The sequence below is a fragment of the Chrysoperla carnea genome, chromosome 3, assembly GCF_905475395.1.
Source record: "Chrysoperla carnea chromosome 3, inChrCarn1.1, whole genome shotgun sequence".
Classification (NCBI taxonomy): domain Eukaryota; kingdom Metazoa; phylum Arthropoda; class Insecta; order Neuroptera; family Chrysopidae; genus Chrysoperla; species Chrysoperla carnea.
Window position 1 is genome coordinate 44163766 of NC_058339.1, and position 60948 is coordinate 44224713.

At 28.7% G+C, this 60948-nt stretch overlaps 4 protein-coding genes across 5 annotated transcripts; 2 read left to right on the top strand and 2 right to left on the bottom strand.

Annotated features, from left to right (window-relative positions):
- Nucleotides 1-4491: 4491 nt before the first annotated feature.
- LOC123296051 lies at nt 4492-5831 on the bottom strand. Its single transcript, XM_044877512.1, has 2 exons — nt 5696-5831; nt 4492-5384 (listed from the first exon to the last, which is right to left on the bottom strand). Exons 1-2 carry the CDS (start codon nt 5829-5831, stop codon nt 4492-4494), a joined length of 1029 nt encoding a protein of 342 aa, XP_044733447.1.
- Nucleotides 5832-24769: 18938 nt separating this feature from the next.
- LOC123296052 (fibulin-1) lies at nt 24770-42170 on the bottom strand. Its single transcript, XM_044877513.1, has 5 exons — nt 42164-42170; nt 28768-29094; nt 28318-28635; nt 26092-26466; nt 24770-25364 (listed from the first exon to the last, which is right to left on the bottom strand). The coding sequence occupies exons 1-5, from the start codon at nt 42168-42170 to the stop codon at nt 25018-25020; spliced, it is 1374 nt and encodes a 457-aa protein (XP_044733448.1). The 3' UTR covers nt 24770-25017.
- Nucleotides 42171-44280: 2110 nt separating this feature from the next.
- LOC123296053 (protein henna-like) lies at nt 44281-47496 on the top strand. Its single transcript, XM_044877515.1, has 5 exons — nt 44281-44304; nt 45632-46274; nt 46337-46599; nt 47044-47273; nt 47333-47496. Exons 1-5 carry the CDS (start codon nt 44281-44283, stop codon nt 47487-47489), a joined length of 1317 nt encoding a protein of 438 aa, XP_044733450.1. The 3' UTR covers nt 47490-47496.
- Nucleotides 47497-48761: 1265 nt separating this feature from the next.
- LOC123296847 (protein henna-like) lies at nt 48762-59893 on the top strand. 2 transcript variants are annotated; one of them, XM_044878523.1, is made up of 4 exons: nt 48762-48928; nt 57433-58359; nt 58633-58862; nt 58924-59893. In XM_044878523.1, exons 1-4 carry the CDS (start codon nt 48881-48883, stop codon nt 59078-59080), a joined length of 1362 nt encoding a protein of 453 aa, XP_044734458.1. In that variant the 5' UTR covers nt 48762-48880; the 3' UTR covers nt 59081-59893. The 2 variants fall into 2 exon arrangements, with proteins under 2 accessions (XP_044734458.1, XP_044734457.1); XM_044878522.1 differs by lacking the exon at nt 48762-48928 and adding an exon at nt 55519-55626.
- Nucleotides 59894-60948: the final 1055 nt, after the last annotated feature.

Genomic DNA, 60948 nt, shown 5'->3' on the forward strand with positions numbered 1-60948 from the left:
CATGATATGCATAAATAAGATTTAAATATTTATTTTTATTTTTATATGTGAACTAGAGTAATTAATACCCACCCACTTCGCTGGGTTTAAAAGTAAAGAATGACAAAGATTGCTCTCGTTTATCCCCTTTCTATAACACTCGAAATAATAGTAAGGATTGTTTTTCACAGGTAAAATATATGTATGGTTTTCTATTTTTTTAAATGTATAATAGTAATTATTCATTGAGTATATCAGAAAAGATGGAAGTGAAATCTTTTATATTGACTATTTTTACAGAAATCTGTAATTTTTGGTAATGTCAAATGACTAATTTTACAGAAATCTGTAATTTATGGTAGTATCAAATTAAATTAATTTTTAATTTTTTTTTTTAATTTTTTTATTAATATTTCTTTATAAATTGTATCTCATGTATTATTCTGATATGTCAGCTATATTACTGTACAGTTTCATTAAAAACCATTCGCTAGTTTTAGCTTGAAAGCGTAACAACAAACAAACAAACAAACAAACATGCTTACTTTCGCATTTATAATATATAGAGATAACATAGATATATAGTAATTCATAATAAATAATACTCATTTTTTATCATCATTTCAAATAAGTCTTTTATATGTTTTTGTACTGAGAAAAGTAAATTTAAAAAAAATAAATTTTTTTTTTTATGAATAAGCATTTATCTAAAAAAAAATATACTTACTAGAAAAAAACTAAAAAAATTCTACTACTCGGCAAGCAAAAGCAGCAAATTCTAATTTACTAAATTGAAGTAATAATAATAAATATTCAGCTGTCGTTATTTCGCGATTTTATTTTCAATTTTACACAACATATTTTTATGAAATTAACTGTATGGTATGGAGTAGATATGTATGTTATAAAATTTTCAATTCAGTTTTCGCGGTATGGTACCATTCACCTCATATCATTACGAAATCCAAAAATACGATTTCATATAGAAATTTGAATGGTGAAAGTACCGGGAAAAGATACGTTTTTTTAGAATGCGCAGTGTGGTTTTTTTAATTTTCAGTTTTAAAAACTGTAAAACCCCGCTTAATCATCACGTGGAAAACACACAAATTAATTGTAAGATCGAGCGAGCCCGCCGAAGGCGGGTGAAGCTCGATCATAATTATATTGATAGTTTCGTTCGAAGAGATCACTGTGTAGTACCGCCTTTGTGCGCTTATTCATTACCACATAGTTCAACCATAAAATAAAATTAAGTAAGTGTATCCATAACAACTGGTTTATTTACCCTTCATACAGTTCAGAAGTGCTTTAGTTTAGGTAGAAGAGATCACTGGGAGGGTGATATAATGGGGGGGGAGTGATCTCTTCGAACGAAACTATCAATATAATTATGATCGAGCTTCACCCGCCTTCGGCGGGCTCGCTCGATCTTACAATTATATTTCAAGTTTCGTTCTCGAGATCACTGTGTAGATGTTCAGAGCTGTGTTAATCATATTTAATAAATTAAAATTTGATTAGTTAACAGTATCAATTAAATGGGAGACCTTTTAATTACATCTTTATTAATATTAATTTTTTTTTTTTTTTTTTTAAACAAAATATTAGTAATTAGCAATTAAACATAAATAATAGGAACATATGCAAAATAATTTAAGTGAACAAAAACAAAGTTTAAATAAATAATATTAACATTATCAGGATAATATTGACTCAGCAAAAGATTTTTTATCATTAACAATTGGTCTGTTATAAAATTTTTCGAATACCTTTGATTTATCTGACCATCCTGCCAGACTTTTGATAATATTTACGTCAACTCCTTTATTGAAGGCAGTTGAAGTCGAAGCGTGTCTGGAACTATGAGAAGCATAGTTATCGCCAACCTTACACTCCAATAAAAAGGATCGGAGCCATCTACTAATAGTATCTTTCGATGCTTTTTTATATGGTTTCCGAGTTGTAACAAATAAGTACTCAATGTTATCGGCTAAATTTGATGTAACCTGTAAGTATTGTTCTAAGGTAGATGCCACACAAAGATTTGAATTTTTATTAAATTTTTTTAATATTAATAGGGGTTGAAACGCGCCCCGCCTGGAAGTTTTAATTTTTTCTGGGATTTCGATTTCATAGTCTACATCCTTTTTAATAATATTCTTTCTCTTAATTAAAGAAATTGTTTGGACACGATGTGCAGAAACTAATGCTATCAACACGACTAATTTTGTTGTTAACTGTTGTAGATTAAGTATATTTACCGGATTTAGTCGCTCTAAATTTTCAATTAAAGGATCTAAACTATAAATTCTATCATACTTGGGTTTAGCAGGTTTAATATTATAAACACCCCTGAGAAAGCGTGATAACAAAGGATTTTTTCCAATCTCCTTGTCACAAATAAGGGATATTGCGGCACGAGTAGTATTTAAAATACTATACCGTGCACCTTCCTTGAATTTTTTTGTGAAATATTCAATCAAAATTTCTTCTTTGGGATTAAACATATCAATTTTTTTTTGTGAGCAAAAAGAAAACCAGTCTTTTATTGGCTTGGAGTACTGTTTCAGGGTTGAAGTAGAGACGGACTTGATAATGATGTCAATGGCTTCATCATTTAAACCCCTTTTTTTAAATGCCTGGTGGATAATCGGGCAGCCATCAGAGACAGTTTTTGAGCCAACGGATGTTGAACTTGTCTACAAGGAGAGAGAAGTAAATTAACATCTGGTTGAAAAATGATAGGTTCTGAGTCTAGCAGCGCAAGCCATACAGGATACCATGGCTGACCGCGCCAGTTTGGAACTACTACAATTCCACAAGCCTGATCGATTTGGATTTTCTTAAGTGATTTTAAGATTAATGAGAAAGGAGGGAAAGCAAAAAAATTTAAATGTTTCCAATTGATTGTAAATGCATCAATAGTGACTGCAGCAGGATCACGATGCCAGGAACAGTACCTTTTGCATTTTTTATTTGAAGATGATGCGAAAAGATCAATGTCTGGCCTGCCCAGCTGAGAAACTATCTTATCGAACGCACCAGAAGACAGTTCCCACTCAATGTCTATATTTTCTATTCTAGAAGCTCTGTCCGCATCAACGTTATCCTTAGAAGGAATGTATGAAGCGAATATCCATATATTCCTGCATTCACACCAGGACCAAATGTCATAGGATAAAACGCTCAGGTGTTTAAACTTGGTACCGCCCATTTTATTAATGTAAGCAATTGCAGTCGAGTTATCAATTCTTAGGAGAATTTTACAATTAGCAAAATCAGATGCAAATGATTTTAAACCGTTAAAAGCTGCTAAAAGTTCTAGATGGTTAATATGAAACGATCTTTCCATGGGGCTCCAGCGCCCATAAGCCACCTGTCCATCATACGACGCTCCCCATCCTGTAGTTGAAGCATCTGAATATATAGTGAAAGGGAAAGTTGAATTTCTGATAGGATTTTTAGAATTTATAATATTAATCGACCACCAGTTAAATTCATTTAATAAAGAAGGAGATATACTCATAACATGATCGTATTCATTATTAGATTTTAGTAAGGCCAAATAACGTTCTTGCTCAAACGCCTTAGAGTGAAACCAGCCATAATTAATTGCTGGGCAGGCTGCTGTGATATTTCCCACAAATTGGGAAAATTCTCTGATAGTACAATGAGTGGAATCCCTAAATTTCAATACTAAATTGTGTATATGAGACCTTTTTTCTTCTGTAAGTTCAATTGTCATTTGAACTGAATCAAATAAAAAACCCAGAAATTTGCATGATGTTGAAGGGTTAAGATTACTCTTACTCTCATTTAAAATAAAACCTAAAGATTCTATTAACTCACGAGAAATTCTTATGTTTTCTGAACACAGGGCAGTAGAATCGGCTGCCAACCACCAATCATCAAGATATACTACTGATATCAAACCTAGCCCTCTCAGGTGGCAAATAATAGGTTTACAAATTTTAGTAAAGACCCATGGGGCCGTGCAGAGGCCAAAAGGTAAGCAAATAAATTCATAAAGGAAATTATTCCAGGTAAATCTTAGGTATTTCCAGAAATTTTTATGAATTGGAATCATAAAATATGCATCTTTCAGGTCAAAATTAGCCATCAAACATTCTCTTGATATTAATTTTAAAATTGTTCTATAATCCTCCATTTTAAAATGAACAGTTTCTATGAAATTATTTAAATGCTTTAAATTAAGGATAAATCTCATTTTACCATTTTTTTTGGGTACAAGAAAAATTCTTGATAAAAACTGGCCCTCCTCCTCAGCACACTGCTGGATAGCGCCCGTTGATAAAAGGTCATTCACAGCCTTCTGTACCTCAAGTTTATTTTCAGATAAATGATTATTGGAGGGCTTTGAAGATTGAGTTGGTGTAGAGATAAATGGAATTTTGTATCCGGAGATCGTCTCAAGGATAAAAGGATCGGAGGTGATTTTGGCCCAAGCATGTACGAAATACTTTAACCTACCCGCAGTAGGACTCACCTTTATTTCTTCTGTGTCTGAGCATTTTGAGCTGGAGGGAGTTGGTTCCCTAATCGGGATCGAGTTGTGATTTGATTGTGATTGTTTGCAGCTGATGATTTGTTGAAGTGACGTCTGTAGCCCGTCTGACTGGAGCTGATCCTTGAAGCAGACGGGCTTCTCCAGTTTAAAGAGTTTTTAGGTCGATTTGAATCTCTTCGTGGAGTTTGATTTTTTAAAGACAAGCTTGTTTTTTCAACAGCTAAGGCATTCTTAATTCTTTTAGCAAGGTCGATGCCAAAAAGAAATTCATCTGTGGGTGAATCTTCAAGAACAGACTTCCTTTTTCCATCAACACATGAGTACAATTGTGCACGTCTGGACTTGGACAACTGGAAAAACAGGTCACACATCATGCTGCTGGAGTCACAAAGAAGCTTTAAAAGCTGTTCCTTATCTACCGGTTCCTCTTCATCATTCAAAATATTGCAGATGGCTGTACCAATAGCCACTAAACTACGGCCACACACATCCTGATGATTAGCAAAAAATTTATCACGAGATTTAGCCGTTTTATGTAAAAGAGGGAGTAATTCCGGATTGAGAGTTGGTGCAATTAGAGGACAGTTTCCTTTGTTAGGATAAGTTTCAATCATTTTAGACTTATCTTCTTTGTTCATGCCTGAAGCTAATAAATCTTTCCAGCATGACGCTAGTTCAGGGTGCAAAACAAAGCATTTATCCTTTAAAAGTCTCTTTTCCGAGCCCAGGATTTGGAGCACCGATTCACTGAGGGTGGGAACTTCAGAACCCTTCGTCTCCTGCAACTCCACTGACGCCTTCAAGTTTTTATCTGAGGCATTTTCCATTTCAATATCAGATTTACTACTCTGATCTTGGTCGTCAACATCTGAGTCTGCAAGAGCAAAAGATCTAGGTCAAAACAAGCTATCATTTTCCTGACGCAATTTTTTTTTTTTTTTAATGTTTGCCCAGTCAAAGGTACAACAACTTATTAACATAAGATTTGTTGCCCAAGGTACAACAAAAAATGTTGCCCAATAACAATCAAAAATTGATTAGTTAAGTATTTTAGTATTTACCCTCAGATGAACAGTTAACAACAGAGTCAATGACTAAATTAGATGACATTTCCAGATCATTTAATTAAATGCTGGTATATATATTTTTTTAATTATTTAGGTATTTTAATATTTTAATATTTACCCTCAGATGAAGAATTATCAACAGAATCGTCGACTAAATTTGATGACATTTCCTGATCAATTAAATGCTGATATTTTTTTAATTTTTTTTGGAGTACCTCCAAATGAGAATTGTTTTCCAATTTACGTTTATTCATTTTTATCAATGAACAAGCAACAAATTAGTGTTTTACTTCTGATATCTGATAGATTATAATATTTGATTTTTTTTTTTTTTTTTGAAGAGAAATCAAAAAACGATGTTACTTGAAACGCACAAAAAACGTAATGAAGGGTAAATAAACCAGTTGTTATGGATACACTTACTTAATTTTATTTTATGGTTGAACTATGTGGTAATGAATAAGCGCACAAAGGCGGTACTACACAGTGATCTCGAGAACGAAACTTGAAATATAATTTTACTTCTAATGTTCAATTCAATTTTGTAAAGAATTGGGGTGCTCTTTACATTCATTCTTGGAATAAGTCAGTTTAACAGACTATCTGGCACAACCCCGCCTAATCATCACGTGGATAACACACAAATTAATTTTACTTCTAATGTTCAATTCAATTTTATAAAGAAGGGGGTGCTCTTTACATTTATTCTTGGAATAAGTCAATTTAACAGACTATCTGGCACTTTATCGGTTTCATTTTTACATCACCTTTTAAAATAGTTTTGTACTTTTTAGATCCACATCTTATATATTATTTCTCTAGACTGGGTGGGTGCGCGACTATCTACTTACTATATCTTCTTTATTCCTTTATCAACTTCCATGATTTAATCTTTATTTTAAAGCTTATCAAGCTGGCTAATGGCGAAAAATAGACCCATGGATTAAAAATGTACCGCGCCGATTTGATGTCATTGTTCAGTATGTAATTTGTATATCACATCTGTAATAAAATTGCATATACAATAAAAAGAAATTAAATTACTGTTGATATTTTGTCACTGGTCGACTAAACGAATGTCATTTCCCCCAAATTTTTTAACGATGAAATGATACACAAAACAATCAGGTACGCACCGCGGAATTCCGCATGGGCCGACCAGTATTAATAAAGTGTAGTTCATTAATTTTATAAAGTTATATTAAACATTATTATTAACAATTTAAAAAAAATATTGTTTGCAATGCCCTGTATATGCAAATTACAAGCAATTATAAACCTTATTGTTAACAAGAAAATGTTAAAAGAAAGTACACCTTTTAAGTAATGAAAACAATGTCTATAATAAATGTCACAAATTTTTGATGCTAAAATTATTTTGAATGAAAATGTAATTATATATAAAAAATATTATACCCATTATTATTACAGAATCTGCCAAAAATACTAACGTTTAACAGTCAAAGTCTAATTGTTACGAGTGGTCAAATCAAATGGTTATGTATTTAAATAATTATAATACTTAACTGTAAAGATTTTGAATTCAAAAAATTTATAAAGAGCTTTTTCTTTAAGGTAATATAATTTTAAAATTAAACAACTTATATTGAGATATCATGAAAATTTCGTTTCCTTGAAGAAATATTTTACGGATATTTGTGTGAAATTTGATACCTGTCAAATTTATCATTTTTTATTAAAAATCCTTTAGTTAAAACATGCTTTAATGAAATGTCCTCGGTAACCATTAGGCAGATATATTTTGAGAATGCGTATTTATAGTGATAGAACGATTATTCTTAGTTCTTTTAAGATACATTTGTTATTTTAAACTATTTAATTCACATTTAAATAAGACATTTTATAAATTATAATCTTTGGCCAGACATACATAAATGTCCAACACATAACTGATATACCCATATAACACGTGCTATATAATTTGCGGTACCATGGGTAAACAGTGATGTTTACGAAAAATGTTTCAAACAAAAGTGGTGTATTTTTTTTTAAGGAACGCTTTTTACATTTAAACTTTTGTTCTATTTCTAACGGTTAACAAGAGTTAACAAGACCCACTTGACTTATATTGCTCATTTACGAATTCGGCCTCACTTTTTTCGGCCTAAGCACGCTTTAAAAGTTCTCTTCTTTTTTTTGAATTATCGTGTTAACAGACAGGCAGAAGGGCAGTCATACAGACAACCGGAAATGGACTAATAAGGTGATTTTATAAAGACCTGTGCCAAAATTTTGTTCGTAGCATCAATATTTTTAAGCGTTACAAATTTGGGACTAAACTTAGTATACCTTGATATATTCCATATGTTACGTGGTATATATAATAAATAATTAACAGTGAAAACAGTGCATTGTTAACTTCCCAGAATAGGAAGTTATTGTAGTGGGTTCGATTTTCGAAATTGAAATTTTCTAAATATCTTTAAGTTTTATGGTCAGGACAAGGCATTAACACCAATTTGGAGAAAAAGTATGTGTGTGTGTGTGTGTGTGTGTGTGTGTGTATGTACATGTATGAAAGGTCAGTTTTTCGTCATCGATATCGCGCGAACAAAAAATGATATCGACTTCGATGATGTGTCGATCAACCTAACCCACGACTTGTTTTTATATCGTATTGATGCCTTTAAAATTTAATTTAAAAAGGGTAGAAAAAGAGTGAAAGATACTTAAAGTATAAATATAATTTAAATTTTTTTAATTCATGAATCACACAGTATAAAAATGACTTTTCTCAATTGAATATGACCATTTCATTTTATAAAATGTTTTTAAACTCCTTATAATTATATATATATTCTTAAATGTAATTATATCATTGAATATGCAAAAATTCTTCAAACAATTTACATATATAAGTAGATTATTATTTCAAACAATTTACAAAAATTATACGAACCACTTCAGATGTATTTTCTTTTAGAAAAACTTATTCAACTAGGTAATAACAATTTTTTACCCCAACAATTGGGCATTATTCCAAAATTTCATTGTATATTCGTTGGACCATTTACCAATGTCATATTTTTTTATTTTTAGTGTTGTATTTATGTATATCATAAATTGAAAGAAGTTAGCCTTAAATTTGCTATATAAATTTGCAACAACAAAAAAGTGTAATTTAAAGAAGTAAAATTAAAATCTTTTGATGTTATTATAGAAGAGAAATAAATCTAAAAGATTTGAGGTTGAGAATGTGAAGATATTATATTACGTACAAATTAGTAACAATTTATTGTATACTCGAGAAGGTTATCCGTAGAGTACTTAATCGGGTATGCAACAGATCATGAGTACGATTCCAACACACATAAGCAAAATTTTTTTTTAATTGTTTTTGTTTCTTTATTAAATACTAGAGTGATACCCACCCGCTTCGCTGGGTTTAAGAGTAAAGATTGATAAAAATTGCTCTCGCTTATCCCCTTTCTATAATACTCGAAATAATGGTAAGGATTGAGTATATCAGAAAAGATGGCCGACATCGATATATTGACTTTTCTTAGAAATCTGTAATTTATGGTAATGTCAAATGACTACTTTTACAGAAATCTGTAATTTATAATAATGTCAAATTAAATTAATTTTAAAATTTTTTTATTTTTTATTAATATATCTTTATAAATTATATCTCAGTTAGTTTCTTAACTTCACTAATTCGGCTTAATTAAGGTTTTTTTTCTACAGCTCCACGGCTCGAGGGAAAGGGGTCCCAGAGGGTAGTTATATCAAACCTAGGACCTTGTTGATATTGACCCTGATACGAAGTTTCACTGCTGTCCCCTCAGTCTCTCCCTAGAAAATCCCATTTTCCTGTATTTTGAAATGTTTTCCCTAGGGTGTGTTCTTGAATTTTCCCGAATATGTGGCTTATACCAATCCTACGAACACCTTATGGTTTAGCCTTGTGCCAAGTTTAATTGAAATCGTTGGAGCCAATTTTGAGAAAAGCCCAAAAAAAGGTTTTCCCAAGGGTGTGGGCCTTTTCGAATTTTCCTGGATATGTTGCCTATACCAATCCTAGGAACATCTTATGGTTTAGCCTTGTGTCAAGTTTAATCGAAATCGTTAGAGCCATTTTTGAGAACACCCCAAAAAACTGATTTTTGGAATCAGGAACCCTCAAATGTGTATTTCCGTTGAAACGCCGATATCGATTTTTTTTTTCGATCACAATACTTTATTATTTTTATAATATAATAAAGTAAAAAACAGTGACATAAAAAGAGACAATTTCCATTGTGATATTTTATTACATGCCTTTGAAAAACCCATAAATGTGGATTTTTAATTCTAGGCTCTTCTACATCTTCTCCTACTACAAATTGAAAGAAATTAGCATTAAATTTGTTTAAAAAATTTCTATTTAAAAAATAAAAATTTGTAAATTAGAAATGTAAAATTAAATTGTTGTGATGATGACACACACAATGAACAGGAGAAATGTAAAAGTATGAGAGTGAAGTTGTTTTAGTGAAGAGATGGAGAATTAAGAAATGTTTTTATGAGCCTGAAGGAATGTTAGTATAACGCGCTTCTTGTATTCTTAATATTGTAGTCGTAGGTAAACTCATCAAATTTTAAAACGACCATAAAACTAAACAAAAGATGGAACTATTGCGGACGGAATTGGTAACGCCTTAACCAATTGGTAACGCCTTAACCATTTGAAAATAAACGTTTTGATTAATGCAGTTTCATTATATAATTTACAATCTTTCTATTTCTGGGGAAAAAAATTTAGTTCAGAAAGGATTAGTAATTTTTTGGTATTAATTAAAAACTCATTTGAAAACGTAGTTGTAATTTTAAAACAAATAGCATAATTTCAAGGAAGCAAGACTCGTTTCGAAAATTCAATAATCTGAAGTTTTTGAAATTTACTCACTACCCTTCATATAAAGTACTTTTTCCTGTATGTAAAAGTGTCTTCTCTCTTATTCTTATTTGAAACTAAATTACAATAAATGCCAAATTGAAGATATAAAATGAAATGAACAGAGGGTGCTCAGATTTAAAATAATATATACATGTCCTGGAATATTATATGGAAGTACACTTATTATCAAAAATAATGAACTCTTCTTTATTATAGGAACTAAGGGTTAATATTGTACTTTTCAAGAGCTTTGGCCAATGACATTATTTTTTTCACCGAGCTTTAGTTTTGTGCTAGCTGATATTATAAAAAAAGACAAAAAATATAAATAATTTTTAAAAAAATCTCCCTATCTTTTAGAAAATCTATTTCATTATTTGATATCTTAATACGCAAGTCAGATAACAGCTTTTGATACGAAAAATACGATGAGCCGTAGAAATTTAACTTTCGGTTTTGGTAATACTTATTAACAAAGCACAAGCTGGTTGTTTAATAAACGAAAAAATAATTTTCAATATAAAAACGGGATTCTAAAAAGTTGAATACACTTTTCTTTTTTTTTTTGAAAATTATTCTTGTATTTAAGCGGACACGAACGTTTTAAATGACACGAACGGCGAGAAAAAAATTTTTCTCTAACATAAATGGCTTAGTGCATTTTCTACCTGACCGTACTATAAACTTTTCTTGAAATTTAAAATTATATGGAAATGTAATATTACTTATGTAATAATATGTCATAAAGAAGGGTAATGGGGTAAAGCGTAATGTGAACTGCAACAAGATATATATTTATCTGTTGCCATTTGCAGTTTAAATGGTCGATTACAACCAGAACTATCCACTGAGAAGAAATTCTAATTTTCAATGCTTGTTTCTCGCAATAGGTATATTTAATCCAGCGTCCAGGTAATTTCAAATTACCGAATTTAAAGTAGATCATGCTATTGCAAAAAGGGTACCCCTTAGTAAAAAAGTTTTCTGAAAGTGACATTTTCTGACATTTGCATGTGTTACCTTTTTTACGATAGAACTAAATCACAAAGCATTGTAAAAAACATATTCCTTTACGGAGCCTAAATTTTCTTTTGTTTTTTTTTCTTTTTTAGGGGATCATTTTTTTAGTAGGTAGGTAGATTAGACAGTTCTGACAATTACTCGGGAGCCTAAGACCCAATGTGTTTTACCAACACATAGAGGATCTACCATAAAAAATATATACTGTGAGAATTTAGCAGCCTCTCAAAATAGTAAAACACATGGGTGTAGGCAAACTCTAAGTGCATGTATATGCCACCGGCATTGAGGTAGTTTTAAACTGTATACTGCATCTGCTATTCTTATCTTCAGCTAATGAACTTTAAGATTTCACAAGACACCTAATAATTTGCGTTATAAAGTTACCTGGTCTAGCATAATCGGCCTAACTGTCATCGAGCGAGTCTAGTATATAGTTCGAAACTACTTCAAAATCATCCGTATAAGAAAACTAGAAGAGTTACGAATTTATTTTGACAAATGCCAGACCATATATAACAATAATTGTAACCCACGTTTTTACATAGAACAGTTATTATATTCAATTCATTTTATGTACATTTTGTTTCATATCCTACAACTAAGGCAAATGGTTTTAGTTTAGCTTACTCGCTTATGTTTTATAACGAACATCTCCCCATTATTATAACACTAGCACTAGGTATGTATGACGATGGTAGTTTGGTACGTACATACTAGTGTTGGGATATAAAATTGACACACACAAAGAGTACACACAAAATAATGATAGTTGGACCAAGAAAAAGGAGAATAGTTATTTCATGTACCATATACCTTCATCATTGTATGATCCAACTGCATACACATAGAGACAATTCGATTGAATTTGAATCCTTTTCTAAGTAACTATGAAGTTTATCGCAATTTAGTACCAATTGCGAGATAAACAAAATGCCCCAACTGAAATAGGTTCCAATTTTTTCTCATTTAAAATTTCATGTTGAAAAATAAAGTTTTAAGGTTGTATCTGGCAAAATATTTTTCTTGGGTTTATTTTTTAAAGACCTATTCAACGATAACGAATGCCTTCAACTTTATTTTCTTCTTCGGAGAATTTTTTGCTATATATAATAAGCTGCAGAATAATTTTATTGAAAGAACAAAGGATACTACTGTTTCTTATTTCTATCTGAAAATACTGAAATATGTAGTTCTTCTTTTTATAGCGGATGCTTCACGGCCATTAACGATTATCTGATTTTTTAACTTTCCTGTATGGGAAAAATTATCAAATTATCTAGTTTTGCAAAATAACTTTCCCCAGCCATTGACAGGAGTGCCTCCAGTTCAGTGTCAATCCAAATTTGACGTCAATTTTGGACTAATGACCATGTTTAAGTGTAGGCAGTTTTGGTACTGACAAAAGTTAAAATTTCTCAACTAATATTAAAAATTTTAAAAAAGTTGAAAATTGAAATTTAAAAAATCAAAAACTCGATTAGGTTAAATATAATCTGAAAAGAAAGAAACAAGTTCAGTAGTTTACGTAACGTACCATTATTGAGAAGATTTCAGCCTGTCTAGATTTTAATGGACCCCGAGTGTTCAAGTCGCTACTGAACTTTTTTTTCCTTTTTTTCAGATTTTATTTAACTTAGTCGGGTTGTTTATTTTTTTAAATATTTATTTGATTTTAGACTTTCCCGTCTCTATAAAAATCCTCTTATTGTCCTAATTTTAACTTTTTATACGAATTTATTATTTCTAATTAAATTTAAATTTATATTATTAATATAACTTATAATATTTTTGTAATCTCGTTTTAGTCTCCTTTATTTTGATACCCGGCTCGATATATTAGGTTAACTTTTTGTCTTTATTCTAAGCACCTTTTTAAGGAAACTTGGGTTTGTAAGACGAATATAACGATACCTTAACTGTCAAACTTCATTGAGCCGTTTGGCAGATACAAAGTAATCAAGAAATTTACAAACAAATATACATACCGTCCAATTAACTTTTAGCTTTGCTCATCTGTTCGCATCGTTTTATTGTCATCCAATTTATTTTCTTCAATATTTTTCTTTCAATATACTCCTCAGACGATCAATATTTAAATTTCGACATTGGCTCAAGAATATTGAACGTTTGCGGCTAACCTTAGTAATAAGGTTGTTTGGGATCAAAGTTTATTAAATGACCTCTATATTCATAGTATAATAATAAGATTACGCTAACGTCTTCAAATATAATAGTATTGACGTTCTTTATATGTAATAAGTTCTTCTTGCTGTGCTAATATACACACACAAACATACATATACATACAAGTTCACATCTCTGCTTGCTCTACCACATTAAATTAGAAAAGGCTCAAATTGTTATGCTAGGCAAAACTAAGTTAGTTTTCAATGAATGTCTAACGAGATATTATTCTTCACCATTTAACTTAATCATTATCATTTAACTTTGTTACACTTATTTGATATTTATACAGTTCTGTCATATACTGGTGCTTACTATCTACTGGTATGCTACTGTTGTCGTATTTGTTTTATAATTTTCTATCATTTTCTTTTTATTTTAAATTGCATTGTGTCTTGCTTCACAAAATGTATGAAATGCTTTGAATATATACTTATAGTTGATTCGAAATACTTCTTCCATGAAATTCGAATGTTAAATAACTCAAAAAGCCTAAGTTGTACTTGAATAACCAAAGCTATGATATAAAAGTTTAATGACCTCAACTCAATAATTGTTCCTACTCTGCCACTGAACTCTCATGGCAAATTCGAAACGTACTATGTGCAAGAATACCATGAAGAAGTAATCATGTCAATAAAAGGATTTTAAGTAATAGTTATATTTGTAAATTGAAATACAAACAAAACGATTTAAGATGTTAAAAGTCAAGATGTTTTTGGAACTATGTTCCTTATCGGACGTTATCGTATCGTTCTGATTTGTTTGCTGGTTGAGAAGTAAAACCAAAAAAGTGCAAAAAAAAAGCGACACCAAAAGCCGACTATTTCACCTAGGTCACCTAGGAAACTGTTGTTAAGCGATTCACCATGCCATGCATTTTGGGAATACGAAAAAATATTTTTATAACTTTTCAATTTGTATTTTTTATCAATGTTTTTTCATTTAAAAAATGTGGAAGTGGATTATCTATCAGTTATCAGTGAAATTGAGCTATCAGAAGTTAAAGATAAAAGAGATAATTTAAAGTAAGTACAAAGAAAGTTATGTCATAATAAATATCCTAATCAAACCAGATGCAGGTACGCACATATTAGGTTTACTACTAAATGAAAAGTATTCAATCTAAAATTACAATTAATTGTTACAGTAAAGAGTACAAGTGGCTAAAATTAAATTCTTAAAAGAATAAAACAAGTATTTAACTCTTAAAATAAACCATAAATTTTCAGAAAAATATCTTGTAAATAAAAAAGTAAGAGCTACATTTATTATGTACGGAGGTACGGTAGGAACATAGTTCCTACCGGGTATGACACGTCACTCTGGTTCTTTTTAATTAATTATAAATATTACACCGGGCTATAAAATTAACAGTTTGATGTGTTTTGTGGTATAGAAATGTAAATGAACCATATTTTTTACAAAAGAAAATCGCGAATATTTTAAATAAACATGCCATCAGCCAATGTCTAAAATTAAAAAAAAAAAAAAAAAATCTTATTTCAAATTAAAAATGTACCAACCCAATATAATAACTATCTACCATCTGTTTTTTTTTTTTTTATTAATCATAAATGGAATTTAGAACTAGATATATTTAGCTAGATTATCCCCGAATCTATTTTGACTAATTTCGAAAGAAATTGTATCGTATAAGATCAATACTTTACTCTAACAGTACGTGGATTTCCCTTAGAAATTGATTTGAAAGAAACTAAGATTAAAGAACTTTATATTCAACATAGTATAATAATACAACTGAAATAATTGCCTTGATCATCAGAAAAGATCTTTAGTTATCGTCACCAATTTTAATGCAATTACATTCGAATTTCTTTTATTTCTATAATTTGAATTAGAATCACGAGCTATTCATAATTATTACATTGTAATAAGATATTGATATTGACACAAAAACTCATTTAAATTTAGCCGATTTAAATGAGTGAGCCAATTTTTAATGCTAAAAATGCTATGAAAAAAATCGTAAAAAGTCACAATATTTGAAATAATTTAAAATGATTTTTTTTGGCTCCACCGCACACACAATTGATCTGTGATGTCAATTCGAGAAGCAATGGGTAAAAATCAACCTAGGATTTTCAAAGGCAGATCAAGGAAATTTGCAGAAAATTACTATTTTTATGGTATGAGAGTTTTTAGTGCAAGATGGCAGGTTCAAAGCACCCGAACTTCGTGAAGTAAAAGCAACAATAAAATTTCATAAAAAAAATTTTAGGTCTTCGAGGGAGAGCTTTCGGGTCTTTTGTAGCATGTTGAATTTTGGTAAATTTCATCATGTATAGTAAAAGAAAATGTTCATCATGACAATGATAATATTCGTACTGTACTTACTACAAAATGATCTTCGCAACAATAATAATTAGATTTTCGGACCCTTGCGATGAGCACGATCAAACCACTTTTTTCTAATAGCCATATCCATTGGAAACGGAAACTTTACAAAAACAATTTAGAAAAAAATATTAATGTGAATGTAAAGATTTAAAGTGTACAAATTTGGAAATCAGAAAAGATAATGATTAATGAAAATTATTTCTCCTACTCCTTCTTTAAAAAGAAGATACCTATACCTAAGATAATCTTTTTAAATTAAAAACACCTTTTGGGTTGTTATTAGACCCGAAAAATTAATTGGAAACTGATTTAGACAGCATTCTTACCAGTTCCTGTTAAAAACAATTCTATGCTGATTTGAATAATTATCATTCACGCTTTCTTCGAGTGTTATATAAGAAATAATTTTGAAAGTGTAGATTTACCACACGTCGTAAAATAATCACCAATCGTCAAGTACAACGTATCATAATCCAAATCCAATACGTGATATAAATAACGTCTAGATCGGAGTCCCGGTTTATTTTTGTTGCTAAACACTGGTTTGTTACACAAGTCTTGTTAATTATAATCTTCTGGGTGAATTACATATATTCACGTTTGTTATCAAGAGCAATTTTCTCTGTGATTTGAAGACTCTACATTCATTTCAACAAAGCCCAATTCTAATATGGCGGAAGACAACTTATCAACCAAAACTTACACTCTCGAAGATATCGAAGATATTTCATATATTACTTATTTCCTAGAACAATCATTTTCAACAAATGTTAAATTATTAACCTTATTTCACATCTAAAACTTAATAATGAAACAAAAATAATTAATTAGAGTTAATTAAAATTATTTTTAAATTATATTCTCCATTCAATTCTACAAAATGGCATCCTAATCCGATAATAATAATTATTTTTTGAATAATTATAACAAACAAAATGAAAATGTTGTGTAAAAAAGTTTTAAATTATAGAATTTAACAAAAAAACATGTCTATGAAATATGAATAAGTTATTATGAAATTTTATAAATGTTATGAAATAATAATAATTAATGAAAATGAATATATTAACTGAAAATAAAATTTAGTATTTGTGGGCAAATTACAAACGCAAATTAATAATACATATAATGTTATTTTATAGAATATATGGGAGAATGCTGTACCATAGATTATAATTTACATTTTAACGACCTCTCACACCATTATTTCTACACAAATTGAATTTTTTTGACAATTGTTTTGGACCAAAAATCCTTGTCACTAATACACCTTGCTTAACCTCTACCGTTTGTACTTGAAAACGCTTTCTTCAACATCAACTTATCTGTACAATTCATTCCAGTAGTGTCACAGGCGGTACGCGATTGAATCATTGAAAATCCTGCCAGTTTCTTCCTATAATCATTGAAAATGTCTGCTCTGAGCGTCCTGTAAAAACTTTAATTAATTATTCCACTAAAATACGTGGAAAACTGTGTATCAAATGACAAAATTATTGTCACATTAAGTACTTACGTTGATTAATCACTAGGACAGGTAATTGATTTGATCCAAGGTAAACTATCGTAGGAAGAATTTAACTTCTCAACATCCTATATTATATTTAAAACTGAAATATTGCTTAACAAATTACTCACTAATACAAGGTTATTCAATGAGATGTTACCACGTAAATGGGAGACATTTCTTCAAAAATAAATTACCACTTAAATTTGTGAGGCGTGTACTCTCCCATTTAAGTAGTAACAGCGAGTCTATTCCCTTTAAGTAAAACAACCTTTTAGGCTAAATGTCTCTCATTTACGTGTTAACATCTTTTTGAACCCTATGTAGTTGCTAATTTGGAAATAAGTAAACAATAAAAGAATAATATTTTTACTCTCTGTAAAAGTATTATTTTCTTAAAAAAGCAGAGCTGTTCTCTCATTTCCACACCAAAAGTTGTTGAAAGGTTATGTAAAGTACATTATCGTCAAGGTCCAATATTTTACCTTTTATATAAATATATACAAAAGTTTCCTTAATTTACTTACAAATTGGCTAAATTAAAATTTTAAATATATATACATGTGGAATGGGTCATTATTTACGACGAAAAAAGATGTTCTGTTTTCAAAATTTATGGTTAGTTTCAAATTATACAGTGGCATACCCTTAATGAATCTCTTTGTTCAATCAAGGTTTATTTTTGTTTTTCTTCTTTGATATATTCACTATTAATGCCATGATCATCCATTTCATGTTGTTTGTCAAACTGCCTGTATAGGATTTTTACGGCATAGGCACGTCGTTTCAGGAAACACATTCTTTGTAAACAAAGAAAAATCACCAGCTTCAAAAAGATAGTTTCAATAAACTATAAATAAGACATATTTCTAACTATACTTCAGACTTCAGAGAATTATTTTCTGCATTAAATTACAGCAGCTATTTTATTATTTAAATAGGTTCAGTATCACATACTGAATGTAAATGCACAAAGTCCTTACAAAAATAGGCGGAGAAAGTGCCTCCATTTTAAACAAATCCGTTTTAGGCTATATATACCTCCAAAATCCTGCACTTTATACCAAAAATGGTAATAACCTTTATTGTAGATAATTAAATTACCTACTTTTTTGTAAAACAATTTTTATTTGTATCACTAACCGTTTATGACCTATACGACTATGAAGATGAACTGATGTGTCTTCTAATATTTGTTTAAACAAGAAAATGATATTAACTTAACTTTTAAAATATATTCAGTTGAATTATCATAAATTTATTTATAACTAACAATACATTGAAAACTACATTGATCATATCTGTCTGACTTAAAGAAAAATCCGCCACTGAGAGGATAGGTTTATAATTACTAACTAATTGTTTTTCTTATTTCGTATTCCTGTAACGAATATCGGATAGGTGATGATGAAAACCTTTACAGAGTTTTCTCTCTCTGTGATGTGTTCTCTGTTAGATTGATTCAATTAGTTTTCAACAAAATGTAATGTATATTATATCCACGGCACTACTACTTTAAAGAAGATAATAGGGGAGAATGCAGTACCTGGGATCAAAGTTTACGCATGTTTTTTAAATAGCACAATGAAAAAGTCATCGCTGTATTAATACGGTGTATAAATTAAAAATTTCTCTAAATAATTATGATATGCGAACCTCTTTTTTCACAAAGTAAGTTTAAAGTGACCGTTTTTACCTTTTCAATTTGTATTTCTTATTAAACCAACAAAGTCGGGTTTTACGTAGATCAGATTCTTCTTTAGGATGATATTTTTTTACTTGATTTTCATCTTTCGATTTTTCCATGTTATAATAGAATTAAATCTCAAATATTATTGTATGCTCTAATTTGAAGAACTACCATAAACATTAAACAGCTATCAATAAAAACTGATGATCCACGGTCAAAAATGTGCGATCCATGGTACAATATCATAATGTACCATTTAATGTGTAATATTAACAGTTCACTCTAGGGAACCGCATTATACAATGTTTGTGATCGAAACACTGAAAATGAACAAGTTTTGCTTTCAAGCAACTTTTCTGGGATGCACATGGATCATCATATCTACATTGCTTTACTTCTAGAGACTTGACTTTGTCTTTATATATCTTCTTTATATGTCTTTATGTTGAGAAACTAGATAAGGAATTGTATCCGAGGTGCCACGTATTACCCTCAATGCTGTATGCTATAATGTAAGTGAATGAAAAAGAATACGTGAAGAGGGTTTGTTATCTTTTTTTGCAGACAAGCATCATTAATAAAGCTATTACTTTCTGTTTTATTTGAATATAATTATCCTGCCAAAAATTTGTGCATTTAGTGTTCCATACGCAAATTCCAGAATACAGAACGTTATTATCCGAACGTAAATTATCGAAACGCCAAATACCCGAGTTTTTTTTTACGTAATTGAGATCGGTAGTTAATTTTTTAGGACATCCATGTTTCGTTTAGCATTCAGGACGTCTTTTAAGTAGACAATACTTATTTCTTGTAACGCGTTAACAGCCAATAATGCTATTAACGCGTTAACTTGAGTAAATTTATTTTTCTGTGTAGCCAATAGAAGATTTGCACAAATATTTTTTTTTATTGATCACAAATTTAGAAATAAATGAAAGAATAATTAATTTAAAATATATTTAAGTAACTTTTTTTTTAAATTAATGCCTCTATTTTTTTAATTAATTACTTATATTAATAAAAAATAGTTATATTTAAAAAAAAGATAGTGATGTATTTACACCCCAAGAGGCAGTGAGCCAATCGGAATCACGTGTCAAATTCACATTTTTCAGCTTCTTTCTATGGAAAATTACGTTATAATATATTTTAAGTAAGTTTAGAAACAATCAATTTATTATTCTGCATGTTATTTTATCGAAAAATTTTTTCTAGAAAAATTATTCTGCAATTGACCAACCTTAAAAGATCTCATTGAAGTATGGCTCAGGATTTCTTGGATATACTGTATATATATAAATAGGTCGGTACTAATTTCAAAAAACATGCAGGAAGTGTAAAGGGAGATTAATTTAAACGCAATGTTGAATCATAAAAAAAAACCTACTAAAATCATTATAAAAACTCATCACTACATTCTATGACTAGAAAAAAATTTTTTGTACGATTTCCTTCTTTTTATTGTACATAAAACAATTTTGTTTAAATATTTTTTCCCATTTGTAAGTATTCCTCAAGTAAACCGCATTTTTACATTTTATAGCTTCATAAAATTTTAATATTATCTTAATTAACAATCCATAAAAATATACTTACGCACCAATCCAAGCTGCGTTTTAGTATTAAATTTTTTACCGCTAAATACGTTGTAATTTAGAGATAATATTTATCCCCAAATTTTCAAACACTAGTTTTTAGCGTATCTTTTAAAATACAGGATCCAAATTAGGGTCGACCTTCACCCATCTATATACTGCTCGCGAGTTATTTTTTGTGTTACGTAAAATGTTAACAACATCTCTACAATGGATTGATTTAAAAAATATGGTCATGACTACTTTTAATAAACATCAAAACTTCGAAAACGTCATTTTTGTACGATATTTTGCGGACAATCATATACCACCGCATTTGCATCAAATTTTTTTTTCTCGCTTCCGGGCAGCAAGTGTCAACAGGAGCACGTAAAAAATGTCTTTTGCTCCCTAAATGTGAAGATACTTTTCTTTTTATTTGCGATTCAAATACTTAATAGATTTGTAGATTTAATATTATCAACGGAAAGTATTAGTTAACGAAAAGAGGCAGGAAACTTTTACTATTGATACTTTTACTAAAAGTAATCTTGGCCACGTTTTTTAGGCAACTCATTGCAGGGATATTTGTTAACATTTTATATTTCATAAAAAATATCTTTCAGAAATGAAAGAAACAAGTCCAGTAGTTTACATAGTGACCTTTATAGTTGAGACTCACTAAAATCTAGACCGACTCAAATTATTCCAATAATGATCCCCGATTGTAAAAGCCACTATGAAAACTACTGGACTTGTTTCTTTCTTTTCAGATTTTATTAAACGCAGTCGGGTTTTTATTTTTTTAATTATTAATTTATTAACATATTATATTTTTATTAACCTTTTAAAACGTAACAAGTCAGCTTGATGCCTATATTATATCTTAGTAAACATAATATATTAAATTAAAACTAAGAAAAGAAATTTAATACTGAACAAAAAGATATTGGTTGGTGTACACATACATATAATGCAAACTGTTTATAACGACATAACTTACTGTGAGCAAATGTATTCTAAAATAAAAATCGAAGTAATAATTCACAACAAAATTAAAATTAGACAATCAATTTGTTCTTTTGAAACTATGTTCTCTTATCACCCGTTTGGCTGATGGGAGCTAGACAAAAAAAGAGTCCGACCCCGACATTTTTGCTTAGTTTATTATTTTGGTATATTAATAGTATTCTCAATGACACCATGGTCTTATGGTTACGGTACCCGCTTCTCATTCTTCCACATCTTACATATTAAGTTCTTTCTATAAATAAATAACATCAAAATTTGACAAAGATTTTATCTAGCCTCCTCTCATAAACGATTTCTACTATACCACATGAGCTAATATGAAAACTCACAAAAAAAAAATAAAGGTATGAGTGTAAAAATTTTAAAAACATCTAATAATAATCATTGGTGGTTTTTCATCACTGTATAATACACAAGTAAAAATTTAATTACATGAAGCCATGCTGAGAAAACTCTAACTCGTAAACTTTAATTATAAATCTTTATAAAAAAAAATCTTAATATTTACCTTCTTTTAATATTTACAGTTTAAATTGTTTGACATTTTAAAATTATACCATTTTTTATTGTTTTTATGATAAACTTTTTGGAAATACTTAAAAAGTAATAAATATTGTAAAGATTAAATGATTATTAACTGCGTATATTGTCATATTTTTTATACAATGTAATAAACAAACTTTTAAGAAAAAAAAAACCTACTTCAAAAAAAATACTATTCCAAAGCAAATTAATATGCACTAAAAAGTAAAAAATAATGTAGTTACTTAAAAAATAATTGTTATTTTTGGAGTCGGTGTCAGCCAAGTTAATACAGCCAACTATTCTGTCACAATTGTTTCCTTGACTGATAACGTACATTATTTTTTTACTTTTTAGTGCATATTAATTTTTTTAGGACTAGTTTTTTTTTTGAAGTCGGTTTTTTTCAAAACTAAAATTAATACTGTTTTAGTATTTGTTTTTTTCAATCCATTATACCTTCCATAAAACATCGGTAAATTATACTTTCTTGAGGATGAATTTTTTCGGGAATTTGAAATAGGTAATTTCTTTACCAGTTAAACAAGGAGCTATAAAAAATTCGAAAACTATTTCTTTAATATTCAATTTAATCAACAAAAAATTACATATGGCAGTGTTTTCTTATGTACAATAATGTTTGTTTAAACTATATTTTAAAGTTTTTAATTTAGTTTTTACAATTTGAAATTGCTTACAATTAATAAAATTAATAAATGTTTTTAATTTTTCAAATCAAGTTTTGCATTATCAAAACTCAAAAATAATTCAAACCTGATTTAACATTTAATAAAAAAAATATCTGGATGACCGAGCTTTGCTCGGTATTTTTTACTTAAAAAGACAAATTTCATAAGAACCGTTTAAAACTCCACATAACTACCAATTTGAATCCCTTGGTACACCAATAGATGTCAGCAACAGTCCTATTTTACATTGTATGTAAGAACCGTTTAAAACTCCACATAACTACCAATTTGAATCCCTTGGTACACCAATAGATGTCAGCAACAGTCCTATTTTACATTGTATGTTTCAGATTTTCATGAAAAGACGGATAAAACGACATTTCTGATAAATGAAACCTTGTTAGATCGACTTATCGCCCCAAAAAACCCCTACATACTCATTTTCATGAAAATCGTTGGAGCCATTTCCAAGATCGTTGATATATATATATACAGTGGACCCCCGGTAATCCGACAAACGTTTTGCAGGGCAGTGTCGGACTATCGAATTTGTCGGATTATAGAGTACTGTCTTATAGACCCCCTATAATCCGTAATTTTTTACATAAGGATACCTTGTAATCTGACAACTCACAAATCTAATGATAAGATTCTAATATAGGATATATTCAATAATATGTACCTATTTTCCATCTTTTAATAGAAAAAAATAGTTCGGATTACAAGGGGCGCCGGATTAGCCAGGGGCCGGATAACCGGGGGTCCACTGTATATATATATATATATATATATATATATATATATACAAGAATTGCTCGTTTAAATATATAAGATATGTCTATTACAAATTGGTAGAATAGGATGATTTTTTCAAAAGTTTCCACCAAAAATACTTTTAAATTGCAAATACTATACAAATATTTATTACTTTACAAATTTTTTTCCTTGTCGAAAAACAAATTAAGAACTTTTTTTTCTCAAATTAAATTTTCATTTGTCAAAACTCAAAAATTATTCAAACCTAACTTAACTTTTTATTAAAAAAATATGTTCATCAATTGCAAATTTTTAGAAAATGGTGATAATAGTCTACAGTACAGAGAGAGGGTATAGTTTCGTGATTAACACACTTGCGAAACTTCTTGAGTGACTTCATTTCAGTGTAACCTACCACATTTACATTTACGAAAACTGGGGCGTTTTCAATATGGAGAAGAAGGGAAACATGCCATATAAACGACCTATTTTAAAAATATAAACAACCGTTTGCTTTTTCCTTAAATGCAAGGTATATGAATATAATAAGAGAGAATAATAGTGGCCTACAAAATTATTAGGTCGTTTGGTGTGACCTCCACCCCCAATATTTCGGAAACACGGGGGTTTGAAAATTTATGAACAACCGGCTAGTTTTTATACAATTGTTAAATATAAGTAAAATTAAATGTACATACTGGTCTACATATTTCGTGAGCCGTTTTCTCAAACCTACACGCCTTAAACATGTCAGTAAGGACTATATGTTTTATTATGCTAACGCCCCAACTTCCAAAGTTTTCGTAAATAAAAATATTGTAGGTTACACTGAAATGAAGCCACTCTCGAAGTTTCGAGAGAGTGTTAGCCACGAAATCATAACCCGCTCTGTACTGTAGACTATAAGGTTTCCAACTAGAATATTTTTAACTTGCAAGTACTAAAAATAATAAAACATTTTCCCCATTAAATTTCCTGCAAGTATTAAAAATTAATCGTTTAGGGAAAAATAGACTTTTCCTGTTTGGTAAAACCTCCGCGTATAAAAAAACTCAAGTTTATTTTCTTTCAAAAAAAAACTCGTATTCTATGGATTTTTGTATTATCTGTTCCGTTTACGGACTTTTATTACGGTGGAAATTTTCTTTAAATCCACCCCACAAGGGTTTGTTTACATTTTAGAGGAGCTAGAAGAAAGATCAATTTGTTTTAATACATTTACCATCCTTTGGACCAATCCATTTACCATTAATAATACAAATTTGTTTAAATCTACCAGATTTTCTAAATCCATTTTTAGGACATGTTAAATGGCATACCGTCCCTGATGAAAATTGTGTTTGATATTTTGAGGTATACTCTTTATTATTATAGCACTGAATGTAACCATATTGTGGTTGTTCTAATTTAGCACATGAACTATTTTGAAAATGTTCATCATTTTGAAATATTTCACCAGTTTTAACACATTTATATGAACCAATTGTATTTATACAGCCCAATTTACATGATTCACTGATTTCAGGATCATCGCATTCATTGACATCTGCGAAAAAAAGGAATTTTTTAATATAAAACTTAACGCTAAAATAAAAAATTAATTTTATTGGGACAATTTTTTATTGCAATATTCAGTAAAAAATATTTTTTAGTTTTAAAGAACAATTATTTGGAAAAAAATCTAAGTGTAGGAAGTTATTTTTAAAATATCAGACAGGTGCGAGAAAACGGTTTTTCGTACAAGGAAAAAAAGTCGGATTTTAATAAAACAAAACAAAATAAAAAATGTCTAGCGCTTAAAAAGGACGAATCAAATGAGACTAGTTGAAGTCAAATCCGTTCGAAATTTTAAAAGAAAGCACGGTTCTATCGTTTTACGTAAATTGTTCGGCTTGTATGCCTCACACGAAATCCGTTTCACGCTCAAGATGTAGCTTTTACTGGCATCTTTTTGTAAGTTTCCTCCAATATTGCAGGTTTGTTGATATAGACGCGAATCTCTAAGCCATTAGATTTCTTTTTGTTGGATTTTCTTAAGAGTCGCGTCTATGCATATGAATAATTTTATAGCCCAGATAAAACCCGAAGCTTAACCTGTGAAATGTCATCGAAAAATACCTTGAACGAATCAACTACTACAGAAGGTCCAGAGATTATAAAAATATAACATAAATTTTGCGTAATTTTTTTAATTAAAGTTACAAAACTCAATTTAGAATTGACGTATGCTCAAAATGGATTTTTTATTCTATACAAAGAAGTTAAAATATTACCTTTGCACGTTTTCCAATCATTATCCAATTGATATCCAATCGGGCATGTACAAAATGCATTCCATACAGTATTTATACAAATATGTGAACATCCAGCTTTTGAACATAAATCCATTGTTCCACAAGTGCGGCCATCTTGATTTAAGTGTGTACCTGGTAAGTTTTCACAGCCACATTCAAAACTACCATTCGTGTTTTTACATGTATCCTGACAATGGCCATGTCCATTCCGTAGCAAACACTCGTTAATATCCTGACAGGTTTTACCATCATCTCCAATACGATATCCTTCAGGACATTTACATCGATATGATCCGGGCATATTGTTACACATATGTGAACAATTTCCATTGTCAATTTTACATTCATTTATATCTGAAAATCATTGTAACAATATAGTATAGTTTATTATCTAGGATACCTACATCAAGTTACATTTTACAAATTTGATAAACAGCTACATATCTTGGGAAATTGTATTATTATACCATGTATATGAAATATATCAAGGTATACTTAGTTTAGTCCCGAGCTTGTAACGCTTAAAAATATATAAATTTTGGTATGAGTGTTCATAAAATCACCTAATTAGTCCATTTCCGGTTGTCTGTCTGTCTGTACAAAACAAGAATCAAGTTAAAATTTTTACAGCGTGTTCAGGGCGTAAAAAGTGATATAGAGTTGGTAGATGAGCAACATAGGTCAAATTTTTTTTGTAAAGCGTTGGAGATAGAACAAAAGTTTAAATGTAAAAAAATGTTCGTTATAAAAAAATTAACAACTTTTGTTTTGAAATATTTTTTTGTTAACATCAATGTGGCGTCGCATTAAATTAAATATGGCGCCCTCTAGAGGACATAAAGTTATGATCGAAAAACAAATTTCGATTTAATTATAGCGTGTTTGGTATCAAATTGAAGGGCGTAATTAGCACTTTTCACAAAAATATATATTGTTATACTTAATCACGAAATTATAACCGCCAAATAGTTTAAATTGTACGTATTTTCGCCTGTTCCCTCCGAGCTTCTAAACTACTTATTATAATTTGACAAATGAGGTATTGTTAGAAGCGTCTTGATCGCCCACTGATTAAAGGCTATATGGCGTCACATTAAATTAAATATGGCGCCCTCTAGAGGACATAAAGTTATGATCGAAAAACAAATTTCGATTTAATTTGAAAAACTGTTCAGTCTCCTCGGTACTTATGTGACATCCGATATAATATTATGATCCATAAAAGATAAAATTCGCGACATGGCGACAAAAAGATATTAATTAATGTAATTATAACTATGTTTAGTTATATACTAAATATTAGCTAATTAACAAAAATAATAATTATGTGCAGAATTCTATATATAGAAGTTTTATTTAATTAAGAAATTGTATATAATAATTATCTCATTATTAATATTCTTATTTTAAGACGGTTCTATACACATTTTTCAATGGCGTGAAATCATTATTTGATTGGCGTGAAACTTTATAATTTTCCTCTTAAATATTCATTGGTGGAAAAAAATATAAAGAAAAGCGGTTATCCAGATAAGAATGGTTAAAGTTACATTTAAATATTTCAAGCACTGCGATTATTCCCTTTACTTTATCGATTTGAAATTTGGATATGTTATAGGTACTCATATTCTACTTTCCCTGGTTACCTTCATCTTTCGAAAATCCTGTTAATTTTCCCAATTTTCATTGTTCACATTCAAGTATAGTGGAATACGAAAAAATACCTAAGTGTTAACAATGAAAATTGTAAAAATTCACAGGATTTTTGAAAAATAAAAGTAACCAAGGCACATCAAAAGTTGATTATTTTTTTATAAGGAACATGTTTTACATTTATTCTTCTGTTCAATCTCTAACGGTTTACAAGATGGGTCCTACGGACCCAAGACCCAATTGACCTATGTTACTCATTTACGAACTCTGCCTCACTTTTTAGGTCCTAAGCACGCTATTAAAATTTCAACTTGATATCTCTTCGTTTTTGAGTAATCGTGATGACAGATAGACGACAGACAGACAGACAGACAGACAACCGGAAATAGACTAATTAGGTGATTTTATGAACAGCTATACCAAAATTTTGTTCATGGTATCAATATTTTTATGCGTTACAAACTTGGGACTAAACTTAATATACCTTGGTATATTTCATATACATGGTATAAAAAGTATAAAGTGCAAAATATAAAATATTCATATATTTACCCATACAACGAATCCCATCTTTAGCTAAACGAAATCCACGATAACACCCACATGTTGATGTGACGTCATCTAAACATGAATGATCACAATATTTATTACCGCAAATCATATAAAAATTTTGACGTAATAATTTTTGTAATAAAACACTTGAATCATTTCGTAATGGTGGCTTTTGATTCTGTTGTATCTTATTCAATTGAATTTGTTGTTTTAGGATATTTTGTTCAGTAATTGTATCCTTAGGTATAATCTTTACGATATTTGTTTCATTCGGAACGATAATGGTATCACCAACTGAAGTAATATTTTTTTCAATTACTGTTAGATTTAAATCTTTTAAAATGGGTTTTTTATCCTTATTAAGTTTATGTTTCTTTTTATCCTTTCCTTTATTCTTTTTGTTTTTTAATTTATTTTTTTTATGTTTTTTAAATTTTTTTTCAATAGCACCACTATTTAACGATTTTAATTCAATTGTCGGTTGTTTATCAACTTTCTCGGTCGATTGTTGATCGGCAAGTAATAACCGTTGACGCCTTCTTAATTTTCTATTTTTACGACGTTTTTTTAATCCTTTGCGAGGTTTTTTAAACACTTTCTTGGTTGTTATAAATGATTCAGTGGTACTCTTGGGTAATTCGAGTGCTGTACCGTTGAAACTTTGCCATTGAAAGATATTCCTTGTTGATTTATCGATGCCATTTGGTTTTTTTGTTACTAAATAGCGTACAGCTGAAAATCTTACGTCCGTTGAATTACTTATGCTGTCAGAAAAAGCTGAAAATAAAAAAATTTAATATTAATTTCATTCAGATATTATTTTTAAGCAGGAATGAACTCTCGATAAGCAGAATATTATTTCCAAATAAATTATGTTATTGATTTTTCTCTTCATATTTTTATCTTAAAGAAAAGTACAGGTAAGGTTGGAACCCAGATTCTCTACCGACCTTTAATTATAATAAACGTAAACGTAAATTTAAAAAAAAACAGTTTTTGGTTGAAAAGACGGGCGTAGCTCGATATGCTAATGAGAAATTTCTGCAGTTTCCTTTGATAAATTTCAAACTATTTTTCACTTCAATGGGAAACTGCGGTGGGCATACGTGGCACAACTTTGTTTATATTTCCAGCAATTTTACGGTTTATAATAAAATTTTAATAATTTCTAATACTTCGCGTTAAAATTTTAAGGGAAAAAGTGCTAAAACATTTAAATTTAAATCCCTAGTTTGAGACTCATAATCTTACAAAAAGATATTACAAAATGGCATAATTGAAACGCAAAAATGGCGCAAAATCCTGGAATTTTAGATTCCAGAGAAACTTTAACTGATTCTAACATGCCTTCTTTGATTCTGTCAAAGTTTAGAAGTTAAACCAGGAAGTTATCGATTTAATAAAAAAAAAACCCAATTGCAACTTTATTTGTATATATGACATAATAAATAGCCCAGTATGTGTTCTAATTCAATAACAAAACAAATGACAATGTAAATTTCCTGGTGAATAAAAAATTATATTTTTGTTTACGCAAATTTAGTGATGATTTATGATATTAATTATTGCTACAATTAATTCTTGTTTATTTTTATAGTCATAACTCTCATTTTTTTTGTCTTGTAATTTTTAGTTCAGACAAAATTGGCGCATAAAAAAAATAATCCAATTGTGTAACGTCAAGCAATCTTTTTCTAATAAAAGACAGAAATTATATTTTCTTTTTGGCATAAAAATAATTATACTTTTTGTTTTTCTATGCCAAAATTTTCTACCGCACAATTTTTCTATTTCCATAATATTTCTTATTTCTTCTGAATTCACAATATACTTTTAAATAATGCTACATAACAAAAAACCTTCTTTAATATTGTTTTACTCTTTAGTAATTCTACTTTTAAAGACTCGAATTTTAAAATATTTATGGTTTTAAGAATCTATGCTTTGAAAAATTCTACTCTCAAAGAACATTATACTCCTGTCAAATTCAATTCTATAATGTGTCACAAAAAAAGAAAAACTGTTCCAATATTTTGGGTAAGGATGAGTAATAATTTCTTTTTATAGAATAAGCCTTCCCTCAATTCTTTAGTAAAATAAATGTAAATTTTTTTTGTCCTTTCTAAATTCTTCTTTTCTTAAGTTTCAAAAAAACCTTAAGTATTACTTAGAAGAATTGATGATTGTAATAAAAAGTGATGCATAGAGCAATTACTGACTGATATGTGCAATATATTTTTCCCTTCAACTCTTCTTTTCAAAAAACAGTTTTTTTGAAAAATATAAAGCTGAAAAGGAAAATGCCTAATTCACTTAAAATAAAACTTTTTATATAGTGTAGGAACAAACTATGGAAATCATTTTGAAAACCGCTTGGAAAATTATGGTTTACGCCAAGGACTTTTCATCGTGAAATGAACGATTGACTTGTATACCGAATGAATTGTGTTTAAATCAATTTATAAATGCGTTCAATATTTACATTTTCTATTAAAAACATTTTTATGACTCAGTCTATGCATGCGATGTGCCGCATACTTACATAATATTAAGCTAATAAATTATAATAATAAAAACCCTATATATTTTTATTAATTAATTGACTGACACCAAACATATGCTCTGACAGTAAACAAAGAGCGTACAATCGAATTTAATGATTTGTTATTATTAGTTTCTTTTCTAATGTTATATTATGCTCACACAATATTGACAATATTGACTTAATTGTAAATTATGGCTACCATATTAATAATATAAAGTGTCATTTACAACTTTTTTCATAAAAGTTTAATCAAGGATCAAATCAAAATGATATTAGCATCAATTTGGCTATTACATAGTTATTATTATATAAATAAAATTTGCTAATCGAAAACCTAAATTAGAAATAAATTGGCAGTATATAGTCGGTGCGGTAAGTACTGAAGTCGTATGAGTGCGACCCCTGTAGTCCACTCGACTACCTTCCCAGGCGGGGAAAAAACATTAAAAAGGTCTTGTTAGCCTTCATAGATTATTCTTCGAACATGTACTGCAGCTTATGCTGGAACGATCATGATATCCATAGAGAAATGATGTGTTTTATCCATTTTTCAGATTCTGTTTATTCAGTTTTGTTTAGTTTTTTTATTACCATTAAAAAACAGCTCAACTAATTCTGCTGAAAACTCTTTCAGTTCTTAAATACGCGATTACGCGTTGAATAAGCCCAGTCACATGTTAATGTCATAACTGGTTCGCAAGATAATCGTGGCGAAAGAATCCGAACGAACACACACACACAGACATCACATTGAATAGGTTTGATTCTGATATTGTGGCCTTGAAACCACGGAAATATGTAAAACTGGAGATTTTCAAAATCGGCCCCATTACATTAACTTCCTCTGGGAAGTTAATAATTGTTATTTATTCTTTGTGTAGGATATTCTAAAAAGATCGAAAATGGAATATTTGCTGCTTTAGAGAAAGCTGTTTTAACAAAAAAGTCTATACATTTTTTTGATCTGATGAAGGGTAGGTAAGACTAATAAGATTTGTTTAATTGTTAAATAAATGAAACCACTGGAATCAACAGCATAATTTAATTTAATAACCTTAAAACCACATATATAGTTGACACATTTTTATTGATACATGTGATTCTACCTTTTGCACTAATTTTTCTTTCTTATGGGGATACGAATCTAAGATACTATAAACAAAAAAAAACTTTTGTGTTTATAAGTCTATTCTTGCCTAATAAGCTCCCTTTATAAGTTTCCAGAAATAATCCCGGTAAAGTACTTATCATCTCTTGGCTGAGATATTAACATTTTTGAATTATAGCAGCAGAATTTTTGACTTAAGTATAGAAGTACAGAAGCTACTAATAAAAAAATTAATTAAGATATGTTTAACGTAAAATCTATTTTTTCGATTTTAACCAAATTTCGATTAGCCTGCCGTATATATTAAAAGACAAGAAAAGAAGATCGAAACATGAAAATCAAAAAATTAAAATATGCGTTTAATTTTCCCTAATCTGGCATCTCTAGACTGACATACGCTGTTCGATCGACATAATTTTTCAGTTAGTAGCTCCTAATCTAATTTTTTAGTAGGTACCCTAAAATGAACTCACTGGCATTTTGAAAATTTAATCTCAAAATTAATCTATAATAATGCACTAGATTTGGTCTATAAACAATAGCGCCGTGCGCCTACAATGTTATTTTAAAATGGATATAACAATAAATAGTCCTAGTCAATGACATCAATAATATAATATGATAAAGTGTTGTACCTTGTTGATAATGCTTCGTGGATCGCCCTTCAGTCTCTTCAGAGATATTGCAATCTATGAGGCAGCAACTATATAAGTGACAAAATTGTTAGACGATATGCAACCGAAAGAATGGTTGCCCATTCATGTGTTTTTTGTTTTCAAGAAGAATAAAGTAAAATTTTCGAGAATTTAAAAAGTTCTTTTTTTGTTATAGCCCTGCAAACCACTTAGTACAAGAAAAAAGTAGTCAAAAGTCCTATTGATTCTGATTTAATAAAATATCAGCAGTTAATCTAAACTGTTATTGAAGGCTATGAGAGAGAGGAAGCTATTTAAGAAAAACTAAGCTTTTCAATGATTCAATGGCATACCTACTATGTTGATGTTCCTTAGAGTGAACTGTGATCATTGTATTATTATATTTTGAAAAGAGCACCTACAAGTACGTTAGGATTTGATCCATACTCCATTATGGTATTGTAACATGGATCACAAATTAAAACAAGCTGATCATGTGCTTGCGACTCTTTTTATCCAAATGTCCACATCATCAATTTCCCAGATAATAAGTATAATATTAATTATTGTTTTTATAACAAATGTGTAGCTAAGTCACGAACCACATCACTTCAAGTGTCAACATCCGACACTTTTGCAACCATTTTTTTAATACAAATTCATATTTTCAACTTTACTAATTATGAAAATCTACAGTTTCTTAATATTTACAGAAAAATTTTTACTTTTATATTTACCCTTCTCCCCAACGTCGGAATTTCGATTTGGATTTTCAAGCTCATAACTTTCCTATAACTATAAACATTTTTAAATTCTCAAAACAAATTCAATATGGCGATATGAGAACAGCTATTTCAGTTAAAATTGTAACCAAATAATGGCTTTAAAAAACATTTAAATGTAAATTGTGGTCTAGGTGCAACACTCTCCCACAATATCTGAATATTTATAGCTCATTAGTCTTTTTGAATTTTAAAAATTTCTTTAAATATACATATTATTTCCCACTCACAGGCATACTTACAGAAGACATCTTCATCTTCATTATTATTATTATTATTATTATTATTATTATTAGTAAGCAAAACGAATATTTAATGAAGTTTAGTTCATCATCCTCTCACATTCCACAAATAATATTAATGTTAGATAAACAATAATTATTAATTATAGATCATTTATACCGCCTGCAAGAGAAGTCAATAATGTATGTTGTACAGAGATATTAAGAATGAATAACTGCAACAGAGTCTTTTTTTATAAAAAACTGAATTCTATTCATCTTGTTTCGTGTATTTATTTATCTAAAGCTTATAAAGAATAGAACTGACAATAAAAGTGAAAATTAGCTAGATAACGTCAGTCTGTATAGGAAAATTTTACAATCGTTCTAGACGAATCTAATGATCGAAATTTGCAATTTAGCAGTTTACAAGATTTGCTAAAACATTTTGACAAGTACTTCATTTTTCGTCCCATTTCGTTTTTAAATTATCTCCCCTCGAAATCTGGTTAATCGATAAATGTGATTCCTTTTAATTCGAATTTTCCCCCGCTAAATCTGATTGTTGTACAAAAAGTTGAATGTTATATTATTACAGATTTCATAAATATTTGATTATGCAGATGGAAAGTTTTATTTTTATCGCTTAAAATGTATATTTGCCCAAAGGTATAATTCTCAACAAAAAAATGGAAGTTTTTAGAAAACCTTGTTTTACTAGAAAATTAGAATAAAAAAAATAGCTTTTAGTTTAGCATTAACTAAACTTTTAAGAACACGATCTTACTAAAGTTTGTTGAAAGTGAGGTATCACAATCAATCATTCAAAATAACTCGTTCTATATATGATATATTCCCATATAATTATATATTATTTACACAAATTATGCGTTATATTGTACAATAATATAGCTCAGAATTATTGATAATGATTGGTTTCATAGTGAATAATTCACATTATTTTAAATATTTTATCCATTAAATCTTTAGCATGTTACAAAATGACTAACCACTAGCGATATTTCGATATGTTTAATAATCACTGAATCATTGTTTCTTGATGAAAAATAAAAGTTTTATCTTAAAAAGACAAGAAAAATTAGAGTTTAAAGATATGGTCGTAAGCATTCGATCTGAAGGAATTGATTTTTAGGTTTTGTAGAACTGGTAAAAACAGAAACTTTAATTCATTCTAACATTCATGGTCTTGTCATGAATGTTACTCCTGACATTGCAGGTTTTAAAATTTTAATAAATCATTCGACCACTTTTTTCCCATATACTTTAGCGTTAAGTCATTTTCAAATTTTTAAACTAAATAAGAGTAAGGGCCAAGGGGTGTTATAAGTTTGACCGCAATGTGTGTGTGTGTGTCTAGCGAATAAACGAGTGAGCCGATTTTGATTTTATTTGTTTCGTTCGAAAAGTAATTTAATGGAGACTGTTATAAGCTATGTTTCAAGTGCGAGTTTAGGGTTCCGTAACCGAAAAAATTCAAAAATTGGCGATGATTTTCAAAATCGGTTCAGTTTGTAAAAGGCTTTAAGGAAAAAGGTAATTTAATGGAGAGTGTTCTTAGATATGCTTCAAGCGCGAGTTTAGGGTTCCATAACCAGAAAATTTGTCGGGGGTTTGTTTTAATGTTGTAAATTTCACTTATTAATAGTAATTTTTCCAATACTTAGATAATCAGTATACACCAGTTAAATCTTATCCCAAAAAATGTATTGAGGCTTAGATCTAGATTCTAAATCCCAGATACCAAGGATAAAGAATACAAAACTGAAACAAAATTGAACAATGGAGCTTGGAATTGTATATTTTCTTGAGCGACAGGCTATCAAACAAACAATCTCGTAGTTAAAATTTCCGATCCTTTTAAAATACAGTTTCAAATTCAAGGTAAACTGGCTATCCCATATACGTCACTTACTAAGCATATGTGGATAAGGACCTTCCTAGTACACTTGTTTAGAAATTATTTATTTTTAACATACACACATTTTTAACATACACAAAATTTATATAAAATTTTTTTTTATAGTTTTTCAACATGTACACTTTTTATACCATGCATATATGTAATATGCAAGGTATAATAAGTTTAGTCCCAAGTTTGTAACGCTTAAAAATATTGATGCTACGCACAACAGTATAGGTGTTCATAGAATCACCTAATTAGTCCATTTCCGGTTTTCCGTGCGTCCGTCCGTTCGTCCGTCTGTGGACACGATAACTCAAAAACGAAAAGAGATATCGAACTGAAATTTTTTCAGCGTACTCAGGGCGTAAAAAGTGAGATCGAGTTCGTAAATGAGCATCATAGGTCAATTGGGTCTTGGGTCCGTAGGACCTATCTTGTAAGCCGTTAGAGATAGAACACAAGTTTAAATGTAATGTTCCTTATAACAAAATAAACAACTTTTGTTTGAAACATTTTTTCGTAAACATCATTGTTTACCCGGGAGGGCCCAAAATAGGCGGAAATCTTCAAATAGTATGTACTATACTTGATTATCAGTTATGTATGTGTCACATGTATGTATGTGTTATGTGATAAAAAAATTAAAACTGACTATGCATGGTATTTCAACAATTAACTCAGTCAATTGTTTGTTTTCACTTGTTTTTAGTGAAACACATATTGTTGAGGTGATAAAACAAACCGTATAGTACATCATCAAAGAAGTTATTACTAGTTATTTATTTATTTAAATAACAATTTGTTAAAAACACATAATTTTTTATACATTTTTTTAAAACTCATCAACTATATTTCGAAAGTTTTGTTTTTGTATTTATTTTTTTTTATTTTTTTTTATTTTATACTCACTGATTAAAGTTTAACGATTCAAAACCATTGGTGTTGAAATAAAAGTTATACGTGTAATTTGTTTTTGTTTTTATATTTCATTTCATGAATTCATTAATTAGAAGAATTTCTTTGTTCGATATGTCGCAATATGTCGCAAATTGTTTTCCATAAGTAAATTGTTTCATTTGAATGAAAGGATGAAATTTTCACAAGTCAAAAAATTCGGCTTAAGTTAAATTTGTTCTAACAGAAAGGTTAGAGTATTTGCATGATAAAAGGAAGTAGTTCCAACTTTTAAACTAGAAATTAGCCATTTTTTTGTCTGTCATGTGAATTTTCTCACTTTTGCTTTTTCAGACAACAAGTTAAATACTATTTTGGAGGACTTTGATGTACCAATCGGCCAGGTATGTTTGTGATTAAAATCATACTTGAGCTAAATATTTATATCATTTTCTTTCGATAATTTTATTTTCTATTCGATATTTAAGATATAACAAGTGAAAACAAACAATTGAGTGAGTTAATTGTTGAAATACCATGTAGGCATAGACAATGTTGATTTCTCTGTCACATTACACATACATGCATGTCACACATACATTAATATATTATTTACACAAATTATATAGCCATAACATACATACTATACAATTTGCGCATAATTTGCGCTCTCTTTGTAAACAGTGATGTATACAAAAAAATGTTTCAAACAAAAGTTGTTTATTGTTTTATAAGGAATATTTTTTACATTTAATTTTTTTTTCTATCTCTAGCGGTTTACATGATGGGTCCTACGGACCCAAGACCCAATTGACCTATGTTGCTCATTTACGAACTTGACCTTACTTTTTACGTCTTCAGCACGAAATAAAAATTTCAACTTGATATCTCTTTTCGTTTTTTAATCGTGATGACAGACGGACAGACAGACGACAAGCAGACGACAGACAGACAACCGGAAATGGACTAATTAGGTGATTCTTTGAACACCTATACCAAATTTTTTTTCGTAGCATCAATATTTTTAAGCGTTACAAACTTGAGATTAAACTTAATATACGATGTATATTTCATATATACATGGTATAAATATCAGAGTCCAAAATCCAAAAACGAATCCATATTTTGCACTTTCTAGTAGAATTCAACGCGGGGGCTTTGACCAATAAAGTGCCAATTTGAATTGTAATTTAAGTAACTTTCATAGAAATTGTAATTAATTAAAAGATGATTAATAAATTAATTTTAAAATTAAACGTAGTAAATGATCCCTCTATCGCAGATATGTGACGTACATTGACTTCGAAAAAAGTTTCCGATATGATCTAAGAGCGTAATTAAGATCGACTTTTACCCATCTGCTTAAAAATGAAAGTTATTTTTTATGAAATAAAAAATATCATAAAATGTGGTCAAGATCACCTTAGTAAAAATGTCAAAAGTAATATTTTTTGGAATTTTTCGCCAACTTGCTTGTCTAACGACTTTCGGAAAACAGATGTTTGCTAGATGGGTGAAGGTTGATACTAATTCCACCAGGACCATATCCCTTATGAATTAAAATTAAATGATATTTTTATGTAGATTTGAAAATTAAAATATATTTGCTTAAAATTAAGATTTTTGAATACTTACTTAAATATTAAAAACTAATTTATAAACATTAAAATCTTTTGTTTGATACAATGGTTTCTTTTTTTAGAAAAAAAAAAATGAACAATAACAATTTATACAATAAATTGCTTTTAAATGACATTTTCAAAGTAAACAAATATAAATAATTAAAATTAAAATTTTGTTCCTAATCTTGTTTTTAATCTCACATATGGGTTATACAATAGCAATCGAATCAAGCGAATTACACAATAAAATCAAGGAGGATAAAATTTTAACAAAACAGACAATTGACTGAGTTTATTGTTGAAATACCATGTATAGACAGTGTTGATTACCTACTCTATCACATTACACATATACATATACATGTCACACATACATAACTGATAATCCCATATTAATACATACTATAAAATTTGCATCTATTACGTGCCTTCGTGAGTAAACAGTGGTGTTTACAAAAAAATGTTTCAATCAAAAGTTGTTTATTTTTTGATAAGGAACTTTTTTTACATTTGAATTTTCGTTCGATCTCTAACGGTTTACAAGATGGGTCCTACGGACCCAAGACCCAATTGACCTATGTTGCTCATTTACGAACTCGACCTCACTTTTTACGTCCTGAGTGCGCTGTAAAAATTTCAGCTTGAAAATTTTTTCGTTTTTGAGTTAAAGTGTTCACAAACGGACGGACGGACAAAGAAAATGAACTAATTAGATGATTCTATGAACACATATACCAAAATGTTTTTCGTAGCATCAATATTTTTAAGCGTTACAAGTTTGAGACTTAACTTAATATACTATGTATATTTCATATATGCACGGTATAAAAATTCGCTTAAAATAATTTTAAATTGAAATATCTTTTTTGACTACCCCTGTATTTTTTTTACTAGTTTATAAGCGTACAAAAAAAAGACTATTATTAAATTCTATTAAAATTTTATGGGGTCAAATAATGATATTTCACTCGTACTTAAGGCAATGGGTAGGTGTATATAAGAGTAGTAGGTATATGTCACATTAAAATAATATGATTATTTCTTAATGTTTTTAAATAAACTATCGATTACTTAAATCAACAATAACCGATAAGTAATCATTACCTACAAATTGTTATAAAATACAAATCTGACACAACAATAAATATTATTTTATTAGGTATGTTTTAGTGAACTATTTAATTTTCATAGTCCTAGCTGTATGTTGAATAAACTGGGGCTAAACTACAAGCAAAGTTAGGTATTGGCTGTCCACGAAGGACTTGCTTAGACTATAGAGCCCATTGTGATACCATATATGTGTTTTACCACCTTTACGCTGATAATTACATTTATGAGCTCCTCAATTTCAGAAGCTGAGTGCGCCCCCTTCATGCATATACCATGCACTACACCAGCCCATCACAACTATTAATTATATTAATTTTGTTGCGACGGCGGGAATCAAACCCTCTACCCAAAGCATACCGCGGACGGAATTGGTTACACCTTAACCAACTGAGCTAATAGGGCGACAAGCAAAGTTAAAAACAGTAAAAAAAATTCCTGGTTGGCTATATCCTTGACACAGCCGTAAGTATTAAATGGATACCTCTATATATAAGAGGATGTTCGGGCCATCGGAAAAAAAATACGAATTACAAAGAATCAATTTTACAATAATAAGAAATTTATTGATCCGATTTCTATAAACTATTTCCAGCACGGGTTGTTTTTAATCGTTTTGTTCAAAATCAATTTAATTTTTTTTTATTTCATATTATTATTGCCTTATCAGATTCAATTAAATTATACACCTACGTAATTTGTTATAAATAAAACATATACAAAATAATATTCATATTTTATATATTGTTCAATTTACAATAGGAGACTATGAATTAATTATTTACATTGATATAATATCATTTTTAGTCATACATTCCCCGAAAATATAGACTTATGCAATGTATCGAAGGTCAACGGGAAGGGAAAGGGAGCTTATAAAAAATTTAAAGCTTTACACACCTTCACGGCAGGTTGAAAATTAGTGGCGTTCTCATCGCTTCCACCATATATATATATATATATATATATATATATATCTATATATATATATATATATATATATATATATATATATATATATATATATATATATATATATATATTGCAACTCAATTTTGAAGTTGACAATGCAAGTCCTTATTTCTCATCACTTCTACCATGTTTTATATACATGCATTTTTAAACTTTAAATTAAAAATTAGAATAAAAAAATACTTTTTAAGGACAAGCTTTTACTGTACTAAAATGTAGAAAATAATTTTTTTAACATTCACTCATACATGACGATTACTAAAAGCGAACAAACATATTTACATACATACGTTGAGGTTCTTCGAATCATTGTTGATATTTTATATAGAGCCCCTCAAGCTTTTATTCATAATCATGTATGAGTCACTCCTAAAAGAAATTATTTTCTACTTTTTAGTACAATAAAAGCGTGTCCTTAAAAAGTATTCTTTTTATGTCGGTATTTCTACATTAAATAAATCTATTGAAAAATGTCATGTTTTTTCGCGATTTTTATTCCATTGCAAAGCACCTTACTTACAATAAGAAACAATAAATAAGAAGGAAATATGACTTAAGTAATGGAGCTCTGTTGCCCATGAGTTTTTAATAATTCCTTCAAAAGTGAATTATTAAACTGAACAAGTACCTAGTAATTATTTATTTAATAATTTATTATAGAATAAATGAAGTTTCTAATTCTTTTTTCATTAAAATCATCACGATTTCTTTATTTATTTTCATCAATTTTGCTTTAAACAATCCAATTGTAATATCTGTGAAATAAATCTTATTTAAGATACGGGCAAGATAAATTATACGGGTATCACTGTCATCTTATTAAATATATTATAAAAACCGAAAAAAAGTACCGAATCCACAAAATAAGCGCCACGAAATCAATTTATTCCATATTAAGTTATAGTATTTATAACTTTCTGTTATGATTAAATACTAGTTTAGTATTCAAATTAGATTTGTAAGATTTTTTCCAATATTTATATAATTAATCTTATATAATATTACCTACTTTAGCAAGTTTTTTCCTGACCTACCTTTATCTTCCTTGTTTCATCTTATGTTTATATCTTAAAGAAATAATTTGAACGAAAAAATATCATAAATTTAAATATATTTAATTAATAAGTTTATTAGGCAAACATGATTATGCCTCATTTGATCCACAGATATTAGAGAGAACTAATCATTCCCCAAAACATATAAATTAAGTTTTCGCTATAATTTAAAGAATAATCATGATTTATGTTGTGAATGACCAAATTAATCTTTTCGAACAGATAATAGTCTTGGACATATATAGTGTTTTGTGCATCTGACCTTTTGAGTTTACTATTAACTAGGACCTACTTAAATAGAAGACATAAATTATAATAAAAGGAATTTTTACAATTGGCTCTTATTGATTCTCTAACAATTTATCTATATCAGTATTATAAAAGAATGTCTAGCATTTTAATTGGAATATATTATTATATGCATTTAATAATTATTGAAAATGTTTATCGAAATCTTATATAAAGATTAGGTATATTCAAAGAAATTCGTTATGTTTCTTGTTTCGCTTCAAAAAAAATTCATTTTATTACTTAATAACGCAATCAAGGAGCTAATATTCAACGAACTAAATTCCGTAAAAGCTCACATCGTTTAATCATAGTATTATTTAACTATAGAACTTCCCTAACTCAATTTAGAGCTGTTTTTTAAATAATATTTGGCACATGCAAATTTTTTGTATTTGAGACTACTCAAAAATGGTTTCTGACAAAACATTTGCTATTAAAGGCTTTTTTACAGAAATATATAAAAGGCAGGCAGGGTAAGTTATTTGTTAGTGGCAGGTATTTACCACAGCTCTAAGTAGCACAGATTTTCTTGGTCGGCCAACTTCACTTGAAAGCCATGTCCGTAACTCACGAACAAAAGCACTTGCGATAATCTAAGTAAGCCTTAATTTTTTTACACTCTAATTATTGAAACATAGACAATATCCGCGATTCTGGATGACTCAAAATCGCGTGGTCTGCAATCTTTACCTGACATTGGTAGACCATAAACGTAACTCGAGAAAAATGGCACGTACGAGACTCAAACTGAGCCTAAAGTTTACCATAAATTAACTGCAAATTATATTTGTGAATTAACTGAAAATTATTTCAGAGAATGTAAGTGGGCTTAAAGTTAATTAGAATAACGCTTGGTTCTGTATTTTGATTAGCGGCGAATTTCTGCATTTCACGGATAATTGAAAAATATTAAAAATGATCATGTCAAATTTCAGAAGATATATTCTTAACAATTATTATAATTCTTATTTAATTCTCTCTGTTTGGATAATGGCGGCAAGTACCGCCGACCAAAATGTTTTTTTTCAATGGATCATGATAGACAGCAAAACTAAAGTATAAAATAATAAACAATTATAAGTCTTACCTTCTGATACTAAATACAAAAGCACAAATATAATACAAAAATTATAAATAAAATGAGACATTATTGTAAAATATATAAATCACAAAATATGTACATTATTACAATTTATAAAATTGAGAAAAATACTTTGTATCCAATTGTTATACGAACTACAACAATAAAAAGATTTATCGTTCGTCTTTTTTATATAAAACTATTCTAATTTGATGTTTATTCCGTATGACATCAGAATAATGAATAAAATAAAATTCAACATTCAGATTTGTGTAAGAAACAACTAAGCATGAGATGTAGAATGATTTAAAAGAATAAATATTCAATTTATTTTAAAAAATAGGTCATTCCAAATAACAATTATGAATATTGAACATATTGATATAGCTGCAACTTGCATTACACATATGTACGTTTGTTTGTATACACACTTATTGTGATATTATGATTGTATATCCAACAAACACACTTCAATGTTTTAAGATCACAAATTTTAACCGTAAGCTCATAATTAGTTTTTCAATAATCATGTACGTGTGTTAAAAAAGTACCAAATTTTATACCATGCATATACGTAATATGCAAGGTATACTAAGTTTAGTCCCATGATTCAGTTTTGGCCAACAAAAAAAAACGACACGTAATGAAAATTTTTGAACCATGGTGCCATTTAATTAAAAAAGGGAATTAAGAACCAGCGCACTGATAAATTGCAGTAAAATTGAAATAAAATTCTACTAAATGAAGTAAAATTTCAATGAATATCTAAATGAAAAAAGCAAACAAGAAAAATAAAATGCAATTATAAGTTGTTTACTGCTTTTTTTAAGCCCGGGTAAAAAAAATTATATATAATCATATATAATCATATATAATTATATAAAATTTTATATAGTTTACATATAATTATATATAAATTACATATAATTAGATATACTCATATATAATTATATATAGACGCTCGAGTTTCTTTACTAGTATTTTTAATTTATTTCTTTAAGCTTCTCAAAGCCACCGATAATTTTCGATCTGCACTTATGCAGCAACTGATGTTGTTAGTACATGAACTGCTGCATAAACGATAACATAGACGTATCCACGTCAATAACCTATTTGTGGTCAGTGCTGAGCTACGAGTATAATAGCTGAAATGTCAATAAAAATATACTAAAATCGATTAAGTATGTTGCTAGGGAAAAATTATAAAAATAAAAGGAACTGACTTGGCATCTAATCAACAGCATCCAAAAATATCAGAGTTTCTTGGCCACCTTATAAGAAAGGGGGATTTTTGTGTACCATTTTTAAGTGGGTTCTGTTTATTCTTATGAAATTTTAAGATGCCTATTTATTTTCATTTTTAAGGTTTAAATTAAGTAGAAAAAGGAAAAATTAAAAAAATTTAAAACGATATTGACTATTCCAAAAATTAAAAAGTGTTAATTTTACGTTAAGTGTTAATATATTTTTATTATGAAACTAAATTTTATAATTTAATTCAGATTTTGTGTATTTTAGATAAACCAACATATCCCTCATACATGATAAGTACGGTTTATTTTCTTCCAAACAATAAAATTGATAACAAAGTAATATTTTTAGACATTAATAGAAATTAAAATTAAGAACAAAAAAAAACACATTTTTAAGCGTAGTTTTAGTAACTCGTTCGTTATCGCCAAAGTAAAATTATTGTGCAATTTTGAGCGCTTAATTTTTGTTTAATATGTATCAGATTACTAATAAAACCGTAAGTAAAAATTAATGAACGAATTTTAATGACTAGCACTATTGTATAAGTAATTAAAATAAAGAAAAATAAAGAGTTATAAAAAAAAAGTATTCAAATGGATAAATAATATTTATGACTATATGTGATCATCCTAAAAAAAATATTCATTCTGTATGACCATAATAGTGAAATACGTCGCTAATCATTTACAATGGATTTTTTATTTCATCGATTATTGTAATGGAACTTCACAAAGTTCTTCTTGACGACAAAAAATAATTTTAATCATCGAAAACAGTCGGTCCATAGTCGACCGAAGTAAATTAATTTTTATTTTAAAGTTATTATTATGCTATACAGGCACAGATTCTCATCAAGTCGAGCTAAAATTGTATCCATACGCGCCAGAAATGGGTCAAAATTCCGTACTAAAAAGAAGAAAATAATTTCACGCGGGCACGACTATTTTTAAAAATTTGAGCGCCATTTCCGGTTGTATGCCAGTCTGCCAGTCTGAAATTTTTACAGCTAGCACAGGATGTAAAAAGTGAGTTTGAGTTCGTAAATGAGCAACATAGGCCACTTGGGCACATTCATCTTGTAAACCGTTAGAGGTAGAACAAAAGTTTAAATACAAAAATTATTCCTTATTAAAAAATAAAACACGTTTTGTTTGAAACATTTTTTCGTAAATATCACTCTTTGTCCGTGAGAGAGCACATGTAGGTAGCTTTTTAAACTCTTCTAATTTATAAATGACATTTCAACATTTTTTATACGGAGTATTTCAACAGATTACTTAGTCAATTGTCTATTTTCACTTGTTTATATTAATTTTTTTCTGTATCTCATTCTTATCTAAAAACTAATATTTTTAACGTTACTAGCATAACTTATAAAGACAATATTGCAATTTTAACCACAATCTGGCAGGCACTAAGTTTTTGAGAATTTACAATGTTCTAATTAAATTGAAAAAAAACGATCAATTAATCGAAAAATCGATAAAATCAACAGACAATGTTTCGCAATTGCTTAAAATTTTATTGGTTAGAAATTACAAAAAAACATATTTTTAAAATTAATTCTATTAATAATTTTTACACATTTTCTGAATGTACTACGATACAACTCCCTAATAAAAACCATGTTAATATTTAAGACAATTTTTTCACAAATAAATCCAAAAAAATATCGCATGTAAACAATGTTGAGTAAGTTAAATTATTACCTTGGATGACCGGTTTTTAACAAATTGCTAAAATCTCCTTGAAGATAAAACGATTTTTTTTAAATAAAATTTTTTAAAAACAAATTTTATTTACCCACATTCCTTTATTTTTAGATAGAATGTAATAGAAAAGATGGTGACAAAAATAATAATACCTCAGACAAAAATGTCCGTATAATATTTTCGTCTATAAAAGGAGACGAAGTGAATTCGTTAGCTCAATATTTAAAAATATTTTCGGAAAATAGCATAAATTTAAAGCATATTGAATCTCGTGCTTCCTTAAACGAACATTCGGGATTAGAAATTTTCGTTGAATGTGAACCTTCAGAAAATTTGAACCAAGTAATTTTATCACTTGAGAGTGAAACCTCTCGTATAAGGATCTTAGATAATATTGATGAAATTCCTTCATTTCCACGATGTATTCAAGATTTAGATCAAATAACAAAGGAAATTTGGTCATCAGGTGAATTGGAAGCCGACCATCCGGGTTTCACCGATGAAGCATATCGAAAACGAAGAAAATATTTTACAGATGTTTCAAACAGCTATAAATCTGGTCAACCATTACCCCGAGTGGAATACACTGCCGAAGAAATTGCTACTTGGGGATCAGTATTTCGCAAGTTAATCGAATTATATTCAACTCATGCATGTAAAGAATACAATCAAATTTTTCCATTATTAATAGAACATTGTGGATTTCGTGAAGATAACATTCCACAATTAGAAGATGTATCAAATTTCCTAAAAAGTATAGACTCTTTGTTCCCAAAAATATCTAAGGCTTTTCTTAGTTTTTAATTCAATTTACAGGGCGAACAGGATTTCAATTAGGACCAATAGCTGGTTTAATTTCGGTGCGTGATTTTTTAGCAGCTCTTGCATTTCGAATATTTCATGCAACACAATATATTCGACATCCAAGTCAACCATTATATACACCAGAACCAGATATTTGTCATGAACTATTAGGACATGTTGCTTTTCTTGCCGATTCAAATTTCGCACAATTTGCACAAAATATTGGTTTGGCATCTTTGGGTGCATCTGATGAATATGTCGAAAAATTAGGAGCAGTAAGATATTCTTCAATTATTTTATTTTGTTACTTCTCTTTTAGAACGCATATAAACGCATATATATAGAGCCTGAGTGGCCAAGCGATCAAAGGCGCTAGTCTTTGATCGTTTGTTTATTTAGCGGCAGTGTCAACAATAAAAAGTTTAGGGGGCGGTAGAATTGATCACATTGTCGTTGCTTACATAAGAACGAAGTAACCGACTCCACCCACATAAAAAATGTAATTTTAAATATTATTGTAATTTAATAAATAAAGATGACCAAAAAGTGATGTGGGTGGCCTCTTTTATAAGGCGTTTATGTCAGAGAAACGGAGGTTAACCTTGAAACAAAAAAGGCATAAAAATTCAATCATAAACATACATTTTATTCTTCGTAAAATTCAAATTGGAAAAAAAATTTCTATCTGCGCTCGAACTTCTAACACAACATTATTTTAGTGTTTTTGGGTTACCTTTGAATTTGGATTATGTACTGAAAATGTAAAACTTAAAGCATATGGCGGAGGACTATTAAGCTCATTTGGTGAACTACAATATGCGATTGAAGGAAAAGCAGAAATGCGTCCATTTGATCCAATTAACGCAGCGAAAGAATCTTTAACAATAACTTCTTATCAGCCAATGTATTATGTAGCGGAAAATTTGAAAGATGTTAGGGATCGAATGATGTAAGAAAAATAATTGATTATACTTTTGCTTTCTTCTCACAATACAGTTAATTTTTCAGACAATTTTCAAAAACAATACCGAAAAAATTTGGAATTCACTACAATCCTTATACACAAAATATTGAGGTTTTAACTTCAAAAACTCAAGTACAATCATTACTTGAAAATCTTCATCAGCAAACTGATGTTTTGCTGGATACTTTAAAAAGAGTGTAGGTAATCTCAATCCTCTGTAATAAATATGGTTTATATGTAAAACATCAGACAGATCCTTAAGAATAATTATAAAAAGCTGATTGGAATTTTTATTTGTTAACTGTAAACAACAACTTTCATACATATTTTGATTTTTTTAAATATTCTTGTTTTAAATCTTGGAGAATACTTTTATTTCGTATTATATTCTAAGTTTACAGGTTCGTATTCAACGGTATTTTAAAACAAATATATTCAGTAGTGTTTTCAACACTGGCAGATATACAATAGATCACATTATTTACACCATTCCCAAACTGTTTGACATCTCAAAAAATCTCCGTAAAACGATCAACGACAGATATAAATAAGAGTAAACTATTTATTGTATGTAGTCTGGAAAATTATTAAGTATGTCACAACCTACTCCCTTAGAGGTGAGCCGAAGTATAAGAAAGCTAAGCTGAAAATCAAATATTCTTAAAATATCTGGAAAGCAATTTTGTTACTGTCCAAAACCCACGTTTTATACGTTTCAGTAATTGGCTCATATTATGGACAGTAATTATAGCTCAGACTACTGGTATGGTTGCCAGCCACGAAAAAAGATTTTAATTAAAAAGATTAAATAAATTGCAAGGTTTAGCTAGTAACAAGAACTAGTTTAGTATACTAATCTCAGGAGGACATGGACAACACTTTCAAAGACTTTTTCAGTTATATTGTTATCAACACTCTCAAAAGGAACAGTCTACTCAGTAAAAATACCTTCCACGCAGAAATGCGGTAAAAACATGGTCTCAGACATCCATTCTGTAAATTTGGCACCTTCATCAATAATGTACTGTTTTCTTACTACAGAAAAAGTATACAACGGTTGCTTAATTAACAGATTGCGTGGCCGCACTTATTTCAGTAGAACAAAGCCCAGTGTGGTCGGATTTGATATAGAAATTACTCAGGATCTTACGTTGCCTGTCTTTAACGATACCAACATCTCTTACAATTATCAATTAAGAAACAAGAAAAAATAAGAGAGTGTTTTTCGTTTTACATGGTTTTGTATTGTCAAAAATTGGACAGAATCAGATCTTGGGCGATTTTGGGGAAATCAGTTCTTTTGTCCAGAAATAAAGGAATGGAGTACATAGAAAAATTGATTCCAATACTGTATTTGATATTTAAATATGTTGTTTGTTTTTATTTTGTAAATAAATTATTTAATAATAAAAATAAAATTGTTGTAGAACAAGAAAAAAAACATCGTCTAGTAAATAATATCCCTCCAGTTCGCTTTAAAAACATTTGAATACATACGTTGTTCTTCACATAGAATAATTCTTCATTTTTTTTTTGTTTTAACAGTCTTTAATTTTATTGTTGTATAAAAAAAATATTTTAATTGTTTCAAAATGATGGGCCATATGACTAACGATGGAGAAAATTGTGTTCTAAACACGGTAAGTAGTTTCAAATTTTTGTTACATTATTTTTATTAATTTATTAGACTAGAATTTGAATAATTCTTAATGAATATCAAACATAACGACTTTTTATTATTCTAAATAATATTTTTAAATAAAATATCAATGTATACCTCCCTTTAAGGTAATGGTTTCAAATTTCCATTTGAGTTAATCGGCGTTTTACTGAAATTCAATTTTATAATTTCATTAAATCATTATGTCGTTTTTTTAAAACATTTAACATTTTAAATAAAGTATAAAATAGAAAAATTATTCGGTTTTGAAACATTTTAAAGGAAGTTTATTAATTAACGCGTAAAATTCAAGCACGCAACTTTTAAAGATTATTTTTATTTAGGTAATAGTTCTTATTTCAAAATTAACTACTTTCACAAGGAACGATTTCCAAATGGAAGCATAAATGTGAAAATCGTGAAAAAATACTAAGCGATGAAAAAAGTGATCAATTTAGATATAATTACCATACGCAAGCAAATTTTTTAGAAACAAGAGTTACATTAAAAAGCCTTCGTTATTTGATGAAAAAGTTAAAACCAAAATTTTACTTAAAAAGTATTATCGGTAATAGACTTTGCATTCAAAATTTAATGAAACTTGGCATATTTGTCCATTATTATATCATAATTAACCAGTTAAATTTTTAGGGGCCTTCAGAGAACTGAAAAAAAGATATTTTAACATTGATCCTTATGGGAAATCACAATGTTTATTTTATTTCACCAAACTGGACGTTCAGATTTTCAGTTCTCTGAAGGCCCCTAAAAATTTAGCTCGGTATTTATGATATAATAATGGACAACTATGCCAAGTTTCATTAAATTCTGAATCCAAAGTCTATTACCGATAGTACTACCTTAAAATCACCTTTTTGGTTTTTTGTTAAAGAATTTAAATAAATTGTACCTTTTTCTAAACACTAATGATAACTGCGATTGTTAAGTCGATATAAATATCATTATTAGGAGCAGTATAACTTGATCAGAAATAGTAATTATAGTACATCTTGGATTCCAGTTTATATATGTATCTATACAAAACAAAAATGATGCAATATATAAATAATTTTGATCATTTTAAATCACACACAAAAAATTTTGAAATTATTGGAGAATATAAAATTTTCCTTCCAATTAATTTGAACACGTACCTATACTTTTACCTGATACTAGTTTTTTTATACGTCGTAACACGATTTCGTATTAGTATAGCTGTATAGTTTTCTCTAGAAATAAATATTTATTCACAAAAGTTTTTAAATGTTCTGTATTGCTCAATTGAAAAAACCAGACCACTCGGTTGAAATTGTTAATAAAAAATAAAATTGACGGTGAAAGGATTTGAATATTTTAATAAGCTGATTTCACTATTTTACTTGATTTGCAAATTATAATAAGTCATTGAATTAATTGTACCACTAACTATATTTTTAACACGGTTTTATCTTGATCGGAATGCATGTATGAATGTAACGGATCCGGTTGACTTGAAAATTTTGAAAATTTTTTTTACAAAACTTTCATGATGAAAATTTTAATTTTAAATATTGTACAGGAGGCAAATTGATCTTATTTATCGTTTTTTGAAAAACCTGTTTGTCGAAAACAAATTATTCTAAGGTCAAGGGGCTATATGCATTTTTTTATATTTTTGTTCATATTGATTCACGCCGACTTCCATTGTTTTAATTTGATGTATTTAAGAATAATTTTGAAGTACATCCCTAAGAAGGACAAAAATTCTCATACGAAAACTGTTATTGTTCTGTAAGTAAAATTTGAGTTTACAATTATTTCAAGTAAAAGTTCTAAACGAGACAAATTTATGAATCATTTTACAATTCTTGAAAAATCTGTTTACCGCAAACAAAGCATCCAATTTGAGCCCACAGAGAAATTTTTTCATATTAATGTACACATTATCGTCTCTCAATGATTTTCCCCTATTATTTCCGAGGAACTGTACTGTTAAAACAAAAATAAATTGTCGGAAAAAAAAACTTTTTACGTAATGAATTAATTTTTTACAAACATTTCAAGAATTTTGTATTTCAGGTAAAAAAAGAAATAATACGAAAAAATCCTAATGCAAAATGAATTACTTATAAATGCTTACAAAAAAAAACCGATAGTTTAATTCCTTCCTCAACCTTGAGATGAGATTAATATTGAAATAATTGCATTTAATTATTGCTTGAGATCGAATTTTTTACGATAGATACTAATATTAAAAATCCAAATGATCATCGCCAACTGCCTGATATAATGTCTCCATGCAGTAACAGGGTCGGGCTATATGATTACGCCGAATTACGTTCATTCGGGACCTATAGTGTAGAGTATTTCAGTTTAAAATTACTTTAAAAATGCTCCTTTGTTAATTCATTTTAAATAAATCTACTGCGAACGCGCCACAAAAATGTTGTTAAATTTGAAATATCTAAACGGATCTCCTTCCGTTTGGGAGTATAATTAGATTTTGTTTATCTGAAGCAGATTTTTAGTGAAGATTATGATTATGATTAATTAAGCCACCCATTTTCAAGACTGTCAAACAAATTTTGGAACCGTGAAATGCTCTTAAAATTGATTTTTTAACCCCCGAATCAAGATTGTTTTAACATTGACGCCATGTGTGTGTGTGTGTGTCTGTTTGTCTGTGGCATCTTGGCACCTAAACGGATGAACCCATTTTGGTTTTTTTTTTGTGTTTCATTTGAAAGAAAATTTAATGGAGAGTGTTCCTAGCTATGTATCAAGTTCAAGTTTTGTGTTCGTAACCGAAAGAACTAAAAAATACTCGATAATCTTTAAAATAGGTCCAATTTGGAAAAGGTTCTAAGGATAGAGGAGGTAATTTAATTGGCAGTGTTCTTAGATACATTTAAAGTACAAGTTTACGGTTTACGCGAAAAAATTACGTTTGTGAGCCGAAAAATTTGTCGGAGGTTTTTATAATTTTGTAAATGGTACTGGATGTGGTTAGTTTTGGATTCTGAACAACTTAAACAAAGTTTCATGAGTTTAAATAGAGTAAAAAATTCAACCACTCGCGTTATGCGCCTAATTAAAAAAATAATAATAATAATAATTTCCTTATGGAAATTGTGCAAATCCTTGTTCGTATTGATAAAATTTTCTTATTTTCATATTTAAAAAAAGAGTTCATACAGTCAAATGTTTTTCGAAATAAAAACGGGTCCATGTACGGGCATAGGCCTTTCACTGATGGGATATAAGAAGCATCAACTTAGATATTATCATATATTAAGAAACAGTTTTCACGGAATAAATATATCCTATTATCAGCTCTTAGTCTATAATGAAATAACTTGACTTTAAGATTTTAAAAATATAATTATTTTAATTATTTTTGCTTTTACCTACGACACAAGTAAAATAAATCAACGTAGAGAAATAAAAGAATTAAATTAGACGATGGGTAAAAGTTTTAGGAAATATTAGTTTTATTTATTTCATATTTATTAAATATGATAGTCTCATTATCATATTACAAATTATATACTTACTTATTAATTAATATTTAAAATAGCAAACCAGTTTGATAACTCATCCTTGTTTCCGTGTAAATAAATTATTTAATAAAATGCGTCTTAACTAATGACACATGAAAATTCGAATTTTCCTAGATGTTATTCACGTGGTTAAGTTTTTCATTTTTAAAGATCCGTTATATATATATTACGTTAGTGGTTATAGGCTGGCCGGAAAAATTATATTTTATAAATCCGTGATAATTCCTTAGGAATATAGTTGCCATAGAAGGTTCGTTACATATAGAAAAAAAACTATGTAAAATTAGCATTTTATTTTATTAATACATGCGTTTTTTATACCATGTATATGAAATGTATATAAAGTATACTAAGTTTAGTCCCAAGTTTGTTACGCTTGAAAATATTGATACTGCCAACAAAATTTTAGTACAAGTGTTCATAAAATCACCTAATTAGTTCGTTTTCGGTTGTCTGTCTCTCAACACGATAACTCAAAAACGAAAATAGCGTGCTTAGGACATAAAAAGTAAAGTTGAGTTCGTAAATGAGCAACATAGGTCGATTGGGTCTTGGGTTCGTATGACCCATCTTGATAGAACAAAAGTTTAAATGTAAAAAATGTTCTTTATAAAAAAATAAACAACTTTTGTTTGAAACATTTTTTTGTATATAAGAGTGGATATCTCTCTTTATTTATCAACACTGTTTATACATATTATTTCAACAATTAAGTCAGTCAATTGTTTGTTTTCACTTGTTTATTAATACATGTGTCCATTTACATTTTTATTAAGAATTTAATCAACAACAACAATAAAATTTGAAAATTGTATAAAAAAAAAGTGGCTGTGGCCATCTTAAGTCTATTAAAACTCAAAATTGCTACACAACATAATTTTTTTTTCTAACATCAAATTCATTTATAGCAAAATATATAAGGAAAAAGTAGTTTAGGTAATCAGTCATTTATTTTCAGTCATTATCATGTTTGATTGCTTGGAGGGCAATCAAATACAATATTCATAATCTTGGAAAGGCTCGAGCCCGGGCCTTCTTAGGAAAACACGTATCGGGCAATTACACGAAAACTTACTCGAGTGTATCATATTTCCTGATAATTCCATGTTTTGCCGGTTTTCCATATAATATCATTGAAAATTTATTGTGTCAAATAACTTTTTATCTCATAATTAATAAAATGAAATAAGAACTCAAATGAATATGTAGCTATAGGTAATTAATTTTTTACAGTATTTATAATTTCAATAATTATCATTAGCAAAAAAATAATTTTAATAAATATAAGTACCAACTCAAATCAATAATTTTCTTTTGAATAATTACGCTTTGAAGTCGAAGCGAATGAATCAATTTTTAGCTAAAAATATGGTTAGCCGACTTCAAATCGATATTGCTCACAAGGAAATTATTGATTTGAGTCGGTACTTTATTAAAATTTTTTTTATTTTTTTGTACATTTTTCGTCAGTTCCTTTTTTTTTTCAAAAAATTTTTATTTTATACTTTTTAGTGAGTTTTTGTAATACACAACTTAGCATTGTGAGTGAACAATAAATCATAGCTATTTTCCCACCCTTAGGGTAGGAATTTTTTTTCAAAATTTATCCAATAAAAAAGGATTCTAAAAATCGAACTACTCTGTAAAAAGTTATACGTGTTCATACATTTAAAAAAATATACGCATAGACTTGGAAACCTCCTCCGTTTTGTTTTTTCGTCGGTTAATAATAGTAGATGCATTATAAAATATTTTCCCTGTTCCAATTTTTTTTCCTAAAACGCAAAATTCTTGAAATACTAATAAGAAAAAATTTCCCATTCATAACTTTGTTCTCGACATTTTATACTAGATAAAAAACATGGTATGAATGCCACACACGCCCTCTATATACAGACTCAAATTTGGGTATCCACACAATTTGTCGAAAGAAAAAATGTTTATAGAATCCTAAGTATATTATACACTGGAACCTCAATAACTTGAACCTCAAAGGAAATGCAAAAAATTTTGAGTTAATGAGTTACGTGATACAGAGGATTTAACTGCTAAAATTTCGAATTAGAAAGGGACGATTGTATTTTACAGACCATGACTAATGCAAATCGTATCACAGTGAGAAGGAAAAAAGAAACTATGATTTTTCTCCTCTACCACTGCTTGTTTACTTCCAAGCTCTCCCTATAAGAAGACTGTTAGACTTGCGTCTACAACCATTCTTTGGCGAATTATTATAGAATCTCTTAAAGTTCATCATTTGCCGCTGGTTCATATCAAAAACCAATACCTACCCTGGGGTTGCCAATTCAAAATTCTTGGAAATCGGGAGATAATATAATTATAAAATCGTATAATTTACCCAAATATGAAACAAACTACAAAAAAATCTCTTTACTTACTGAACTCTAGAAGATTTATGTTGATATCATGAGTCAGGAGAAACTATAAGTACGATTTCTAGAGTCTTCCGATCAAATCTGGAGAGGTGGCAACACTATCCTCCCTATTACGTTTTAAGTATTTTTCAGTACACGGAGGTAAAAATAGTGGAAAACCAGTAACTAATCAAATTACATATTCGTAATATTTGTAATGGGTTGCATCAACCAACAGAAAGACTGATAAACAAAGGTAAATTGCGAAAAAACACACAAAACCATATTTTTATTAAAGTGGGGGAGAAATAGTAAAAACAAAAATTTATTTTGCATTAATAATAAAAACAATTTACCATAAATAAATAAATAATATATAAAATTTTGTTTTAACGTAAACATTTCTATATTTACCTACCGCTAGAATCATTTTATTATTGATAAAAAAAACTCATCAATTTTTATTTTTGTTAACTATATAAGTAATTAATATTTCAATATTAGGTTTTGTTTATTTAATTTTTTTTTATGTACTCACTCTGCTTCTCTGTTGTGTTTATTATGTGTTTGTTGTGTGTGGAAATGTAGTGAAAAATTAATTAATATTTTATAATTATTTAGTACTATTTATTTATTTATTTTGTGTTTATTTTATTATTTATTGTTAATACATATACATTTATTATTATTATTATTTTAATATTATGATGGGATTACATATGGAAAATGATGGTATAGAAATGTTTTCCAATCATATTAACGATGTGAGTAGTAATTAAAATATTATTTAAAAACAATTCAAAAATCAATTATTTGAATTCTAAAAATATATAGGGTGTGATTAAAATGATTAAAAATATATCATTATTTGTCCAAAAGAACATTTTCGAGTTAAAAAAAAAAGCCTTTAAAGTATTAAAGTTTAGGAACCCAACCACATTCCGTAGACGATGGGTGTCTATGGTTATACACAATTGATATATACAAATCGGAAAATTGAATTTTTTAAGTAGGAAAATGTTATTTTTTTAATTTTGGCTCATTTAATTTTAGAAAATTGAAAAATGACCATTTCAAAGCTGCTAAACAATGCTAGATAATTTTTAAGATAATAATAATTTTTAAGATTTCCAAATTCCTAAAATAATTAAACAGCCCTTGACATTTCGAAGGCTGGGTATAGATTATTTTATTCTAGAACATTAATTTTTATTTCTTAAAATTTATTATATTTGAATTTGAACATAGATCGAAAAATAGACTGAAAAAAATTTCTGTAACATAGTGTCCCATTTTTGAACGCAAGGGCTAAAAACTTCAGAACCCAACCAACTCCTCTATAGTCGACAAAATAAATTTGAAAAGATATGTTCAAAGATTATTTTAGGATTTTGCCAAGTTTAAAAAATTGTTGCCCGTCTCTATCTTGCAAGACAGAGTTTCATATGTAATCTCTATGGAGATACTCAAAAATGACGTAACTTTTTAAGTATCTTCTTCTTTATTTATTTAGAGATTTTAAACGTTCATATTTTTGCGTACTTATAAAGATTTTCAAAAACCTCACTTTTCTGTCCACGCAGTGAGAATTCTTCTGAAGTGATAAACAAAATTTAGTCATTATCCCCATTAGTCTAGTTAACAAGTTCAAATTGTTGAAATATAGAAATATTGGCCGAAAAATTTTTTTTATAACTTTTGCAATTTTTATGTAGTGAAAAATGCTTCTGGAACATTTTTTTAGACATCATTCCAAATCCAACGAGCTATCACACGCATTTTTACGACCATTATTCCTAAATTTCACCAAATCGAATTTGTTAACTAGACTTCATTACCAATTTTAATAACTATTATTAAGAGAAATTATACAAATTTAAAAAAAAATATAGTACCGATATCTCGAAAACTAAGTGCAATCTCGGAGAATCGTATTGTTTATTTTCTTTGTATTTTAACTTCAAATTCTACACTAAGGATCGAATTCTATTCTTATATTTTCTACGGATCAGTCATCAAATAACGGTCCAAAGAATATTGTACTCTTAAGGGAATAAAATCCACAAAATCGGGCCACGTGAATGAATTAATTGTCGGTTGGTAAATAGCCCCTTGGGCTTTGGGACAGTTGGGAATAAAATGTAAAGAAAATAATTTTTTTAACAAATATTTATTTCTCTTTTAAAATTCTGCGTTTAATTAGCAATATTTCTATTAGTTTGTGATTGAATATTTTAAGGTAAAACGAAGGTCAAATTTATTTGTGTGAATAAAAACCAGTATTTTACTGGACGAATAATAGTGTTTTGTATGCAAATATAATTAAACTTTTATCTGAAAAATGGTGAAGTGCGTAGATTTAAACATGAATCATTCAGAATTTTTCACTGTTTTTTTTTATATACTCGGCATTCATGAAAGCATTTTTTAAAATAAACCAAATTAAACAGGTCAAACCGAAACCATAGTGTCAAACTTTTTCTGCTGACGTTTAAGGATATTGTAAAGATAGCCTCTTAAAAAAATTTACTCCGTTTTAAAACATTAACAAATAATTTTTTTTATTTCAGCCAACTTTAATGAAAGGTGGTAATTATATTAAAGAAGGGTGTGATTCAGCAAAGAGTACATGTTTAATATTTTCACCACATACCAAAGATGAAGTTGGAGCTTTGGAGCGTTATTTAAAAATATTTTCCGAAAATGGAGTTAATCTTATTTACATTGAATCTCGCCCCTCATCAAGATATCCATCACAGTACGAGTTTATGGTAGAATGTGCTCCTACCGGTGATCTTGGTAATGCTATTTTAGCTCTTAAAGAACAAACAGAATACTTCAGTGTTATATCCAGAAATTACAAGGATAATTCTGAAACTGTACCATGGTTTCCACGTCGTATTCGTGACTTAGATCGTTTTGCCAATCAAATTTTGTCTTATGGATCTGAACTAGATGCTGATCATCCAGGTTTTACTGATGAGAAATATCGACAACGTCGAAAATACTTTGCAGATATTGCGTATAATTACAAACATGGACAACCATTACCACATGTAGATTATACACCAGAAGAAATTAATACTTGGGGAATTGTATTTCGAAAATTAACTGAATTGTATCCTACACATGCTTGCAAAGAACATAATCACGTTTTCCCATTGTTAATGGAAAATTGTGGTTTTCGAGAAGATAATATTCCACAATTAGAAGATATATCAAACTTTTTAAAAGACTGTACTGGATTTACATTAAGACCTGTAGCAGGATTGTTATCGTCACGTGATTTTCTTGCTGGTTTAGCGTTTCGTGTATTCCATTCAACACAATACATAAGACATCCCAGTCGACCTTTATATACACCAGAACCAGATATTTGTCATGAACTGCTAGGACATGTACCATTATTCGCAGATCCTGAATTTGCACAATTTTCACAAGAAATTGGTTTAGCTTCGTTAGGCGCTCCAGACGATTTCATTGAAAAATTAGCAACGGTAAATATTTCTTGTTTAATTTATAAATCTAAAATAAGAAGTGATATAAAAAAACCATTTGTTCAATATGTTTTGATGAGACATTTATTTCCAAATAACATGTTAAACAAAGTACATAAAAATTTCGGAGATGTATACTGATCATTTCGATCCACAAATTGGATGAAAAATTAGCCGAAAATTTACCCATAAAATGGTGAATCTAAAATGTTCTCCCTTTTTACGATCATTTATATTTACCCGCATATAAAATCATTAAATTATTGTTTTCAGTGTTTCTGGTTTACGGTTGAATTTGGATTATGTTCCCAAGATGGAAATTTAAAAGCATATGGGGCAGGTCTTTTAAGTTCGTACGGGGAATTACAGTATGCATTAAGTGGTGAGCCGGAATTAAGACCATTTGATCCGTCAAAAACAGCACTTCAAAAATATCCAATCACAACGTACCAACCTATTTATTATGTTGCCGAAAGTTTTAATGATGCCAAAGATCGAATGATGTAAGAAATTTTTATCAGTCACGTAACGAATTTGTATTTATTTTTAATTATATTTTTACAGAAAATATGCACAAACAATACCTAGAGGATTTGGAGTTCGTTATAATGCTTATACACAAAGTATCGACGTTCTTGATTCAAAAGAACAAGTTTTATCATTAGTTCGTAACGTTAATCAAGAAGTGGAAATTTTAATGGATGCATTAAGAAAATTGTAATCCAGCATAATACTTTCCCATGAATTTAATGAAAAATTTTAAATTAAAGGTACATATTTTTAAAACTACAAAGTGCAATACTAAAGACTATATTCTACGCATTTTAGTGAAAACAAATTATTATAATTAATATTTAATTTAGAAATTACTTAACTTGAGCTTCTTTCAATTTGTAGTCGTGATTGAGGAAGTAAATTTACCTCTTGTTGTTTTCTTAGGTCGGGTATAAACTCTTTAAAAGATGGATTTATCAAACAATATTTTACAAAATTTCTTTGAGACAGACACGTTTATAAACCAGCAATTAAAAAATTATATCAGTTATTTGTTTTGGATCGAATCAAATGTTTCATTAGAACTTGCATGCATAGCCAGAATCAGATGATGTTTTCTGAATATTATCTGTTTCAGAAACGAAGCGTCTTATGAAATCTTGAATGGGTATTTATAGTTATAATTCATAAATAGGAATTACAAAATCTGTTTTGAGATTAGAGGGAGATACTTGCGAGTATTGTTATCCTAAATTAAAACAAAAGCAAAAAAAAATTTGAATATTATGAGAAATATTTATCAAAATAATATCAATAAAATAACAGTGTCTGAACATCAACGCAATCAAGAGCAAACTATTGCTCGTGGTTTATTGATTATTTCGTCCATATTATATTATTCGTTCACTAAACACAAAAATTCACTTTCCATCATCTTAATTTGGAACCCGGCCTGAGTTGCATCATCAACTGAAAAGTAAAGCTAAAGGACATTTCAAAATTAAACAAAGATTTGTTTTTATACAATTTGAAAACATATATGTATATATTTATATTATATTTAAATATTTTTACTACTAGGTATTTTGATTTGTATACATAATATTATTTTAATTTTGAAACTTAATATAATCGAACAAAAAAATTTACTATTTTATACAAATATCACATATTAATAAAGTTGTTTAACTTTTGTATTCCAAATGTGTATAATTATTTTTTTAAATTATCAACTAAATAAAATGGAAAACAAGACATTAAAAAAAATGTATCTAATTTTGTTTTAAAAATGTTTTTTAGTCTCCCGTGGAATTAAAATCTTTGCCTGTAGATGGATATCTTGCTAGATATTGAGTTGATATAATTTTGAAGATAATCGCTAATTTAATAAAATAACACCTTTGAATTTCAGTCGTTGCAAATATTAAATATTCCCCGCCTTTGATAATTATTTTCTATCCTCTTTTAAAATATCTTCTTTTAATTAAACGTTTTAGTTTCTTCGTGCATAAAGAAAGAATTCTCTAAAACCCATTAAGATTCTTTGGGAACGAATTATAACCTTAAACGATTCTAATACCTTTTAATCAAGAAGCCCTAAACTGAAAAATAGCTCAAACTCGAGAATCTATTTAGTAAGCAATAAATTACAATAAGAGATAATAAAAATTAATTTAACTGTCGAGAAATTAGATACATTTTCTAAAAATGCCTTGTTCTTGTGGAATATGAAACTAATAATCCGTGGCTATTAGTAATTTGAATGTTGAAAATTAACTAGAAGTGTGAGCGACGTAAGACTTGATATAAATCAGATAAACCCATGAAAATCGATAACGTGTATTTAAAATCGAATGAATTAAAAAATTGTTAAACAAAATCGTGCAGATAATATTTAATATAAAATGAACTTTCAGTAGCATTTTAGTTTCCCACAAAAGCTGTTTTCCAAGATTGAAATTTACAACGAAATAAAGTCACTAAATTTGTTCAATCTAATCATTGATGATTCCATCTTAATAGAAAATCATGTGATGAGATTCTTATAAATAAAATTATACAAAACTGTTTTTTTTTCTTATTTAAAAACATATA

Coding starts and splice junctions, on each gene's coding strand:
- LOC123296052 (XM_044877513.1), bottom strand. Junction 26,467..28,317: donor AGATGGGATTCGTTGTATGG/GTAAATATATGA, acceptor AATGATTTTCAG/ATATAAATGAATGTAAAATT. Junction 25,365..26,091: donor TGATTGGAAAACGTGCAAAG/GTAATATTTTAA, acceptor TTTTTTTCGCAG/ATGTCAATGAATGCGATGAT.
- LOC123296051 (XM_044877512.1), bottom strand. CDS start 5,831: ATGAATAAACGTAAATTGGAAAACAATTCTCATTTGGAGGTACTCCAA. Junction 5,385..5,695: donor TGATAATTCTTCATCTGAGG/GTAAATATTAAA, acceptor TTGCTCTTGCAG/ACTCAGATGTTGACGACCAA.
- LOC123296847 (XM_044878522.1), top strand. CDS start 55,567: ATGATGGGATTACATATGGAAAATGATGGTATAGAAATGTTTTCCAAT. Junction 55,627..57,432: donor TTTCCAATCATATTAACGAT/GTGAGTAGTAAT, acceptor TTTTTATTTCAG/CCAACTTTAATGAAAGGTGG. Junction 58,360..58,632: donor TCATTGAAAAATTAGCAACG/GTAAATATTTCT, acceptor TATTGTTTTCAG/TGTTTCTGGTTTACGGTTGA.
- LOC123296053 (XM_044877515.1), top strand. CDS start 44,281: ATGTATCAGATTACTAATAAAACC. Junction 44,305..45,631: donor ATCAGATTACTAATAAAACC/GTAAGTAAAAAT, acceptor CTTTATTTTTAG/ATAGAATGTAATAGAAAAGA. Junction 46,600..47,043: donor ATGTCGAAAAATTAGGAGCA/GTAAGATATTCT, acceptor ACATTATTTTAG/TGTTTTTGGGTTACCTTTGA.